The sequence below is a fragment of the Geotrypetes seraphini genome, chromosome 6 (assembly GCF_902459505.1).
Source record: "Geotrypetes seraphini chromosome 6, aGeoSer1.1, whole genome shotgun sequence".
Taxonomy (NCBI): domain Eukaryota; kingdom Metazoa; phylum Chordata; class Amphibia; order Gymnophiona; family Dermophiidae; genus Geotrypetes; species Geotrypetes seraphini.
In genome coordinates, this window is record NC_047089.1 from 87,772,692 (window position 1) to 87,844,780 (window position 72,089).

At 43.2% G+C, this 72,089-nt stretch overlaps 1 protein-coding gene across 4 annotated transcripts; it reads left to right on the plus strand.

Moving 5' to 3' along the window:
- The first annotated feature begins 16,628 nt into the window (after positions 1-16,628).
- Positions 16,629-56,563, plus strand: FBXL3 (F-box and leucine rich repeat protein 3). Of its 4 annotated transcripts, none has more exons than XM_033950205.1 (5): positions 16,629-16,808; positions 30,653-31,013; positions 39,449-39,571; positions 45,251-45,422; positions 53,684-56,563. In XM_033950205.1, exons 2-5 carry the CDS (start codon positions 30,654-30,656, stop codon positions 54,325-54,327), a joined length of 1,299 nt encoding a protein of 432 aa, XP_033806096.1. In that variant the 5' UTR covers positions 16,629-16,808; position 30,653; the 3' UTR covers positions 54,328-56,563. The 4 variants fall into 4 exon arrangements, with proteins under 4 accessions (XP_033806096.1, XP_033806097.1, XP_033806098.1 ...); XM_033950206.1 differs by lacking the exon at positions 16,629-16,808 and adding an exon at positions 17,167-17,281; XM_033950204.1 differs by lacking the exon at positions 16,629-16,808 and adding an exon at positions 30,404-30,427.
- The last annotated feature ends 15,526 nt before the right edge of the window (positions 56,564-72,089 follow it).

The following is a 72,089-nucleotide window of genomic DNA, read 5'->3' on the forward strand; positions in this document are numbered from 1 at the left end:
CGGCGCCTTTCCCAACGGACTGACCCCTATCGCCCATTCAACCTCCTCAACTGCAATGGGAAGATCCAAAGCGGCAGCATCTCGCCGAGAGATACAGGGCAAATCGAGGCTATCTAGATAAAGTTGCCCATCCAAAATCTCTGAGCCAGGATCCGCATACACCTCAGCAAAAAACTCCCGCATCAACTCACAAATCTCCACCGGCCGATGATGCAGCAACCCACAGGAGTCCCGAAGTGCGGAGACACCCTCCCGTCCGCCCCGCGGGCGCACCATGCGGGCCAACAGTTTGCCACTCTTATTCGCAAACCAAAATAATCGAAACTTAAAGTACGCCCGCGTCCGCAGAGCCCGGAGGTGCAACAATTCGTTCAATTCCTGCTGGACCTCCAAAAGCTGCGTACGAAGCAGAAAGGAGGGTGCCCCGCTGTACTGCCTCCTCAGCGCAGTCGCCTTTCGTTCCAAAGCCAAAACCGTCCTGAACCTAAGCTTCGACTCTCGGGCCACATAAGCAATGATATCCCCCCTTAATACAGCCTTAGCCGTCTCCCAATAGAGAATGGGCTCCTCGCGATGCTGCTGATTAGTGTGGTGGAAATCTTGCCAACGCTTCACCAGGTATTCCTGAAACCGAGCCTCCCTAAACAAATAACACGGAAACCGCCAGGGCCCTCTAGGGCATGCAGAGTCGCCCCAGGTCCACCGCAATCCCACCCATGCATGGTCAGAAACTTCAATGGGCCCCAGATCCACCCCCAACACCCGGGGAAGCAGGTCGCGGGAAATAAGAATAAAATCAATTCGAGAAAGCGTCCCGTGCGCCCTGGATATGTGGGAGTAATCCCTTTCCAATGGATGGAGCACCCGCCACACATCCAACACCCCCAGGGTAGATTCCAAGAGCTGGGCCCCAGTGAAAAGTTTAGAGGTCTCTCTGCCCGAAGAAGCAGAGCGATCTAACTTAGGATCCGGCACCTCGTTAAAATCCCCGCCCACCAGCATGGGAACATCACCAAACTGCAAAAGCTGATTGCGAAGCCCCCGAAAGAACCTGCCCGATGGATTGTTAGGAGCATAGATATTACATAACAAAAGGGGCCTATTATCCAGTAACACTAAGGCAACGATGTAACGCCCACGCGGATCACGGAGCACTCTCTGGGTTTGAAGACGAAGACCCTTTCGGATCAAAATAATAACACCTCCCTTTCCCCCCACTGCGGGCGCCTCCAAATGGGAACCCACCCACCAGGTACAGAGCTTAGCATGTTCCACTGAGGATAAACGTGTCTCCTGTAAAAAGGCTATGGAGGTTTTAGAGTGATTCAAACGCTGCAAAATTTTTGAGCGTTTAATAGGGGAATGAATCCCCCCAACGTTCCAAGAAGTTAAAGTATATTCCAGAGTTGCTCACTTAGTGGAAAAAGAGAACATAGAGAAGAAACCAGTAATGCACCAGAGAAGCGTCCCAGCCACCACTTCTCCAGTATCAAGCAGCCGCCTGCCCCAAAAGGCGAGCCATACCCCCGCCGCCAATCCAGACCCAGATCAATCAGCCCCCCCACCCCACTCCCACTAGAATCTACAATTACCCCAACCACTGAATCCCCAAACCCCTGCTCAACCTCCCCCCACCCCCCAACCCCTCCCCTCCCCTCCCCTCCCTCCCCCTGCCACAACCAACCCTCACCCAACTCACATCCCAGACACCCCAAAAAGGGCATCACTTCCAGAAAACCTTGACCACCCTCCCACGGGATCACTGACCAAGAACCCCCGGGCCTCAGACCCCCACCATAAAAAGACCAAAATGCAACCCCAGGAACCAAAGCTACCCCGAGCACTCAAACACACCCCACCCCTCCCCGCTCCCTACCACCACATCTCCCACCTGCGGTCACACTCTTCCAGCAAAGACCCCAATGGATACAGCACAATATTGAACAGGCCAAACACCACTGGGAAACCTCCGGGATCTGAAAAAAAACCAAAAAAAAAAACCGAAGAAACACACAAACCAAGAGACCCCATCGCCGGACACCAGCAGGACCAACGTGTCAGTCTCCCCTCCAACCACACTCCCACCAGCCTCATCCACGCTTAGAGGGACCCATAGGTTCCAAGCATACAAAGCGTTAAAAGAAAGGAAAGGAAAAACAGGCCACCAGTCCATACATAAACTACAGGACAGTCCACCGAAGATAGGGTTCCTCAATCCCCGACAGCTCTCTGCGCCTGTTCTTCTGGCATCATCTCCGTCAGGAACTGCTGCGCTGCCTCCAGCGTGTCAAAGTGATGTACCCTTCCCAGGTGGGTCAACCGCAAGCGAGCCGGATACTGCAGAGAAAAGGCAATGTGGCGTTGGATGAGACGGGTGCACAAAGGTGAAAACCGGCACCGTGCCTGAGAGACTTCCGCTGAGTAGTCCTGAAAGCAAAGAACGGGCCTGTTGTCATACAAGAGTTTCTTGCCCTGCCGCAACGCACGCAAAATCTCCATCTTATGATGATAATTCAGGATACGGCAGATAACCACTCGTGGCCGGTCAGCATTCTCTCGCCGCTGCCCCAAACGATGCGCCCTCTCCACCCGCAGGGGGCCCGAGGAGGAAGATAAAGATAAGGTCTCCGGCAGCCAGCGTTCCAACAGCGCTCCCAGCTCCACATCTCGCACCGACTCTGGCAAACCCACAAAACGGAGGTTATTCCTGCGGGACCGGTTCTCGAGGTCATCCACCTTGGCTCTCAATGCAGCCATAGAGGCAGCCTGGGCAGACTGCTCCTGAGTAAGCTGCTGGACAGTATCCTCGGTAGCACTCACTCTTTGCTGGGTCTCTTTCACCTCTGAGGAAAGGGAAGCAAAACGCTGATCTAAACTGTCCAACTTGTCTAGTATGCGCTGCAGCTTGTCTCCTAGGGAACTTTCAAGCGCCGCCTGGACCTCCGCAGACACCGCCGACACCCAGGAGGAGTTAGGAGCCTCCGGCGACGGGGGAGCCACGTGGTCCGCCATTTTGGAGTCAGGCGGCTTGCATCTCTCCCGCTCCTTACGGACCGTCTTCGTGGCCATCTCAGCGCGCCGACCCGTGCAATCTGCTCGCACACCTCCTGGGAACACACCACCTCCGTGGGGGGACCGAGTCCGAAGATCAAAATGCGGCAAATTTGCCGAGCCGCGGTCGGGTGGTGCGGAGCTGTAGCTACTCGCGGTCTACAGCTCCATGTTTCCGCCGGAAGTCTCACTCTCGCTGTTTTTATTCACGATTCTCGGTGCCCTTTAGCTGTCTGTCACTTCACTGTAGTTCTCCTTTTAGTGCTCTCTCTATCTGCCTAACACTGTCTTTCTCCTGCTTCTCAGTGTTCTCTGATTGCATGTCACTACCTTCTACCCACTTCTCAGGTCTGTTGTAAGTCAGGTAAACTGCTTTAGTTGTACCACAGAAAAGTGGTGTATCAAATGTGTGGCCCTTGACCTTATATAAACATCAGTGTATTTATTTTGTTTACATCACAGAGTCAGCATGGGGTTGGAGAGGTTGTATTCCTATACTTCTACTAAGACTAAGGGGTCCTTTTATTAAGGTGCGCATTTAGCGCCCGCTAAATCGATTAGCATACCTTAATAAAAAGACTCCTAAGTATCTTAATAAAAAATTTGGCCCGCGATTTAGCCAATGTTTTAGGTTTCGGCCCCTTATGTGATTGAGTTTGACACCCCTGGGCTAGAATCTGAATTTCCTAAGTAGATATGGGTACTAAGGCTAAGCCTAAATTTCATGCTACAAAGTAGTAGTTTTACTTTTTATGCATAAAAGAAAGTGCTTGGATAGCAGTTCTGGAAGTTTACCAAGGATTTCAAGTCACCCATCTAACAGGTAGAGCAAGGTAGAATACTGCATATTTCCCTGAACTGCCCCTCCCAGTATGACTCAGTCTTCTAACAGAAAGTGCATTTCTAAGAAAGCTAGTTAATTCTCTGGTCGCTCTCTGCTGAGTGCAAGTATTAATAACATCATGATAAATATTAGGAAATGGGCCTGAAACTAGGGGTGCATGTCATGCAGGTTAAGCTGAAAAAGCATGCATAATATTTTTTTTTAAATCCTGTTTTGGGTTTGCATGAAATAAATATTTTTTGTTTACTTAGCAAACATATTACAACAGCAGCAAGGCACGTGAGTATGTTTTGATGGTATTACCACGCCTGGGTAGAATCCTACACTCTCCTAGGTGTGGTGTCATCTCACATCATCACGTGTCTTATTGTTAAATTATGGACGGACATGACTCAGAGCTACAAGACTAATTATGTTTTGAATGTCTATATCACTTCTACAATATTTGTTCAAAACAGTTTTCAACAATTTTTTTTTAGATGTGATAAGTCCTTCACCCAAAGCAGGAGTTGTCCTAAGCTACACATGCCTCCTTGTGTCCCTACATGCTCTACTGTGCCATGGCCACTGCACAGGAGACAATGGATGGGGAGTGATTTGTGCCATCTCTTTTGTGCCTTGTGTGATTGCACTGTATATACAGCCCTTGAGACAGCCCTGATCCAAAGAGTATACAATATTTAGGCACCTATAGCAAGGGGAGATAAAATGACTTGCCCAAGATCACAAAAAATATCAGTGGGAGAAGCAGAATTTGAACCCTGGTTTTCCTGGTCACAGTCCATTTTTTATGCAGTGTTCTTCAATATAAGGTTCAAGGGATCCCAATGACAAGAGGAAGGTAATTCTATAAAGAATGTGCTACAGCTATGCACCAATTATGCATGCATTTCATTAGGATGACATATACATGAATATCTGTGCACAAGTGTATGTATGACCAAACTCCATTTAAGTGTTGTTCCATAAATGCATGCATATCTTATTTAACAAGTATTTTACAAGTAAGCTTACATCCAAGTCAGAATTGGGACGTTTAGCTCGTTACTTAAAAAAAAAAAAATCTATCTTGGGGCCAATTTTGTGAACAGGAAAAGCATTTGAGTTTCCTTTTCAAAAATGGCTCTATGATGGACATATTTGCACAGATGATGTTTACAAAGAAGAGCCATTTTCCAGACTGACATGTCCAAATTATAAACACCAAAAAAAACCAGGCACTAGAAAGTCTGTCTGACATAATTTTGAGATAAATAGCCATGCAGACATCCCCAGCAAATTCTACAAAACTTATACCTTAAGTAGACCATTCAAAGACCTCAGAAGTTCCACTGTGTGTATTTAATTTTCACACACAGACTAGTGGAACCCAAATCGTCATCGGTCTTTTTCTTTTAAAATATAGTTCATAATTTCTTCTATTTTTGAACTTTATTTAATAAATTATTTAATTTAAAGTTAATACTCATCTTTAGTATCAACACAGCTAGGGGGATCAAGTTCCAACATAGAACTAAGTTTCGCCAAAGCTGTCTCAAGGAAGTTCCCCTAATGCAGCTGGTTCAGCTATTCCCACATCGCATATTTGAATTAAGGTCTTTGAATGGTTTACTTAAGGTTTAAGTTTTGTAGAATTTGCTGGGGATATTGACCTTAAGAAAAATACTGTGAAATTCTTAGTGCTTGTACACAGACATCTCTACATATCAGAGGAGCAGCCTCATGGTCAGTGCAGGTACAATTCCCACCATAACTCCTTTACCTAGACCCGTGAGTTCAGAGTAGAGGTCTGCACGGGAATGGGGATCGCGGGAATACCATGGGTCCCGCGGGAATCCCCCCCCTAACCCACGGGACTCCCACGGGGACCCCCCTCTGGCCCAGACTCCCATGGGGATGGAAGGCTTTGGAAGCAGGGTTCGTCCATATAATATAATGGGCATGTCAGCCTTAGTAAAAGAGGGGATTTATAAGTTAATTACTTGTACAGAAAACAAAAAAAGGGTTCCACCAAAGAGATTCCACAAGGAAAACAGCAGCGCAATCACAAAAGAAACTGTGGAATTGATGATCTTGTCAGAAGTAATTGTTGCTTTTTATGGGGACAGGTGGGGATGGAGGTAATTCCTTGTGGGGATGGGTGGGGACGGAGAAGATCCTTGCGGGGATGGGTGGGATTTCTGTCCCCGCGCAACTCTCTAGTTCAGAGAAAGGGAATGAAGGACGTTCCAACGCTTTATAAAAGGAATGACAGTTTTACTCTAAGAAGAAGGGAGACTAACAAGACACCCAGGGCAACTTGCCTAGGAGAAAGGAGAGCTTGTCATGCCAGAGCATGGCAAAGGGCCAGAAATTTTGTGTGGCCACTGCATAACCAAAGACCAGTATATTTCGAGTGACCAGACAGTCCTGGAGGGGTCAGTGTACTCAGTGACCAGAGTGACAAAATGAGCAGAACATGACAATCACTACAGTTTATCAACAGAACTGAGTTTAGGCACTCTGATCGCCTCTTTATCCTAGCTGGTGGTCAATGGAAAGAAGTAGCTCCTTTTTGTTAGCATAATTGCTGAAAATAAGTCAGTTCCAGAGTTTGTCAAGGCTCAGACTGTATAAGTTTGCCAGGTACCGGCTTTGGTTCTTCAATTTATACCCTTCATTTCTGATTAGAGATCCTCTATGTTCATCCCATGCTTTTTTGAATTCCGTTACCATTTTCCTCTCTACCATTTCCCTCGGGAGGGCATTCCAGGCAGCAACCACCCTCTCCATGCAAAATAATTTTCTAATATTACTCCTAAGTCTACCACCCTGCAACCTCAATCTTTTCAGGCTCTTGCCATGTTTCAGGATAAACATTTTATAATGGGCGTTTCCCGGAAATTCACATTAAAATGATCAGCTGTGCCATACAACTTTGTGCAATTTCAATAAAGGATTGAGGCCTTTTTGCACCTGATTATATTTGTACCCTTCTGGTTCCCTGTACTCCAGCTTGTTCACTTTGATCTTTTTGAAATTCACTCCAACTTTCATCACCATTTCATTTATGTTTAGATATTATCTGTGAGACTGTTTTTGCATAGGCTGTACCCAAACTATGGTTATAACATAAAGAGGACATTAAATTCAAATATCCCCCAACAGTATCACCTTTCCAGAATCCTTTGATCCTCAGAAACACCACTCTTGTTCAATAAGTTTTCACTACACAGTCTACCTCCCCGCCCCATGGCAGTGATTTGTCATCACAGCGATCGGTGGGGGGAGCACGGCCAGCTCATGAAACTTCAATGGTAGCTACTGTGGATACAGGTAATTTGGGCTACTTTTACAAAGGTACGCTAGCGGTTTTAGTGCGCTAGCTGCTACCGCCTCCTTTTAAGCAGGCGGTAATTTTTTGGCAAGCGCGCACTAATCTGGTACGTGCACTAAAAACGCTAGAGCACCTTTGTAAAAGGAGCCCTTTGTTTGCAACAGGGGCTCCTAGAACTGAGTTTTCTCCCCTACAGAGACCTGAGGTAATCAATTTGGAATGCTATTGCTAACTTGCAAGTCTCACTGGAGAACCAAATACAGCAACTTTCCACTCAGTGTACCATAAGAACATAAGAATTTGCCTCCGCTGGGTCAGACCAGAGGTCCATCGTGCCCAGCAGTCTGCACCCGCGGCGGCCCATCAGGTCCATGACCTGTCTATACTCTTTCTATACTCTTATCTACCCCTATCTGTATCCCTCAGTCTCCCTATCCTTCAGGAATCCATCCAATCCCTCTTTGAATCCCCATAGCGTACTCTGCCCGACCACTTCCTCCGGGAGCGCGTTCCATGTGTCCACAACCCTCTGTGTGAAGAAGAACCTCCTGGCATTGGTTCTAAACTTGTCCCCTTCCAGTTTTTCCGAGTGTCCTCTTGTGCCTGTGGTTCCTCGTAGTTTGAAGAATCTGTCCTTGTCTACCTTCTCCATGCTCTTCATGATCTTGAAAGTTTCTATCATGTCTCCCCTAAGGTCTTTCAGAAAATCTGGAACTTAAAAATAAAGTAACAACTTTGGAAAATAAATCTGATGATTTGTAAACTCGGATGAAAACTTTGGAAGCGCAAGCTTTAACTTGGGTTAAAGACAGTGCGAGCTTACATTTCAAACAAGAAATGTTGGAAAATTCCATGAGGAGAAGTAATCTGTGGATCATTAATTTCTCAAAGGTTTTCCCAATAACTGCCTTAGTTATGTTTAAAAGATATATGAATGAGATTCTGAAGGTGCCAGAAACCTCTTATCCACCTCTCTCTAAGATATATTACCTTCCCAAGAGAGTTAAGCGTCAAAATCCAAACCAGCAGAATTTATCTGCTGATAGTTTGGATTTAACTAATTTCCTTGAGAAGTCGGAAACTGAGGTTCAGGTTTCTGCTACATTGATGGTACAGTTTGCTATTGATTTTGATAGAGAATGGATGTTAAAGCTGTTTTTTTTAAATATAAAGATGTTCCAGTTTTGACTAATACTATTAGAATGTTTCCTGATGTATCCCGCTTTACCCAGAAAAGATAAAACCAGTTTCTTATTTTGAGACCACAGGTTACTCAGTTGGGGGCAACTTTTGTTTTCCGATTCCCTTGTAAATGTGTATTGGTTTTTTAAGGAGTCAATCGAAGAGAAAAGGGGGGTATAAAGGATAATTTATACAAAATTTACTTCAATAAATTTTCTACACATTAGTGTCTAACTTCTTTATTATAGTTGATATATTATTTCTATTAACCCACTTTTTATCATTCAAGTAGAACCCCTTTATAACAACAAACTCACCCCAATACATAAACTAAGAGGTTGAAGTATCATAAAGGATGCATTGTTCTCAGTAAAGAGACCTCTTATAACTTGGATGTTATTTCAAGTTAGAGAATAACACGGTGACAAAATTCATCACCGTCCCCGTCCCCGCGGATAACCACGGGAAACCATCTTCATGTCATTCTTTAAGGAAAGAGGGAAGAATCAGAGTATGAATGGCCACAACCACTGACCCGCAAGCTTTGCTTTGAAGAATGTTGGTGTAGAAGGACAGAGGATGAAATAGACACTAGAAAATGACATGGGTTTATTTCCCGCTGTTATCCACGGGGACGGGAACGGTGATTAATTTTGTCATCGTGTCATTCTCTAGTTCAAGTCTTCATCCTGAATGCATGTGGTATAATCATTTACTTCAAAACCTGCTTCCTACCCATATTATTATTTATTAATTTAATTTGTTAATTTAATTAAGAAACTATCAACCAACTAAGAGTTCAAACCTATCTTTTATTTAATTAATTAAAAAGTATATAAGAACATAAGAACATAAGAAGTTGCCTCCGCTGAGGCAGACCATAGGTCCATCCTGCTCAGCGGTCCGCACCCGCGGCGGCCCATCAGGCCCATTGCCTGAGCAATGGTCTATACCTATCTATACCCCCCAATCCCTTTTTCTTCCAGGAATCTATCCAAACCTTCTTTGAAACCATTTAATGTTTTCTTGTCTACAACAGCCTCTGGAAGCGCGTTCCATGTATCCACCACCCTCTGAGTGAAAAAGAACTTCCTAGCGTTTGTTCTAAACCTGTCCCCTTTCAATTTCTCCGAGTGCCCCCTTGTACTTGTGGCGCCCCTTAATTTGAAAAATCTGCCCCTGTCTATTTTTTCTATGCCCTTCAGGATCTTGAAGGTTTCTATCATGTCTCCTCTAAGTCTTCGCTTCTCCAGGGAGAAAAGTCCCAACTGCTTCAATCTGTCGGTATATGGGAGATTTTCCATTCCCTTTACCAGTTTGGTTGCTCTTCTTTGTACTCCCTCAAGTACCGCCATGTCTTTCTTGAGGTACGGTGACCAGTACTGGACACAGTACTCCAGATGCGGCCGTACCATTGCACGATACAGCGGCATGATGACTTCCTTCGTCCTGGTCGTAATACCCTTCTTAATGATACCCAGCATTCTGTTTGCTTTCCTAGAGGCTGTGGCGCATTGCGCCGATGCCTTCAGTGTTGCGTCTACCATCACTCCCAGGTCTCTCTCCAGGTTACTAACCCCTAGTGGTGTTCCCCCCATTTTGTATGTGAACATCGGGTTCTTTTTCCCCACGTGCATGACCTTGCATTTCCCCACGTTGAAGCTCATCTGCCACTTTTCGGCCCACTTTTCCAGCTGCGTTAGATCCTTTTGGAGATCCTCGCAGTCTTCCTTGGTTTGAGCCCTGCTGTATAGTTTGGTGTCATCTGCAAATTTAATGACTTCACACTTAGTTCCCGCCTCTAGATCATTTATGTAGATATTGAACAAGAGCGGTCCCAGCACCGACCCTTGCGGAGTTCCGCTCGTGACCCCTTTCCAGTCTGAGTAGTGGCCCTTTACGCCAACCCTCTGCTTCCTGTTTGCCAGCCAGTTTTTGATCCATCGGTGGACCTCCCCTTGTACCCCGTGGTTCCATATCTTTTTAAGCAGTCTCTCGTGTGGCACCTTGTCGAAGGCTTTTTGGAAGTCAAGGTAAATGATGTCTATAGATTCCCCTTTATCCACCTGGCTGTTCACTCCCTCAAAGAAGTACAATAAGTTTGTGAGGCATGACCTACCCTTACAGAAGCCATGTTGACTCGGTTTTAGCTGCCCATTTTTTTCGATGTGTTCACAGATGCTGTCTTTAATCAGTGCCTCCATCATCTTTCCCGGGACTGAGGTCAGGCTCACCGGCCTGTAGTTTCCTGGGTCCCCCCTTGCGCCCTTCTTGAAGATGGGCGTGACATTTGCTATTTTCCAATCCTCCGGGATCTCTCCGGTTTTTAAGGATAGGTTGCATATCTGTCGAAGTGGCTCCGCTATTACGTCTTTTAGTTCCTTGAGTACCCTTGGGTGAATGCCATCTGGACCCGGCGATTTGTCGCTCTTTAGTCTGTCAATCTGTTTGAGTACATCTTCTTGGCTTACCTCTAAATCGACCAGCTTATCGTCTTGTTCTCCTATTACGATCTCCTCGGGTTCTGGTATGGTGGTTATATTCTCCATCGTGAAGACTGATGTGAAGAACTCATTTAACCTGTCAGCTATCTCTTTCTCTTCTTTTACAACTCCCTTTCTGTCTCCATCGTCCAATGGTCCCACTTCTTCTCTCGCCGGTTGCTTCCCCTTGACGTATCTGAAGAACGACTTGAAGTTTGTTGCTTCCTTTGCCAGTCTCTCTTCGTATTCTCTTTTTGCTTTTCTAATCACTCGGTGACACTCTTTCTGGTGTTCTTTGTGCCCTTTTTGGTTCTCCTCTGTTTGGTCTTTTTTCCATTTTCTGAACGATGCTTTCTTGTCGCTTATCGCCTTCTTCACTAATTTAATTGTAATATCCAAACCTAAAGTCAATTTGTTCAATTCATCAGTATAACTGTAAATTTAATTGCAATATCCAAACCTAAAATTGATTCATTCAGTTCATCAGTATATCTGTACATATTGAAGAAGAACAGCAACACTTATCTTAATGGCTTCCCAGCCAGGACCAACGTTGGTGGATCATGAACTACCCGATGCTCAAACTGTTTTAGAGATTTTCAGCTATGAACTAGGCTTCATCAGGGGACAATATTGCTGCTGTGCCACTTCTTAATTTATCAATGTTCTACTTGAATGATAAAAAGTGGATTAATAGAAATAATATATCAACTATAATAAAGAAGTTAGACACTAATGTGTAGAAAATTTATTGAAGTAGATTTTGTATAAATTATCCTTTATACCCCCTTTTTCTCTTCGATTGATGACATCTTGTGGGTTGGATAACTTAGGAACTGATCCGTTTTTTTGTTAGTTGATTTATAAGAAGGACAGATATGAGCCATAGCAGTTATCTAAATTTATTTCTACTAAGAGTAATTCTTGATTAATTATGGGTACGGCTGGCTCTGATAGCTCAGGAAGAATAGTTTAAGAGCAATTAGACCGCATCTTGATTTTCCTTTCTTTTATTTGCTTACTTGTTTAAAAATTTCAGCCTATCATCAGCTCCGTTTCCATTTAAATGGAGGACTAACTATACTTTGTAATATTTTTTTTTAATTTCTAAATTTTGATTCTATGTTTGATTGTGGTTACATTGTATTTTTTCCTTTGATTTGAAATTTGTCAAATGTTAAAATCAATAAATAAAGAATTATAAAAAAAAAAAAAAAAAATTTTTCACTACCCAGAGCTTTGTGTGTTCTGTCATCATGGGATCATTATATATTTATTTTTATTCAATATTTCATTAAGTGTTTACTTTTGTATATTTAGACCTACTAGTAAATTTCATAAATTTTAATAAATTATTGCTAGTACTTAGCTTTTTTCATTGTGGAACATATTACCAATTGAAATAACAACTGAATCTTAGCTAGTATTCAAAAAAGTCTTAAAATTTGATAATTCACCCAAACATTCACTATGTGAACATCATATTACTCCTTTTTTTCTCCTTTTATTCACTGCCCTCTCTATGAGCTTTTATTATTTGTAAACCGCTTTGCTGAAGTATATGTGATTAACAGTATATCAAGCTTTTGTAAATAAATACATATATACAATGTACTTTGTAAATAAGTCTCTGCTAGAGCCTCCAGCGCAGGGGTGCCCACACTTTTGGGGCTTGCGAGCTACTTTTAAAATGACCAAGTCAAAATGATCTATCAACAATAAAGTTAAAAAAAAACAAAGCACACTGTACACAGAGAAAATGTTAATTATCATTTATATTCTGCGGTTTTTCAAAGAGCTCAAGGCAAATGACTTTATTCAATGTCACCTCAGGAACAACTATATAAAAATAGACAAATACACCCCCTCCCTTTTTACTAAACTGCGATAGCGGTTTTTAGCGCAGGGAGCTGTGCTGAATGCCCTGCGCTGCTCTCGATGCTCATAGGCTCCCTGCGCTAAAAAACGCTATTGCGGTTTAGTAAAAGGGGCTATATTGCAAAATATAGACAGCAGATATAAATTCTCAAAACGGACACATTTTGATCGCTAAATTGAAAATAAAATCATTTTTCCTACCTTTGTTGTCTGGTGATTTCATGAGTCTCTGGTTGCACTTTATTCTTCTGACTGTGCATCCAATATTTCTTCGCTTCTTTCAGCCTTCTGTATGCTTCCAGACCTCATTCCCTCTGCCAACTTTTTCTTCCTCTCTCCCTGCCTTTTCTTTCTTCCTGCCTCCCTTTCTTTTTTTCTCTTTATGCCCCCTTTCTTTCTTTATGTTTCCCTTCTTTCCTTCTGTCTCCCTGCCCTCCCCCAAGCCACTGCCACCATCATCGGGAAACAGGTCCCCAAGCCACCGCTGCCCCAAGCTCTCCCTGCAGAAGTGTTGGGCCGACCAGCATTCCTTTCCCCAACGTCAATTTTACCGTCAGAAAGGAAGTTCTGGGCCAGACAGGTAGCGATTGACTGGCCCAGAACTTCCTCTTCGACAGCAGAATTGACGTCTGGGAGAGGAAGGCTGATCGGCCCGGTAGATTGTGAAGGCAACGCGAGTCTATCACGGAGCACGGGATGGGCTATGCAATTGACTCACTTTGCCTTCGTGATCTACCAGTCGATCGCAATCGACGTATTGGGCAGCCCTGTGCTAGAATATGCCCACGTAACATTGCTTTGGATGCATACCAGTATATCCTAGGACCCACGTCTGTGGTATGGTTTGTGAGCTGATAATCCACCCATTTAACTCTAATAAATGTCCGAAAGTCCGGATCAGAGTACAACTGGGGAGACATTTTCCACAAAGTGCCCTTGGATGGAGAAGAAAAGAAGGATACCCCCACTGGAGCATGATCCAAGACTGTGCAATCATATATATCTCCTTGAGTAGCCAAAACAAATAACCGATGATCAATAAGGAGGTAGTCCAACCTCGCATATACAGTGTGCGCATGTGAAAAGGAGCTCAGTGTCTTTTGCAGCACTAGCACCCGGGAGTCAAGGCCGCCACACATGTCCTCCTGTGCCGCTATGTGCTGCTCCACCTCAGTCAGGCGCCGGGCATGAGAATCAAACTTCTCATGCATTTACTCCATGCCCGACTGAAGTTTATTCAAGCGTTCCGCTAATGCTGCGGACACCGAACAGGTGATCTCTTGTATTTAGTCCCTTGTGGGGACTGTGAAAGTTGCAGTCTCCTCCACCATTTTGGTCGGGGTCGAAGCGGGCCTGTCTGACAGCTTTTGCCGTTTAAGAGCATGCCAGTACATGCAGAGCCTGGTAAACCACTCCTGTCACGGCAAAACACCGTTCTCTCCACCCCAAATGCAACACTTGAGCAGTCTGCAGAGAATAGCAGGAGATATTAGCCGATATTAGCCAGGGTATGAGGGAGCTCCGCTCCCACGCATCTGCTCAGGCAGGATGCATCAGGTGACCCCCCCCCCCCATATAATTATTTGTAAGTATACAGAATTTTATGTAGCAATATGATACTTGTAACCAGCTTATAAAATAACATAACATGATGTAAAAACACATGTAATCAAATCTTTGCGAAAGTTGTACCAAAACCAGATCGTACAGTTATACAGAATGCTGTCCCTTTTATAATTATATTTAAAAAATTAAATATAAATAAGAGAACATATGAGCACTGGGGAGGACTGAGAGTGCTGGACCAATCAGCATTTCATTAGAATGACATACATATCTGTACACAAGTATATGTATATGCACCAGATGTGTGCCAAAAGAAAAAGGCAGTGCTGGAGGTGTTGGTCAATCAGAGGACAAAGTGGGCCCGCCAAAAGAGGGGAGCAGACAGCCAATCACTTAGACCGGCGTGAAATTTGAGCAAATTGAAGAAAGTAGAAGGAGAGTCACTTCCTACTAAGAATAGCCTGCACCAACTGGACATCAGGAAGAAGAATTCCAAGGGAGATTGGGAAGAAGGAACCAGGAAGCAGGGCAATGAGGAGCCATGCGGATGGAGAGAGGGAACAGGCAGACCCTAAGAGAGCAGCAAGCAGCATGGAATGAAAAGGACCAGCCTAGGCAAGTGGAAGAGAAGCAGTCAAGTAGGAATGAAGAGAAGCTTCAGGCTAAAAAAATGGGAGCTGCTATTGGAAGAGGTGAGCCTTTGGAGAAGGTGAAGAGGCTGAAGTGAGAGGGCCTGTTGGAGGGGGAGAGAGAGAAAGCCCAGCTGCTGAGACACTGCACTACAAGGAAGAGAGAGAGAGACACCAGCTGGAAGCAGGGGCTGCAGAAGAGAGAACCGGCCACTAAAACACTGCGCTACAGTGGGGAAAAATAGAGCCCAGCTAGTAACAGGGAGGAGAGCTGGGTTTAAGATTCCTGAGGAGAAAGGAGAAGCCCAGATGAGCCCCAAGCAGCCGCACCCTGCTCCTCTGAGAACTTTGCTTTGAGCCTGCCCCCCACCCCAAGAGCTCTGCTTAAAGCCTGTTTTAGAATCTGCTTCTGGGGTTAGTGCTAATTAACCAGTGGTTGTAGTCAGTGCAGGAAGGGTGGGAACAGCCAACTCAGAGGGACATAGCAGTTACTGCTGTTGGGTGGGCTAGTTAGGAACCCCCCTTTTCTCTCTCTTTTTTGTTTTTCTTTCATTTAGTTAAGTCTTCCATCTATCTGCCAAGTCCCCTGTTTGTTTTGTTTAGATCACGGTTTTCCTTTATTGATTTGTTTTTAGTCAGCGTAGTAGGTGCTCCAGAGTTCCTGAGTTGACGAGCTGCCTTCAGCGGCCAACATCGGCGCAGACGCCAAGAATCATGGTACCCAACGCAAAACAGCTGCAGTGTTTACTGAGACTCTACCAAACCGGTAACATAGTGTGCACACACATGTACTGTACTAGGCCACATTAATCCTAGCAAGACACACTCTGATCTGTGTATTTAAGTTAATGATACTGTGCATTGTAGTGTATCTGTCCTAAGGGATATCTGTGGAATGTTAATTTGCTGACATCTGGGGGGTGGGGATTGAAGGTATTTGTGGACGGGGATCATTGTCCTAGCATGTAGGGGTGACCACCACAGGAGAAGGGGGACTTTAACTTATCTGAGGATAGAAACCCTCAGTGATCAGTTGAAACACTGGGTTTCAGTAGTCATGGGTTTAGGAGTATTGGTGTGATATAGTTTGTCTTGGAGCATTTAACCTAAGTTTCTATGAACTTTAAATGGTAAATACAACATCCTGTTTACCTTGTAAGCTTACAGATCACTGAATATCATCCAGTCTTACAAATTGGTACCTAGTGCTCTTCACAAAATTTTGCTCAATAAACTTTGTACTGTACTTCATTTCTTGTTGAATCCCTTGGTTGGGTGGTTATTTGGGAACCCTGCTAGGTACGGTGACTCCTGCACCAACTTCTATCTAGAGGTAGTTATGCCACTCCACCGACAAGGGGTCCACATTAAATAGAAAATCATTTGTTGGAGGCTTGTGGCAATGAGGATAGAATCCGCGAGACGGAGCAGGAATGGATGGGGGGGGGGGGGTGTCCCACGGACTTGCACCGACCTAGCTGCATGGGAAGATCGCCACACGCATGCGCTACATTGTGCGATCTCTGATTCTGCTGACTAGTGCACAGGTTAGTGTGATACTAGGTAGCTGCATCAGGGAATAGCGGGCGGCACTGGGACGTGTTGGAGGACCCTGGGTACTCAGTGAGAGTCTCCCACTTTGCACGTGAACGCCACAGGAACTATGGCCATCCCCACAGACTCCGTTCTACGGCGTCCTGTCCTCCTTTGACGCAACTTCTTTCATTTCTCCAGCGTCCTGCCCTCCTCTCTGACGCAACTTCCTGTTTACGGCGAGGCGGGACGCAGCCGCGGGAGAGAGGTTGCGCTAGAGGGGGGACGGTCGCCGAAGCTGCGGGCTTGGCGGTGGGCGATCTCAGGTACCCGTTTGACAGTAGGAGTGAGAAGGGGTTTTCAGGGGGGTGGGTGCTCAATCGCAGATCGGGAGGGGGAAACAAAGTAGACCAAGAGAGAGGAGAGCGGTACTCTGGCCTTCGAATGCGTGTAAAGAGCGGTTCTTGGCGTCTGAGAGAGTGAGGGCAGCCGAAGGCGTGGGATTTGGTAACAAATTGAAATGAGATCCCCCCCTTAAAAATCCCGACTGTTTGGCAAAGTCCTGCTACTTGTTCTTAGGGTTTCTGTAGCGCCCCCTTGTCGGCACTGCTGGGCGATCATATTTCTGTCCTATATATATATATATAAATCTCAGCCCTTCCTGTTTGTTAAAGAGGGTTTAGGTGTTACTTCATCGGATCATTTGTATCTGACTACCGAAGAATGATATTTCCGAAGGGCTGGGCAATCCAAAATAGTTTTCTTTAATTTATACATAGAAGCAAGTTCATCTTTGGGGGTATGTCTTCCTTTTAGATTTTTTTTTTCTTCGTATTTTAATAAGTAGATGTAGAATATAGGGACAGTGGAGAATGAGTGAGATGTGTACATATTAGTTTTTGATTCTGTATACGACGGCTGGAGGTGTTTCATCTTGTTATGATTTTTTTATGACGGAAGAGAGTAAGAGATTCAGACTTCGGTGGCTTTGTGTTAGCTCTAAGGTTTGCCCAGGAACATAGATTTTTACAGCTTTAGTGCTGTAGTGTAAATTATAATAATGTCATACTCTTTGTATATGGCTGTCCCGGCTAGTTGGATGTCTTATTACTAGGGTTCGGTTTTCAGTTTCCTAATTTACTTCATTGATTGCATTTCTGTATATATTTGTCCGTTTTACTATTGTTATAGCTGTTATCAAAACTGGTGCATTTTATATTAACTGTACTTTATGAACCTCTTCATAAAGGCAATTAATACATCCCGATAAATAAAAATTTAGATTGATTTTGTGTTCTACTTGCTCTTCTAGGTCAGTATATAGCTTGAGAACTGCTATGGTGACATATGTGCACATAGCTGGTGTTTAGGAGCATAAATAGGTATATTGTAGATAGTAATAATATGTGCTAGTGGGTGGGGAGGCAGTAGAGTTTTTACTGGTTATTTATTGCAGATACTTTGTGATGCATGCCATCCAATAGCTGTATACATTTATGTGTGTGTTTTTAGAGGTTCTGGGGGCTGGTAGTAGGCAAGAATAGGAGAGAGCTTGGGGGATATTGATGGAGAGTGCAAGAGTAGGGGAGGGAAATGTAGGACATGGAGAATGTGCAAAGTGTTAGGAGAGGGATGTTGGGGGTTTAGAATTATGAGGAGAGGGAGGATAAACAAAATGCAAGTCTTCATGTTCTTTCCTTTGCCCCATGCATGTTTTGTGCTCTCAGTTTATTTTTTTTTTTTAATGTGCCTTTGAAAAATACTGAACTCACATCATCTGGGCCTTCAGTTTTCTAGTTTAATGTCCCATCCCATATTCTCCCTCCCCTTTAATTTTTCCTGTTCTGCCTCTTTTTATCTGCTTCTTCCCTACCTCCTTTCCAAGTTTAATTTAATTTTTTTTTATTTTTTTTTTTAAATATCGTGTTTATTGAGACAAAGGACAACTGGACAGCAAGAGCCCAGGACATGGCATTAATATAAACATGACGGCAAACAAACATGAGCAGAATGGTACAAGTAAGAAGAATGAACTCGCACAGCTCTCAAAAGATAACATAGAACCACAACATGGGCAATGGAAGAAGGCTTGCAAGGCTCGCAGACCAGCGCCCTCCGTCCATTTTGAATGTAGAGAACAAACAACCCAAATCCCCAAACGATTCAGGACAAGCATACCACAGCCAGACGCATCACACCCAGCCAAACATAAACTCAGCCATACTCCAAAGGCGCACCCAGCCACTCACACACTCACAACCACAAACCCCCTAGCACATTCTCTCTGCCGGCAACGGTACATTGTAAACAGAAGTGGAAAAATGATTCAGCAATCCACACAATCTGACCCGAAAGAACAGTCTATAGCAATGAGGCATCCATATCCAAAAACTGCTGCCAGAGGGAGCAGTAAGACTTCCAGTGGTCCTGTGTTCGGGACTCATAAGTGTATAGGACGGAGCCTCCTCAGAAGTCCAATATTTCAAAAGAAGTTTTTTCCCCACAAGAATTGCATGTAAAACAAATTTCTGGGAAGGGATATCCAAACCATGGTGTTGGAGGGCACAGAATCCCCCAACAGCAGAGCAGGTGCATTCCAAGGTAACGTGCACTGCAGTAGAACAGCCAAACACCGCCTAACTGAGGTCCAGAAAGCCAGTTTTGAACAAACAAAGAAGGAGTGAAGGAAATTACCCCTATGGGTTTTACATTTAAGACATTTTTCATCAGGCCATAACCCCATGACATATCCCCGGGCTCGGATAAGGTAAAAACAATGCAAAAGTTTGTACTGTGTCTCTTGCAAGGTCGCCGCTTTCACATGGAGGTATAACGTTTAGAAAAAGAGTCGGATGTCATGGAGGGATACCTCCATCTCAAGTTCGGCAGCCCATTCTCTCACCAAAGTGTGAAGACAACTCTCCCCAATTTTATCCCTCCCCTCGCCATACCAAGTGGATATTTTATTGGTTTCTGTGGGGGTGGAGAGGAAAATCGTGTCCAAAGTGCCATATCCCCAGCTAGCTCCATGAGTGCGCACTACTGTATGATAATAGTGGTGAATTTGGAGATAAGTGTAAAAGTGGGCAGGAGATAAAGACCACGATGTTTGCATTTGAGTGAAAGAAGGGGCAAAAATCGTGTCCAAAGTGCCATATCCCCAGCTAGCTCCATGAGTGCGCACTACTGTATGATAATAGTGGTGAATTTGGAGATAAGTGTAAAAGTGGGCAGGAGATAAAGACCACGATGTTTGCATTTGAGTGAAAGAAGGGAACTCCCCGCCCCCCAATACCAGTACATCACCCAGGGTCGTAACGCGCTCCGAGCGTCCGCTCAAACCCGCCAGACCCCCCACTCCGGGAGCAAAAACAGGAGTATGGAGAAGAGAAAGAAAGGGAGATACACTAGGCGACTTGCTCTGGTGCACACGCCACCATCGCCAGGCTTTACGAAAAGGGAGAAGGAATGGAAGAAAGGGAGTGCAAGGCCCCCCACTCCTGCCTCCCACCCCATGAACGAAAGACGAAAAAGACCAGGGTGCGCAACAGTCCTCCAGCAAGGCTGCTGGGGAATAACGACGCGAAGATACCAGTTGTTCATGGATCCAGCGGAGTAGCGCCGCCACATTGTAAACGCGAAGAGCAGGTAGGCCTAAACCCCCTCTGTCTCTACTCTGGGACAGTTTAAGAGCATTGATGCGGGCCACTTTCCCCCTCCAGACAAAAGAGCGGACAATAGATTGGTAAGAACGCTCGTCCGTACGGGAAATCCAGACGGGAATTGTTTGTAATGGGTATAGCAATTTCGGAAATAACACCATTTTCACCAAGGCCACACGTCCCAGCAGGGAAAGGGGGAGTGAGTGCCATTTGAGACAAAGGGCTTTAATCCTGCCAATGGTGGCGGTGACGTTGGCATCATACAATTTACGATGGTCTCTATAAAGCATGATGCCTAAATATTTCAGTTTCCCAGGTGCTATACCCACGCCCAATCCCTGACACCAGGGTTCCACAGCGGAGTTTCCTAACAAAAGAGCCTCCGTTTTCTCGAAATTAATTTTAAGACCGGAAAAAACGCCATAAGAGCGAATAATCGACATTAAGGCTGGCATAGTCCGGTCAGCATGGTTAACATATAAGAGCATGTCGTCCGCGAATATGCTAATGCGAAATTCCCGACTACACACCCGTAGTCCCTCCAGCTGGGTGTCCTGACGGATCTGGGCGGCTAAGGGCTCCAAGGAGAGAAGAAAGAGAAGTGGCGAGAGGGGGCAACCTTGCCGTGTACCCCTCCTGAGAGGGAAGGGATCCGAAACTCCACCATTCACCAACAATTGGGAGTGAGGATTATGATACAACGCTAACAACCAGGCAATGAAATCTCCTTGGATACCAAAACGTTCAAGGGTCCCAAAGAGATGGGTCCAGGAGACCATGTCAAACGCCTTCTCCACATCCAAACTGGTAATGAGCGCTCTGTCGGCTAGGGCATGAGGAGACTGTAGCACCGCAAGGACCTTCAAAAGGTTCATTGAGGCATGTCTGCCTGGTACAAAGCCCACCTGGTCTTCATGAATGAGCGAAGGCAGAAAAGCATTGAGTCGTGCTGCAAGTATACTCGCCAAAATTTTGATATCCTGGTTGAGAAGTGATATAGGCCTATAAGATCCCAGAGCATCAAGTGGCCGGCCAGGCTTGGGAAGAATGATGACATGAGCTCTATTGTGAGAATCCCCTGGAGGGGTAGCAGTGCGGAGACCCATAAAGTAGTTCTGTAAAGAGAATAAGGCTGAAGGTTCCAAAAGTTTATAAAATTCTGGGCCCAGACCATCAGGTCCCTAGTCTTGGCTAGCTTAAGTTTTTGATGGCCACCTGCAGCTCCTCGCCTGTAATGGGGCCATTAAGAGCAGCGCGTTGGACATCATTTAAACTAGGGAGAGAAATGCCCTGAAAGAACTGGTCACTAGCGGCCGCATCGTATGGTTGAGCGGCATAAAGGTCGGAGTAAAAGTTCACAAATTGCTTTGTAATAGCTTGATGGGTAATATGAGTAGTTCCCTGTTTGTCTTTGATAGCAGTTATAGTGTGTCGCGCTTTATGAGGTCGCACCAAATTGGCTAACAGCCACCCCGTTTTATCACCCCACCGGTGTAGTTTATATTTATAGCAATAAATGTTACGGCTAGCTCGCTGATCTAAAAGAAGATTAATTTTAGATTTAAGAGTACTCACAACTTTTCTGGTTTCATCATCAAGTCGAGAAATATGAAGAGTCCTATAAGCAGCAAGATCTCTGGACAAAGAAAGAAGTTCACTATCATGTCGTTTTTTCAAGGAGGCAGAGTAAGCCAGAATATGTCCCCGCATGACCGCCTTAGCAGCTTCCCAATAGATAACGGGGCCCGCATCCTCCACAGAGTTGGTGTGAACAAATTCATCCCACTTCTTCTGGAAAAATTCACGGAACGAAGCATCAGTGAAGAGATGGGGAGACATACGCCAAACTCGACCCACTGCCGGAGAGCCAAACTGTAAGGCAAGGCCTAAAAGAGCATGATCAGAAATCAGCGGCGCAGAAATGCTGGCATCCGTGAGATAAGGGAAGAACGAAGCAGAGATAAGGATATAATCAATGCGCGAATAAGTCGAGTGGGGGTGAGAGTAAAAAGAAAAATCGTATTCATCCGGATGCAGAGTACGCCAAGAGTCCAGCAGACCCAGTTCCTTCATGAGGAAGTGCACACCTTTAGTGAAGTGTCCTTTCGGAGCCGGTTTAGCAGGTTTATGATCCCATTGGGGGTGAGCTACAAAGTTGAAATCCCCACCCAAAATGAGCGGTTGGGGCATAAGTGGAGCCAGGTGGCCCACCAATGACACAAAAAATGCAGGGTTATAGAGGTTTGGGGCATAGATATTACATAGTACTAAAGGTTTGCCCCACAGTTCCCCAACCAGCATAATGTACCAGCCATGAGGATCAGCAATTTGGCTATGAATATGGAAGGGTATGTTTTTGTGGATAAGGATAGCCACCCCACATTTCCTAGCTGTATAAGAAGCATGGCATACCTGCCCCACCCAATCCCGGCGAAGCTTACTATGTTCAATGGGCGTCAGATGTGTCTCCTGTAAGTAGGCAATGTCAGTGTGTTCTCTTTTAAGATAGGCTAACAGTTTCGTACGTTTAATAGGGGAATGGATCCCATCCACATTTAGGGATTTCACTTTCAGTAAAGGCATAGCAGATAAAGAGCACAGAGTAAGGAAAAACAGATATGGAGTGAACAAATAGACCGGAGGAGGACATCCCAGCTATATCCCTCCCTGGAAAACATACACAGCATCATAAGAGAAAATGCAAACAGTAAAATACCCCAACAAGCCTCATCATTCCGGCAGAGAAAACAATCATACAACCCCAAGCATACCATCACATACAAACTAAACATATTTATCACCCCCTTCCCCTCCCTCCCCTCCCCCACATACCCCAATCCCAAACAGAGCATGGGAAATCCCTTGCTAAACCCCAACCCTTAGTGTCCCCAATCATGTAGCCCCAGGCCGCACCAAAGCGGACAGTGCATCGACCCCAGAGCTGCCAAATTTCGGCAAGACCAGGGCCTCCACAGAGGTAGGGTGCAAAGCAAACCAAGCCGATGGTGACATCTGCACCATGATTAGCTTCCCAAAGTCCACTAAGACAAATTCTAGAAGAGAGAATAACGCACTGTATAAAACATAATATAACCTTCAGTTAACATGTGGAACCAGAAAAGTGCAGTACACTGCACAGTGTAGCCCCTGGTGAACAAGGCTCGTGGAGAGACAAAGAAACATGCTGAACACTGAATAAGAGTACTTTCAATGCCCTACGTCTGAGATGGCCACCATACAGAGCTGGAAGCATCCACCAGAGGCCCTGTGGAGGTGGAAGATTTAGGGGCTCCAGTCCAAGATCACTGTCCCACAGACCCCCACGACCACTACGACGAAGTGGGGTAGCTGTTGCTGGAAAGCAGAAGCCATCGGGGAAAGTGCAGCCACCTCAGGCCCCTAAGGCATCCATCCAGCCGCCCCCGCAACTGTCACAATGAAGGGCAAGTGGCAATCGTGGCTTGCACAGCCACCTTCCCGCTGCCAACAAAGGCAGAAAAAAACAAAAATCGGGAAGGCATCATGGTGGCTCTCGAAAGGACTTGTGCCAGGCCAACTCAGGAAGGGTGCTGAGCCCCCTGCAGTGTAGCCGGTAAAGATTTAATAAACCCCTCCAGCTCTTCAGGTGTGTTGTAGAAAGCAGTAGAATTATTATAGGTCACTCTGACCCTTGCAGGGTACAGTAAGGAAAAGCGGATGTTACGTTTAAACAACTCACTGCAGTGGGGCGCCATGGCTCGTCGCTTCGAGGAGACCTGAGGCGAGAAGTCCTGGAAGGGACCTGGAAGCACCTTACGACCCTCCAGGAGCAGGTTAAGATCTCGTCCCTTGCGGTATTGGGCCAGCACGCGCTCCTTCAGAGCGTAACTAAGAAAACGGGCGATGACCGGCCGGGGTCGGGAATCGTCGTCTCGACGGGAGCCCAATCTATGAGCCCTTTCGATGGAAAATGGCGCCAGCTGGTCAGGCATAGCAAGAGCCTTGGGCAGCCACTCCTCCAGCCATGTGCGCAGATCGACATCCCTGATGGAGGTGGGTATCCCCACAAACCGCAAATTCTTGCGCCGTCCTCTGTTCTCCATATCTTCAAGACGTTCCCCCGTGGTTGCATTCGCTGATTCAAGCGTGCAAAGGCTCTCTTCGATATTGGCCGTTGCGTCCTCCTGCTGGGCTACCCTGTCTTTGACGCACTGGAGCCGGCCGGCTTGTGAGTCCAAACTTTCTTTAATACCTTCCATGAAGGTATGGATTGTAGCAAGCTTGTCCTCCATTACTAGGGTCAGCGAACGCGTAAGCTCTTGAACCGCCGCTGCCTCCAAGGTAAAGACCGGCACCTCGTGGTGTTCCGCCATCTTGCCGTCCTGTCCCCTCTGCTTGTCTCTCGCGGTTCGAGCCGATTTCGCTGCCATCAAACCTGCCCAGCCCAAGGAAACTCAACGGGGCAGTAGCAACACAGCGAGGCCGTTCAGGGTCGCAAGGTTAGGCGACGCGCCGTTCAGTTGAAAGCAGATTTTTTGAACGGGATATGTCGGCGCGGCCCGGAGCTACACAGAGGCACGTCCGTTCACCCTCCCGGCATCACGTGCCCAAGTTTAATTTAATTTAATTCTTATATACCGCTAATAACCATGAGGTTTCTAAGCGGTTTACAAAAATGAATGCATTAAAAGATACAATAAATAAAAATAAATAAGATAGGTACTTAGAAATTCCCTAACTGTCCCAAAGGCTCACAATCTAACTAAAGTACCTGAAGAGATAATTTATGAAAAATAAAGATAAAATATAAAGACAGAGATAGAAATGAATATTCCACCAAGTAATGAATAAATAAATTTAAAGATAGAATTAAAAATAAATAAATAAAAAATAAGTATCAAGAGAAATAAAAAATATATATTCAAAGCGTTCTCCCCTGCTGGATCGGGGGAGGGGTGTAACTGATCAGGTGCCCTCCTGGAGAGGGGCTCCCGATACTGCTGCTGGTCTCGGCGAGCCATTAGCACCGCTTCTTTCAAAGTGTTCTCCCCTGCTGGATCGGGGGAGGGGTGTAACTGATCAGGTGCCCTGCTGGAGAAGGGCTCCTGATACTGCTGCTGTTATGCTATTTAGGTTTCCTCAGTTTTGTTTCCATATCAGACAGGATTTGACATTATGTTCCACACCTATATTTTTGTGTAGCTTCCAGAGCCCATATCTTGTTTTACTAATGTAGCTTCCCTTAATTTTGTGGGTAGTTTTATTGTATCTTTGTATCTCTCCACAAATTTTTTTTCCCCAGTGAATTGGTCTTTTCCACCAACTTGTGTATTTTCCCAGTTTCCACTCTTCTAGCCAATATTCTAAATAAGCATGTCACTGGACTCTTCCTCCAGTCCATTCCTGTCCACAGTATGTCCCGCACTTGTCCGCAGATTCTCTCCAGCAAAATCCACTTCCTTTTCTCCCTGTCCTTGCATCCAGTTTTGGGATCCAGTAGTGCAATATACTAAGACTGAATTCATAACCACAGAAAAATGATTTACCCATCAGTCTGCGGTCATGCACCACCTATCAAATCTTTCAAAAAAGATTAAAGACTTTCTTGCTTTCTGCTATTTTAGATTAGTTTTTTTTTTATATAGTATATAATTCATATAAAATTTTAAAGTAATATACAGTGCAAAGTCTTAATGTAAACCACATCAAGCCCTCTTTTGCAGGGATGATGCGGTATATAAAATGGATTAGATTAAAGTAGTTATGGAATTCTTCCTAATCTTTCTCTGCCAATTTCTGACCTAACCAAGATGCCAATGCTCAAATATGAATTCTATTTACTTGCTTAAACTCATCCTCTAGTAGTATGTGTAGACTCAACAACTTTCTCCTGTGGTAGTGTCTCTCTGATCGCAAGAATTGGTGTAGAGAACCTCATTTACATTTTTCTGCTCTGCATCCCATCACTCTGGGCTGCCCTGTAATTCCTCAGTTTTCCTCTCTTTTCGCGAGATGATAGGAGCCTGTCTGTTGTGCTCATGTTTATTTTTCCTTTAATTTTGGGCAGAAGTCTGTAGCCAAGAGGCAGCCTGCTTTGCAGGGCACCTGCTGCACTAACAGTCTGTGAGCTTAGGGGCTGTTCCCTTGGGAGTAAGGCTCACTTCAGGTTTTGTCCGCAAAGAGCTTGAATAAAGGCTGAATGGCCCCATGGTGGTTTTTCACCAGGATCGGATGCTGACTGTATTTCATCCCCAGATTTTGTGCATGAGTTCCAGTGGGGGTTTGAGGTCTCGGTCTAGCCGGGAGGACTGAGGGGCAGTCTGAAGAATCAAGCTTTCTGGTGTTCCAGGCTTGGTTGAGGCAGAAGTCTTCTCATTTCTTTGGATGCAGTTTCAGCCTAGACAGCTCTCAGCACCTGCATAGCACAGTGCCCAAATATTTGAGTCTTTATTTAGCTCCTATGGACTGTTTTTGGAACCAAAATTGCTGCTGTGGTGGCCATCTTGGATTTCCCAATTTTAGAATAAAAGTCTATCTGCCTTAAAACACCTCTCAGTTTAGCTCAAAATCATTCTAGATCAGTGGTCTCAAACTCGCGGCCCGCCAGGTACTATTTTGAGGCCCTCAGTATGTTTATCATAATCACAAAAGTAAAATAAAACAGTTTCTTGATCATATGTCTCTTTAGCTATAAATTATAATATTGTTAGTAAGACTTAGCCAAAAGGAAAGATTTATAAACTATAAAGAGTTTTACCTCATGCAAAATTGGCATTTCTTTAATAAGACATTAACTATGTTTTCTGAGGCCCTCCAAGTACCTACAAATCCAAAATGTGGCCCTGCAAAATTTGAGACCACTGTTCTAGATGGACTCATCAGGCCAGGATTCATGCCAGATATGCGTTAGATGACTGGCTGAGGACTGTCCCATGTGCCATGTTGCATGTGAAGGGGGAGGGGGAGCCACTGGCTTAGCCTCCTTTGGGGGTTTGAGGGTCCCAGATGGCTTGAGTTCCAGGTCAAAAATCCTGGTTGGAGCCAGGAAATGGTGAAAGTGCATCCTCTGGCAAAGTGCATAAAAATTGCCATACTGGGACAGACAGGTCCATCAAGCCCAGCATCCTGTTTCCAACAGTGGCCATCCCAGGTACCTAGCTAGATCCCAAGTAGTAAAACAGATTTTATGCTGCTTATCCTAGGAATAAGCAGTAGATAACTATCTCAATAATGGCTTATGAGCTTCTTTTTTAGAAAATTATCTAAGCCTTTTTTAAACCCTGCTAAGTTAACTGATTTCACCACATTCTCCAGCAATGAATTCCAGAATTTAATTACACGTTGTGTAAAGAAATATTTTCTCCTGTTTGTTTTAAATCTACTACTTACTAGCTTCGTCGCATGCCCTCTAGTCCTAGTATTTTTGGAAAGAGTGAACAAGCATTTCACATCTACCCTTTCCACTCTACTCATCTGTCATTAAACCCCAGAAAAGAACACAGGAGTGCCTGCATCCCGGTCAGGGTTTTGCTCCAGAATTTATTAGTATGATGTATGAAGCATACTTGAATTACAGTGATTGCATTGTCTCCTCGGGAGTCATAGCAATGGTAGCACCAGGGGTCTCAGGGGCCACTGGCGGTGCTGTGCCTTCAGTGGTGCTCAGCCACCACCAGTGGCCCCTTAGAGGTTGCCTTAGCATGGCTGCTGCACTAGTAGCTCTCTGTTATTTTGGATGCTGGGCTGACAGCTATCGCCAGACATAGGATTCTGCTATGGCACCTCCCACTTCTCTTGACTGTGCTTTGGCAGGGACCTCTTCAGTTGCTACTAAGGCAGCTACTTCTCTAATGGGGCTACTTCAGCAGCTGTTTCTCTAACAATGCTTGGAGGCTGCTCAGACAGTCTGTACTTCCCTATTTTGTCATGTCATTGTGCAGGGGACTCTTCTTGGGTCTGTGCCCCCTGTCTTTTCTGGTCTCTGGCTGTGGTTTGTGTTCTGGCTGGCAGCAGTATTTCTTCTACAGACCTGGGCTGGTGGCATGATTGTTGGCTCCAGTCCTTTGTGCTTGGTAGTGCCAACAATATTGGATGGACTGTTGTGAGCAGGAGAGGCCTTGGTTGGGATGCACGGTTTCACTTCTATTGTGAAGCTATTGTTTTTTTTGCTGGCAGCCCAGTGCTGCAATTGCCTCTGACTGTGGTCTTGGTCTCACTGGGCTGTATGCTCGTTTTGCTGCCATCACTCTCCGGACAGTGCCCTCCTATTTCATGGAATCAGTAAACCTACCTAGCGTATGTGACACCTGGGGCTGATCATTTTTTAACACCCCCCACCAACATAAAAAAGGGTCAGAGGAGCACCCCCTAGGAGTTGCACCTGGGACAGACTACTCTCCCCCCTCCCTTGGTACGCCACTGCCTGAGGAAGGGGATTTTGGTTTCCAAAAGTTAGTAAAAAAAATGTACTACTTATAATTTCGATAGGACTGCTAGATATATGCAGCTCTGTACATTAAAACATTGAAGAGACAGTACAGATTACAATCTAATCAAGTAGGCCTGTGGAGGAGGTCAGCAGGGCTGGTTCTGCCACCAAGCAGACTAAGCATTGTAACACATGGGAGTAGCAGCATGGCACTAGAATAGTATCTCATCTGTTCCTTTTTCCTTATTGCTCTAAAGCAGTGGTCTCAAACTCGCGGTCCGGGGGCCACATGCGGCCCGCCAGGTACTATTTTGAGGCCCTCAGTATGTCTTATCATAATCACAAAAGTAAAATAAAACAGTTTCTTGATCATATCTCTTTAGCTATAAATTACAATATTATTATTAAAACTTAGCCAAAAGGAAAGAATTATAAACTATAAAGAGTTTTACCTCATGCAAAATTGTCATTTCTTTAATAAGACATTAACTATTTTTTCTGAGGCCCTCCAAGTACCGCCAAATCCAAAATGTGGCCCTGCAAAGGGTTTGAGTTGGAGACCACTGCTCTAAAGCAAGGATCTCAAAGTCCCTCCTTGAGGGCCGCAATCCAGTCGGGTTTTCAGGATTTCCCCAATGAATATGCATGAGATCTATGTGCATGCACTGCTTTCAATGCATATTCATTGGGGAAATCCTGAAAACCTGACTGGATTGCGGCCCTCAAGGAGGGACTTTGAGATCCCTGCTCTAAAGGGACTCTGTATCAGCACAGGACCCCTCAGTGAAGGCCTGTATTAAACTGCTGCTGGATCCTGCCCTCCCCTGATGCAGCCTCTTGTCAGAGGAGGGTAGGATGTGGCATTGCTTGAACACAGGCCGCTACTGAAAAGTCCTTTGCTGCCAAGAGAAAAGGAAATGGAGTTGCTAAATACCTGGAGGGGTTATTAGAAGGGGGAAGTGGGGAATCTGGCCACCTTGAGGGGAAGGGCAGCTGCTGGAATAAAGTGTTTGAGGAAGTGAAAAGGCTGAAGGTTAGAGATTCAGATACCCTTGGGCTGGCCCTAAGTTACAGTGATAGAAAAAGAAACATTATGGCAGATAAAAGCCAAATGGCCCATCCAGTCTGCCCATCCATAGTAACTGTTATCTCTTCCTCTCTCTAAGAGACCTCACGTGACTATCCCAGGCTTTCTTGAAATTAGACAGTCTCTATCTCCACCACTTCTACCAGGAGACTGTTCCATGCATCTGCCATCCTTTCTGTAAAAAAGTGTTTCCTTAGATTACTCCTGAGCCTATCGCCTATTAACTTCATCCTATGCCCTCTCATTCTAGAGCTTCCTTTCAAATAAGAGACTCAATTTGTGTGCATTTACATCACATAGGTATTTTTTAAGTGAAAACAATTTTTTATTGAACAATCAGTAAAACAGGGAAAAAAATGTAACAGATGATACAGTAGATGTTCAAAAATATTTTGTGCCATATACAGCAACAATACCCACTGCAATAATCTCCCCATCCCCTCCCAGAAAGGACAGAAAAAACACGCAGTAAAGAAGAAAACAAAACTCTGTCCGCCCTAGTCCTTTCCCCAGCATATGAGTGCTAAACAAGATAGATGAAGCAAGGTAAAAGAGAAAAACAAAGAACACAGTAGGAATTACAATATTTGTTCCAAAGGCAGAGAACAATTATCCCCCAAGCCAAATCTCCGCCCCCTTCCCACCAATATATACAAGAAAAGAGCAAGCGTTGCATCCTCTCCCAAGAGGAGGAGGTCTGAATAGGACCAAAGCAAAAATATGACAATCAGGGCCCTGGACTCTGATGAGCCCCAAGAGACGAAATATAAGACCTCCCCCTCACATCACGTAGGTATTTAAACGTCTCCCTTCTCCCACCTTTCCTCCAAAGTATACAGATAGCGATCTTTAAATCTGTCCCCATACGCCTTTTGACGAAGACCACACACCATTTTAGTTATAAATTTGTTCAAGTCCGTGAGCTTGTTTACAGGCAGATTTTATTCATTTGTAATTATATTCAGTTCATCAGTTTTTCAAAATACTTAACTTTGGATTTGTTTATCTTCACAGGATGAAAAGGGGACGGAAAGCTAGTGACACTAACAGGAGCTTATCAGAAGAGGCAGGAGAATTTTCAAAGAAACAGAAGACTACAGAAGCGTTATCTCAAAACTCTGAAAATTGTGATTGGGGTAATTTGCTTCCTGACATTATCCTCCAGATCTTTCAATACCTGCCTCTTCTTGATCGTGCTCATGCATCACAAGTATGCCAAAACTGGAACCAGGTGTTCCACATGCCTGACCTTTGGAGATGCTTTCAGTTTGAACTGAATCAGCCTGCTACATCTGATTTGAAGGCTACGCATCCAGAACTGATTAAGCAGATAATAAAGAGGCATTCAAATCACCTACAGTATGTCAGCTTCAAGGTACCCTGCTTTATAATTTCACTATGTAACATTTGGGATGACCAATTTTGGATCTATGCAAATACTTTTAGCTAATTCAGTGTAATATATTATTTCCAGTGAGAAGGGGGAAGGCTGCACCCCTCTGCCCAACAAAAAATGCCCCAAATCAAAAGATTGTATAAATATATTTCTAATCAAAAATATTTATTCAATATTTATTAAAAACTAACTAATTACAAGTGCATCCTTTCTATAAAGTTACAATATAATTGTACAAGGAAAAGTCTGATAGAAAGCTTCAAATCATCTACTCTCTCTGTTCAAAGTTCTCAATTCTATCACAGCTGTATTTTCTTATATACTGTGACGTCATTCCCCAAGCTCCACACAATTGGTCAAAGCAATTTAATTCCATATACAGTACTGTAAAACATTTTCTTTGACTGTGCCGCAACGTTGGAATTTAGGGCCCCGTTTTCAGAAAACCAAAGGTCAGAGGTCTTTGCCAAGCTGGCCTTTTTTTTTTCCACATTCCATTTTAAAGTCTGAACCAGCAAAATATATATTTCCCATAACACAACCTTGTTAAAATCCTGCACATACACAATATGGTCCTATATACCGTAACTAGTATATAACAGTAACAAGATTTTTACCTGTAAAATCTAACTTAATACATTATTATGTAAAAATAAAACATTATAAAGCAAAGAGAAATACCAAAGAACAAAGGGCTCCTTTTACTAAGGTGTGCTAGCGTTTTTAGCTCGCACTACATGCCAAGAATTAACGCCAGCTCAATGCTAGCGTTAGCGGCTAACGTGTGCGGCAATGCAGCGCGCGCCAAAACCCCTAACGCGGCTTGGTAAAAGGAGCCCAAAGACAGGAAACCAAGTTCAGCCCACATGTCAAGGGTTAGGAACAGAAAATAAAGGGGGCAAAGAGTCTTTTTAGTTGAAAGACAAAATAGAAATTAGTTATATTTTAATTCAATTCTTATTATCTACATTTCCTTAATGACTCAGCAAGGATCCACATATTTTATATTGGTTTTCTTTCTTCTCACCCTCATTGTTCATTCACAGTTTTTTCTGGCCATTTGCTGATTGCATCCCTTCTTGCATGTAAAAAAGATCAACATCCTCTTTTTTTCTGTTTGCATATGCCAACACATTGTTCCTTGTACACTATCCAAGCCTAGACAAGTTTGCTATTCCCCTTTTATTTAAACTATAGTGCCACATCTGCACCAGTTGTGCACAAGGCATCCAGTCTAGGACTTTCCTGATCAGCTAACAGAGTCTCTAATGCAATATAAAGTGTTATTGATAGTACACCAGGTATTCTGATGTTTTCCCCTGGATGTTTTCAAGGTTTATTGGAGTTGTATTGCCCAGGAAGGGCACTAAGATCTGAAAATGGTATGAGACTATCAATGGAGAGAGAGAGAGGAATGTGAGGCATGTTAGGGCTAGGAATTTGATGTTTTCAGTAGCAGGGGTGAAATTTTGAAATGCACCGACAGGTCAATTGCGTTTATGCAAGAGCAGAGAGATTTTTAAAAAAACTTTTGAAAACACAGTTATTTGTTGATGCATTATCAGCAGGGTAAGCAGCAGGGCAGTTTTTATTGGAGATGTGATGTAATGTTTTTAATTATTGTGTATGTTGATTGTAAATTGCCTAGATTTTTAGGCGATCATTTTTTTTTTAAATAAATAAATCTGATTCACCAACTAAATCTCTAATTATATCCAGCTTGTTACATACTGTTCTAGCATTAAACATGTGAAGTTTTACCTTTACTAGTATCTGGATTCTTTTTTTTTTTTTCTTTCAAACTGTGTGAAATAATATTGGTATCATCCCTGGCCATAAATTACAGGTACAAGATCCTTTATCTAAAATCCTTGGGACCAGGCAAATTTTTGGAACTTTTTGGATTTTGGAAAGGTAACGTTAAGTCAGAAAAAGGCAGACCGTAAGATTGCCACAAAACATTTTTATTTCAAAATAAGGCAAACATTAAATACTTCAAGCACCTCACGCAAAAATGTTCCAGACTATAGGACTGGAGCAATACCTTCAAACATAAATGAAGTTATGTTATGTTTTTTGTTAATCAGGTTTTCTATTCCGCCTTTACCTATTCAGTTCAAGGTTGGATTACATTACAAGAGGTTGGATCGTTTACCCAGTAAGTTACAATGAACAGTTTGATACAAACATTCAATAGAGTTGCTAGTACAAGTAGATCAGTATAGTTATTAATAGAGTTAGGTCATAGTTACAAATACATAGTTATGTCCCAGGAGTTGCATTACACAATTTAGAAATGGGCTTTTACATTGTACCATTTCAGTTATTTCCAGGTTGGCTCCCTATCTTTTAAAAGTTTTTTGAACCTGAGATAGTGGTCACAAGATCGTAGTGTAAGTAGTAGTTGGTTCCAGCATTTTGCTAATTGATATTGAATGGATAAGGTAATTGGCCTGGTAGAATTTGTATTGTTGCATGCTGGCAATTATAAGTGGAAAAGATTTCTGGTGGAATATCTGCTGGAGGCACCCTGAAGTAGGATGGCCAACTCTGTTAGGTAGTTGGGAGTATTGCCTGTCAGGATCTTAAAGGCAGTGATGCCTAATTTAAACTTGATCCTTGCGGTTATGGGCAGTAGGGTTGTAGGTATTCTGATTTCCATATTCTGTATCTGAGTCTTTCTGCTGCATTATGAACTGGTTGTAGACACAATAGCAGTGTCTTAGAGCAAAGAGCTAGTGTTACATTTGTCTAGTTGAGGTAGGATTAGGGATTGAACTAAAATTCAGAAAGCTTCTTGAAATATTTTCTGATGGATCTTAGTTTTTTCATCACAAGGAAAGATTGTTTTATTGTTGATTGTATGTGACTCTTCATGAATAGGTGGTTATCAATTTCTACTAAGATTTGATAAATTCTGCTGTAATCCTTGGAGTATAGCTTGGATCATTTGAGGATCCTAGCCAAAAGAATTTGTTTTTGTTCTTATTTAGTTAGTGAGCTGGTAGCATGATGGTTATATTATCTGCATAGGTGAAATGTTTTATTCGTGCAAGATCTAGGTTGGCTCACAAGGATTGCATAAGAAGTTTGAACACTGATTGTGAAAGTGGGGATACTTGGGGGAATCCCACTTAGAGGGTGCCAGCTGTCAAAGTTCAACATCCTTACTTACAGCATAGGGCCAAGTGGTTAGGAAGCCTTGGAACCAGGAGAGGACTGGGCTGCTAAATTCAAAATCGCTGAAGATCTGGACATTTGATTGAAGTCCACTAGGTCAAGTGTCCTGCTTATGTCAAATTGGATTATAATTCGCTGTGACCCTTTCTTTGTAATTCTTTGCTGTGATTTTTCCTGAATCTCGACTGTGGAGGATATTGAAGTATTATATATAGCATTTGAGTTGTTCTGTGACATATCCTTCCATCATTTTGATAAATAGGGGAAGCTACTGGCCAATAATTGATCACTTCAAAGGGGTTGAGTTTTGGGTTCTTGGGAATGGGCGTTAATATAATTCCTCCTCTTGATTTAGAGAAAACGTCATTTTTTAGGTGATTGTTGAACCATTGGATTATTTTTCCTATGGTGGCTAGGGTGGCTGCCTTGATTAGGTAAGGTGAGCAAAGATGAAACCCTTTCTTTCTCCGTGCACACCAGGACCTGTCATATCTAGAAGGCAAAGAGGCAGAGTAAAGGGACCAACAAATCAAGGCAAGGACTCTAGTGAGGGATAGGACAGTGACAGCTAGTCTAGGAAACCTACTGAAACAAACAAACAAAAAAAGTGATATTGAGAACACAATGGTTCTTAAGTAAATATTATTTTTATGTATCTGCTGTTTCTTGAAGAAATGATGTTCTCAGACAGCTATGGTCTTAGAAATGTTTTTCTTTTTAATAATAATAACTTTATTATTTTATACCGCCATAACCAAAAGTTCTAGGCGGTTTATACTAAAAAGAGCTGGACAATCAGCGAAATACAGTAAAAAATACAAATATTTATAAAATAGAATTTCAATAATAAAACTCACTAAGTAATAAACTTATCGAACAAAGTGGTCTTAATTAATTTCTGAAAACAGCAATAGGATAACATAGCTTGATGAATACATTTACCTAACCAAGATTGTTGCCTACCAACTTGAAATACGAGGGTCCTATCTAAGAAGGTCTTATATCTACACCCATTAATTTTTGGATAAGCAAATAAATAGAATTATCCCAGGACAAGCAGGCATGATATTCTCACATGTGGGTGACGTCATCTACGGAGCCCCAGCGCGGACAGCCTTTCAAGCAAACTTGATTGAAGTTTCAAGTTTGCTACACTGCACCACGCATGTGCATGCCTTCTTGCCCACTAGAGGGCGCATCCCCACCTCGTGGTCCTCAGTTCAGTTTCTTCCGCGGAGCCAGAAGCCCTGTGGAATTTGTGCTCTTCGATTTAAGCCTTCTGACACCGCGGCTGTGTATTTTTTTCACGGTCGCTGTGCTTACTTTGCTTTTCTTTTTTCTTTTGTTTCAGTTTTCGTCAAAAAAAAAAAACGTACTTTGATTCGGCTCCGGGAGCTCCCGGTAGCCGCGGCCGCGGGACCTCGTTCGTTCCCGGCTGGTTATTGTGTCCATGTCCCGTCCCTTGACGGGCTTTAAAAAGTGCACCCGGTGCGATCGGTTGCTCTCCATTACCGATCCTCACCGGTGGTGCTTGGTGTGTTTGGGTCCTGAGCATCCTACCGACTCCTGTGCTAGGTGCGCAACTTTTCAGTCCAGAGCTCTCCGCCGACGCCGTGCCCGGATGGCGGAGCTCTTCTCTGCGGACCCCGCTGCGGGGGAAGGCCTCGACGTCGGCCTCGGCTTCGGTCCCGGCCTCGACCTCGGCCTCCGGTCCCCCGGCCTCGCCTCGACCCTCGACTTCCTCCAAGCCTGCTGCCTTGACCAAGCCTGCTTCGGGTAAGTCCCCTCTTCCTTCCTCGACTCCAGGGTCAGTGAAGAAGCCATCCTCGGGCTCCTCGACTGCGAGTGGGCCGTCCTCTGCTCCGCCCCGAGTTGCAAAGCCCAGTGCCCCGAGGGAATACTCGAGACCGAGGTCGCCCTCCAGGGAGCACTCCTCAGCCCCGGACCTGTCTGCCATGATGGAGGTTCCGATCTTCCAGGACTTGCTCCGAGCGCTGATTGCCTCGGAGCTGTCCGGGGCCCTCGCGCACCTGCAGCAGGCTTCGGCCTCTACTGCTCCGGCCTCGATTGTGTCTGATTTCCACCTCAATCAGTCCATTGTTCTTCCGGTGTTCTTCCCGAAGCCCCACTCTCATCCTGGTGAGGCGGCGCTTCACACGCTTGACTGTAAGAGGGTGTTGGCTTTCTATCTCCAACGTACCAAGTCTCATCGGAAGGTTCCTCAATTGTTTTTGTCCTTTGATCCTAATCGGTTGGGACATCCTGTTTCCAAGCGCACCTTGTCCAACTGGTTGGCTGCTTGTATTTCTTTTTGCTACGCTCAGGCTGGTCTCACGCTCCATGGTCGAGTCACGGGGCATAAGGTCAGGGCTATGGCAGCTTCTGTTGCTTTCCTCCGGTCTACTCCTGTGGAGGACATATGTAAAGCTGCCACTTGGTCTTCGGTTCATACGTTCACCTCCCACTATTGTCTGGACACTTTGTCCAGAAGCGACGGCCGGTTTGGCCAGTCGGTGTTACGTAACCTGTTTTCCTAAATTGCCATCTTCCCACCTGCCCTTTTTTGGTTAGCTTGGAGGTCACCCACATGTGAGAATATCATGCCTGCTTGTCCTGGGATAAAGCACAGTTACTTACCGTAACAGGTGTTATCCAGGGACAGCAGGCATATATTCTCACAACCTCCCCGGGGATGGCTTCTTTGCTGGTTATGGAACTGAGGACCACGAGGTGGGGATGCGCCCTCTAGTGGGCAAGAAGGCATGCACATGCGTGGTGCAGTGTAGCAAACTTGAAACTTCAATCAAGTTTGCTTGAAAGGCTGTCCGCGCTGGGGCTCCGTAAATGACGTCACCCACATGTGAGAATATATGCCTGCTGTCCCTGGATAACACATGTTACGGTAAGTAACTGTGCTGTTTCTAATTTCTCTTGATGGTCTATGCAACACAAAATGAGAAAAAAGGTAAGCTGGAGACAATCCCGATATCAGCTTAAAGCAGATACAGGAAAATTTAAATAATACTCTTGCCTCCAAAGGCAGCCAATGAAGTAAACGATAATATGGAGTAATATGGTTGTTCTTTTTTTAAACTAAAAATCAATCGAACAGCTGTATTCTGAATTATCCTTAATTTCCTTAGAATTTTTTTGGGTGCAACAGAAGTTGGAAAGAATTATACAAAAGAGGCCAAAACTGTTTGTTTGGGGCAGAGAAACTCTAATTCTTATAATTTAACAGAATGAATTGAAACGTGGCATGAGGGAAAAGCTAATTTAAAAAAAATAAGAGTGCAGTTGGATCACAGGTTCCAGAGAAATGAACCATCTAAAATTTGGCCCCATGTTGGGTTTATTTAATGGGAAAAGGAGTTAGAATTTCTGTACCAGAGAAACTCAGGCCCTCTTCTATCAAACTGCGATAACAGTTTTTAGTGCGGGGAGCCTCGCTGAATGGCCTGTGCTGCTCCCGACGCTCATTGAGTTCTTATGAGTGATGGGAGCGCTAAAAACTGCTATCGCAGTTTGATAGAAGAGGGCCTTAGGTAAAAGTGAAATGTAGCAGTTAGACTACAAAGCAATTTAAAAGGTAGAAATTCCTACTCTTTCAAACCCCCAGACTGCACCCTACAATCTGCCCTATCTACAAAATTACCCCATCCCCTCATAATTAACATATCTTGCAAATTCACCTTCCCTCAAACTGCTCCCTGTAACTTCAGCACCACTCCATAAAATTCTCCTCCCCCACAGCTGACATACTACACTTCTCCCTCCGTATTCGCTGTGATAGGGGATAAACAGAACTGCAAATACAGAAAAACCGCAAATAACTTTTTCATATGTTATTCACTGTTTGCTATTAAAAACCATCGTGAATATGGTGAAACCGCGAATAACATGGTGGGAGACCTGGCCTGTTCCTAAGGAGAGGCAAAACACGGTGAAGAAAGTGCTGGGAATCAACGATTTTCTCTGTAAATGCTTGGAATCAGCGATTTCTCTATGCAAGCTGATGTAATTTGGGTGGAGGGGCCAGCAAGCTAAAAACCGTGAATAATCGAAACTATGAATGTTGAAACCGCGAATACGGAGGGAGAAGTGTACTCCACAAACTGCCTTATCACTAAAATACTGCTTGTGATTGCCCTACCATATCTCATAACTGCCTCAAGCCCCTAAACTACTCCCCCCTGTGTAAGATGGTGTTGGATTTCCATTTTAACAAATCAGCTGTCCTTCCAAAATTTGTCCACGAAAGTAAACATGCCTAGTACACCTAGGACAGCAAAATTGTATTATATTTCTGTTTAAACTGCTGATTTTTATCTACTCTGCTAGTCTGGCATTCACTCATCAGTGATAATTCTGAGTTGCTCTAGAGCTGAAGATAGTGGAATCTTTTTGAATGGTATATGATAAGAGGGATTTCTGTTTCCTCCTGATCACAGTAATAGAGGTCACATCTCAGCAGTGCATGCTTTAATAAGGTGAAGAAGACATGGAATAGACCAAGAAGGAGAAAGCACATCAAGTATTTGCCAATATTTTAATAGCTTAGAGGCCTAGATGCTGAGTGCATTGAGAAATATCTACTAAATAGTGTACATTTTTGAGCTCAGACATTAGTATTTTAGGTAGTACATTTTTTAATATGAGAAAAGTGTGTGTTTAAATCGGGAAAAATCTGCTTATTGTACTCACATAGTGGGAAATTCTTGAAGATGCACTGAAAGTTGGCCAGCGGTAGGGTGCCCTATTGCCAGCTAACCAACCAATCCGGAAGCACATTTCCTAAAAAAATGGAGGCACAAACAGCATCTTCATTTATGGCTCTAGTGTTGTGCATACAGAAGCACTTAGAGGTGCTTAATAATGCCTAAGGCCAGTGTGGGCATGGCTTGTGCTGGAAGTGGCCTTAGGCATCTTTAGGCGCCCATAGGCGCTTCTGTAAGCACGTCACCGGCGCTTTAAATGTAGGCTTCTAAAATGCTGGCCTACTTTTAGGGTGCTGGTGTAAAAAAAAAAAAAAGGCGAAATTCTGTAATCGGCACTGGTTCGTGATTGACACGTTATTAGCGGCCACCAATTATAGAATCCCCCAACCCCCATAGTACATAAGCTCTAGTCCTCTCCATACTGATCAGCTCAGTCTGACAGGGCCAATTGACTCTTGAGCTTAACGCACGGCAGTTTCTAGACTAATAGTGTATATCATTTGCTTTATTTTTAAGGTGGACAGCAGCAAAGAGTCAGCTGAAGCTGCTTGTGACATTTTGTCACAACTTGTGAATTGCTCTTTAAAAACACTTGGACTTATTTCAACTGCTCGACCAAGCTTTATGGATTTACCAAAGGTAATATATTTGCAGTTCTTCTTGAATTAGAAGAAGACAGGATGTCATCCAGTGCTCACACTTCACTTCTGTCCCTTCCGATTTGATCTACACTCCAGCAGAGGCATGCAAGAGGTGCTATTCCATAGAGTACTGCAGGCAGGAAAATTCATGGAGTGGAGACTGTGAATCAGTGTGCTCTGTCCTTGCAGGCACCCTTCTCACTTGCCCTGCCATGTTTCTTTTTCAAACAGCAATATCACAATAATAATATCACAATCAATAAACTGATACTTGAAAGCTACAAAATGTATAAACTGGGGAATTACAGAACAGGGGCTAGACCCAGAACCCAAACACAATCCTTTTGTAATTTATAATTTGTAATTTATAAGGGAGCCCTCAGTGTGGAATTGTGAGCTCAAAAGAGCCAATTACAAAAAAACAGCTCGATTGCTCAGACATTTTCCAAGGCAGAACCTCTAGTAGATTCAAACCACACACCATCATTGGGTACTCCCATGTGTTCAATATAATAATCAAAAAATATATACTGTATATATAGGTTCAAGGAATAAGCCCCCAATCTGTAGCCAAGATGGAATGGCAGTAACCGCTAATTTTAAAGCCACAATAAAGCCCACTTAGCTGCAGAATCAAGTTCAGTGGCTGAAGCGCTGATCACAAATTCAACTGAATTATCCTCTCGTTTTATGCTGTAATTTTAGTTTCATAGTCCAACCAAGCTCAGTTTTGAGGCACACAGCTCAGAAAGCAAGGTTACAAAGCCGAGCCTTCTGTTGCCTGACACACGTGAGAAACTGGTGTCATGGAGTCTGTGTGTACCTCCTCACAATCCCTTGCTTTAAAATAACTTTCTGCCAGCTTTGTTCCACAGATAAGTGGTGGCAAGAATTGGGATGTGCTAGAATACCAATTGCAGTTTGTGAGGTTGAGTGATGTCCTTAAGGGTTGTTTAGGTGGTTTTAGAAGGCCACATTCTTGAAGAAAATGAAATGTTTTGAATTCCATAAATTCCTGTCTGTGAAGATCCTCTTTAGCATCAGTAGGAATGGAGACGCGAGGTATCTGTCTGTGCACTATATCACTTCCTTAAAATACGAATGATAATATATTAAAAACTGTTTGGTGCTGGCTTGTCCTTGCAAACAAGTTTTATCCCTTGGTACTGGACCACAATTTTAGATTGGTGCAAAATTGTTTCAGTGGATGGGGAAAAGGTGATTAGAAATTACGGGTAAAAGATCTTTTTTTCTGTTGCCACTGTCAAACTATGGAATAGCCTCCCAGTTAAAATAAGATTATAGGGAGCTTGTTTACAATTAGAATGTGAAAACTTGGTTGTTCCCTTGCTTTTTTAGAGTTTATGAATGGTGATTTTATTTATAATTTTTTTATATTCATTGCAATTTTAACATAATTTTACAAGAGATCCCTTGTTCAGGAAAAGCAGAAACATCTCACAAGCAACTCAACAAATTGATTTTTTTAAGACTGTGAACATAGTAATTTCATTCAAGTAACAAAGTATTGGCTATTTGTAGTAACATGTGATATAAGATAAAACTAGAGATGATAATTTGATATATTTAAGCCTGGAAAACTGCTTGCTCTGAACTGGACATAACATAAATCTTTCTTTATATACCGTGAAAGCCTTTCGGTTCGAGGTGGTTTACAGGAAAAAAGGCTGAAGAGAGGCAGCAGACTGCAGCATTCGAGAGAATATCAAAAATTATATAGAACATATATATAGGGAAATTTAGCAAGGTTTTATAAGGGGAGGTGATAAATAATAAGTAAGAATGATCATAGTCTTGGAGCAACAATATGGAATAGAGAGTCAGTTCAAACTTAGTCATCCTGTTTGGGGAAGAGGAACATTTTTAGGAACTTTCTGAAGACTAACTGACTGACAGTAGGATATTAGATGGAAACTTTTTTTTGCCATACATTTTAAAAATATTTCCAAATAAATGCCTTTTTTTTTTTTTTTTTTTACTAAGCCACAGTAGAGGTTTCTACTGTGGCCGAGAGTACTAAATGCTCTGATGCTCATAAGAATTCTATGAGTGTTGAAGCACCGTTGGAGTATTTAGTGCTCCGGACTGCAGTAGAAAACTCTACCGTGGCTTAGTAAAATGGGGGTGGGGGTGTAAATAACTAAAGTATAATTGAAATATAGTGCACTTAATATATTTGATGGTATTCTGTGCCAATGATGGCTCATCAATAGAAACGGGTACAACGTCTGGATAAGATGGTCGGTTGTCTTCTGACCTTGACTGAACGGAATTACAAGTTTCTGGCTAGCATTGTTATTTCAGCATTAGTCTATCCAGGTATGCCAATTGCAGACTTTAAATCTGATTGGCTAGATTTAAGCCTGCTTTCCGTTCTGCAAATTTTCTAGATTACAGGTGAAAATCTGTCCTGGGCTTGCCTCCTGTTTTGCTGTTTGTTGCACTTAAAGATGGAGAAAATTATTTCAACCAGTGACATCACTGGTATAAGAGCTGGCCCAGAATTTCTCTACGTCCAGCAGATGGGGCAGGTTGGACTAGTTTAGTAGGATAGAAAAGGTAGGCCTAACTCCTGGGACTCTGTCTGCAACCTTCACCTGATGAGTTGAATCCCCTGGGGCCTTAACTCCTGGAGTTTCAGTCATAATTGGTACTCCTGGTAGAGCCCTGGCTGAGGTGAATGTACCCTAACCCAGAGGTTTTCAACATGCTGTATGCATACCCCAAAAGGGTACATGAGAGCACTGCAGGAGGCACGTGGCACTACTAGAGAGCCTTTCTCATCTCCTGCCACTCTGGCTGCTGCTTCTGGTTCTCTAGCTCATGAAGATGGGACTATGTTAAAACACTAGTTTCCCTGGGTCAAGCGGTTATGGATTCTGTCTCTTTTGCAGAGGGGACTAGAACAAGATCTGGCTATGAACTTGAACATTTGAGGTAGCAGTTCTTTCGTGGTTCTGGGGTAATATTCAGGGAATGTTCTAGACAGCACACCCCAAAGCAGTGAAGTTTTTTGAAGGGAGTCAAGTACATTTTTTGACCTCTTTGGTCAGTGGTTCCCATAGTGAAACCTTAAACCATTCTCTCAGTGCCCAGGGAGCCTCCTTGAAAGATCTCACCTTGAAGACTGTTTCTGGTGGTGATCTGTTTGGCAAGATGGATCTTTGAGTTACAGGCTTTTTCCTGTAGGGATCCAGACATAAATTACGTATTGCCCTTTCATATTAACCAGGTTTTTCTAGTGCGATAGGTGTGTCATTCTGGACAAACAGGCTATCTCCCTATGGCCACGAGCCAAATGCAGAAGGAATCTACTCCAGATTTTTGCTGTGTCCCTCCTATTTCACTAGGAGCTCTAGTGCCACTTGCAGTTTTTCCCTTCTGCACACGAGCCGGAAGGAGTGTTTTTGTTCTGCTGTCTCCTTTTTTATTTTATTAGGTATTTTAAAAATATTTTCAGTGTTTTCAATGTTCGGAGCTTCCTATCTTTACTGTCGGCTCTGCCTGCATAGAGAAGCAGCAGACTGTGGTCTGTAACTGACAAGCTGATTCCTGGTGGTACCTGTTAGCCAGCCTGCACAAGTATTTTTAGAGCTTGGTGTTGTCACCGCTTGCCGTCCCTCACCTACTGCATAGCAGGGGTTTGAGCGCAAGCTGTTAGGCATCTGTAGGAGGCTCAGCGGTGTCTCATAGGATTCTGGCTGCACTTTTTTTACCTCCCTCCTTCTGATAGCGCATCCGTCGGTCGGCGGGGGTGGGAGTACGTTTGGACGTCGTGTCTGGCTGGCAGCCTGAAGATCAGGTTTGAAGAAACAACTTGCAGCATGAGGCAGTGATTCTTCTCATTTCTAGCTGCTAGAAAGAGCTGTGGCAGGCTGTAGCACATTGCCAGCACAGGTCACAGTGATTAAGGCTGTTACAGCCAGTGAGGTGAATGGGGGGGGAGGGGGGTCTGCAAATTACATTTTTATGTTTTTCTGCATGTGCATATATGTTCCCCTCCTAAAAAAATCCTAAAATACTCAGCTTTAAACCTCAGGAAGTTTATTATTTTAGGTGTGAAAATCGTGCAGGCGGACATCTTGGATTTTAGCAGTCTCTTTTTTCAAAGCTCCCTAATCTTCTAAAACTCTAATTTCTGCATCAAAACTGGTTGGGATGGAATCCTTTGGCTCTTCTACCCCAGTTTCATGCTAGGTTTGCGCATATTTTGTGCTTTAAGAGCGTCCTTGTGCCACGGTGTTGCGCCATGCAGTCTGGAGAGGCGGGAGCAGCCAACTTAACATCTTCCCTGCATACTCAGCTGATAAAAAGGAACATGCCTACAGAAAGTAAAGTGAAAATAGGATAGTTTTCTAAGCCATTTACTTAAGTGGCTTCAGCATAAAGGGTAACAACTTCTTTTGTGAGCTGTTTTAATAGTGGTAACTAGCCATGTTGAATTAGGGTAAGTAAATTTGCTGTGTATTTTGGTGACCCGGGCTGAAGTGTAAAATAACAAGAACAATACAATTTGATTTTGCTGCTTCTGCATTCTGTTAAGCAAATTTCAGCATGTTTGCCCATACAAGTGTTTTTCATTCCCTCTGAATATGAAATTTGCAAATACTTTGCATAGTAAGCCATTCGATTCCCTTCAGAAAAAATGGCAGCCATAGGAAATTCTGGTTCGTTTTATATGGTTGGTTTTTTTTAATTTTATAATGAATACACTCAAATCGGCAACATAAAGTATTTGCAACTAGTATCAACAAACATTTTTTTCTCTGCATTTATTGGCTATTACACTTTAAGGACCTAGAGATAGATACTGAAGAATATTGATGACCCACATTGGTGGATCTGGGTTAAAGAAAGTAGGAATGTGAGCCTGTTTTGATAGTAACATAGTTAATGACAGCAGATAAAGAGCCCAATCATACATGCTCCATAAATTAATCATTTAATTTAAATGGTCCTTTTTCTTAGATATTTCTGGGCCAGAAACCCAGAGCCCTGTCCAGTAGTGTGCTTAGGTTCTAGCTACTGGAGTCTCTGTCAAAGCTCACTCCACCCCATCTTGACCATCCCAGCCATCGAAGCCCTCCCCAGCCCCTCAACTTAATATCCATATACAGGACACAGACCGTTCAAGTCTGCCCAGTACTGGCCTTAATTCCTTCAATGTATACCCATAATTTTCTGATTAGAGATCCTCTGTGTTCATCCCACATGATTTTATTTTTTTGGTAGAGGGGTGTAGAATATATTTATGTGGTTACTTCAAAAGTTCTAAAGTCATACTGCTACCTTTTTATTTGCATCTTTGCCCTGAAAATTGTAGATGGACGGGAGTAGAAACAGAAAATGTGGCTTATCCCGTCTGCCCATCTATACTAAATACTAATCTCCCTTAGAGATCCTGTATACTTGTCCCCATACTTTTTTGAATTCAGATATAGTCTTCCTCTCCGCCACCTCCATCGCAAGGCTGTTCCATACATCTACTATTCTTTTTGAAAATAAATATTTCCTTAGATTACTTCTGACTCTTCCATGTCCCTTTGGTGTTAGATATGGCAGATGTAAGATTTGCAAATCATATTTTTCCCTGTATTCAGAAAAAAATATATAATCAAATACACATTGTCTTGTTTTCTCACTTTGTTTTCTTTAGTCACATTTTATTTCTGCACTGACGGTGGTGTTTGTGAATTCAAAATCACTTTCCTCACTGAAGATAGATGATACACCTGTGGACGATCCATCTTTGAAAGTATTGGTGGCTAATAACAGTGACACACTCAGGCTGCTAAAAATGAGTAGCTGTCCTCATGTTTCTCCAGCAGGTAAAGTAATACCTATTTTGTGTGCAGTCATCCCTGAAACTGTTCCAGAAAGTTATAAGATACCATATCTTTCCTGAGTCCTGCTATTCCTACACCACTATATCACTTTCCTTAAAACCAGCATATGCTGTTTTAAACCACCCTTTTGTATTTAATGAAGATGATTTTATTTAACTATATTCAAACATTTAAAAAAACATTTCTAATTCTTCTGCTGTTCAAGATATCATTGCACTCTAAACACAATTTTTGCTCTTTCAACAACCTATGAATTATCTGCCTGGACCGAGAACCGGGTTTGATTTCCACTGCAGATCCTTTTGACTCTGGGCAAGTCACTTAACCCTAAGTATATAGGATTAAATTAGATTATGAGCCTATTAGGATTAGGAAAAAGTACTTACATATCGTGCATGTAAACTACTTTGATTGTACTCCCCGAAAGACGATATATCTAATCCATCTTTAAGCCACCTCTTAGTTTAAGTCTAACTGAGAGGCGGCTTAAAGACGAAACATAGAAAATATGTGTTATGTAAATGTGACAAGTCCCTGATGAAGATAATGAAATAGGGTCCCTCATCAGACTAATAGGTGTGATATCGAGTAGTGTCGCTGTAATTCTGAGTGGGCAGTGTATGATGCTGCTGGAACATTAAGCTTGATTTCTTCAAGCTGTGATTTAACAGAGATAAGTTCTTATTTTTGAATTTCCTTCTTAGAATTATTAACTTTCAGGATATTTGTATTGCAGTGATATGAACCACCTTCTTGTGGATTTAAGCTTTGTATAGAACATTTTTCTATGGGGGTGTTTTTCAATGAGTTTGGATAAATTTTAGCATATGACATTGCACTAATGTGGATATTTTTCATCAAATATGTGGACAGTTTTCAGTGTTTATGTATTTATAAGAGATAACAGTGGAATTTCACACACAATTACATGTTACATTTTAATGCAAAAATTCAAAATTGCGCAAGAAGCAGAATGAGATTGGTGTAACAAATAGAACTTTGATGCTCATTATTGTCATTGTAAAAGATGGTGGTGTGCACCATATTCATTGATACCTCCTCTGCCCTTTTTTTTAAAAAAATACATTGATTTGTGAGTCATTTTTGGTGAGATTCCTGTCTGCAATCTCTTTGGAGAGTTTTTGTTGTTTGGTAAAGATTTAAAGCGACAGTTCATTTGGCAATGTACGCACTAGGTTCTGTGGATGGCATCACCCACATGTGAGAATATTCCTTCTGTCTTCAGAGAACATCTGCTGCAGGTGGTGGACAGTCTCTCACAAGCTCCTGACTTTTGCTGTTTATGCTCCTGTTCTGGGTTTCCAGGTTCAGTAGAGCCCAGGGGTGTTTAGGCTGATCCATGCCTGCTTTAGGGGTATACCTGATGGTGCCATGTTCCTTCCTCCCCAGCCTCCTTTCTTGCTACTTTCCTTTCTCCTTCCTCATAGGTGTTTAAAAGAACAAAACAAAACAAAGGACAGGTTCCTTAGGGACTTGGAGCAGATATCTGCTTGTGTGGCTGTAAGTGGAAAGGGGTGAACCCAGCACTATTTCCAGCATTGGTCTTTATCCTAGGACAAGTAAGCAGCATATTCTAACATATGGGTGATGTCTTCCACTGAGTATGGTACGGACAGTCTGAAAAGTGAACTTTCAATTTAAATTTTAAAAGCTTTGCGACTACCCACACCGCTCATGCATGACTGCCTTCCCGCCCGAAGAGGCTCGAGGTACCTCGGTTCTTCGTTTTCTGCTGAGTGAAGAAGTATCTTTTTGACTGAACTCTGTTCAGTCGCATTGCCTTCCTGCTTTGTGTAATTTTCTTCTTTTTTCATTTGGTTTTATTTCCTTTCGTTAAAGATAAGACCTAGAACATAACATAAGACTTGCCTTTGTCGGGTCAGACCGAAGGTCCATCGTGCCCGGCAGTCCGCTCACGCGGACCTATATCCACTGTATCATTCCCTCTACCATAATCTTCCCAACCCTGTAATGTCATGTCTAAATTAGACTGTAAGCTTTTCAGCACTATAGAAATAATAAATAGTAGTAGTAAGAAGATCCATCTTTGTTATTTTTTCCTGTATCTTAGGATTTTTTCCTTGGCGAGTTTCATGCTTTGAAATTGAGTTTCATACCGCCAAGAAAACTTTTCCGTCCATGTTGAAATCTTTAACGGGTTTTAAGAAGGGCAGTATGTACCAGCAGTCTATTTCTGTAACCGACCCTCATAACGGGTGGCTTCAGAGTTTAAACCCTGGACTCTACATTAAGACTTGTATTCAGTGTTGCTCTTTAAAATCGCGCTCTCTTAAGGACCGTCGAGCTTAGCAGGAGCAGTTCTTGGCGTGACCATGGATATCACCAGATCTTCTTAACTGTCAACATCGACATCTTCTGCATTGGCATTGACTTGGAACTTCCAGCATCGGGGGAGCCAACTTATAAGATCCACTCCCCAGCAAGCATGTAGGTCTCTACAGCATCGAGTTTCTTGTTGCAGACCAATCAATGATGCCAATGCTCCCCAGCTTCGCAGGTTGTCTCTCTCTCTCTCATGGTATGCATCCTCATCGAGGTCATCCACTTCGAGACACCCTGCTGCACCGATGGTACTGGCTGTTAAGCCATAAGTATCGGTGCATTCTTTTAAGGTGTCACAGGTCTAAATGACATCGAGTCTTCAGCCAAGCAGTATTACAAAATTTATTCTTTTAATGGCAGCTCTCCCTCCATCCCATTGCAGTAAGCTAGGGAGCCCCATATGTGAGAATATGTTGCCTGCTTGTCCTAGGATAAAGCACAGTTATTTACCATAACAAGTGTTATCTGGAGACAGCAGGCAGATATTCTCACATCCCACCTCCCCTGGTTGGCTTCTTAGCTTGCTTACGGAACTGAGGTACCTCGAGCCTCTTCAGACAGGAAGGCAGTCATGAAGCTCTTAAAATTTAAAGTGACAGTTCACTTTTCAGACTGTCTGTACTGGGCTCTGTGGATGACGTCACCCATATGTGAGCATATCTGCTTGCTGTCCCCGGATAACACCTGTTACAGTAAGTAACTGTGTTTTCTAAAGCAACAATTGATCTGGTTAAAAAAAATATACCTTCAAAACCTTATCAGCTCAAGTTGGTGAATACAGCTTTAAATTTTATCTCTGTCAGGCTGCACTGTGAAAAGTGGAAAGCAATGTAGGGACAGTGCACCTGCTGTTGGGGTGGGTGGGTTGGATTCAGCTGAATTGGCACCCAGAAGGACTGAGATGATGCTAGATTCTGGCATGGGAGGCATGTTGCTGTGCTCTGTTCAGTTTTCCTTCTCATAGAAATACAGAAAAATGAAAATAAAGACCATATGGCTTATCTAGTTGGCCTATCTAGTCTGCCTATCCATGTCATCTACTATCCCTTCCTCTCCCCTAGAAATCCAGTGTTCTTGTCCCAAGCTTTCTTGAATTCAGATATGGTTTCCATCTCTATCATCTCCACCTGGAGGCCGTTTCATGCATTTCCCACTCTTTCCGTGAAAAAAGTATTTTCTAAAGTTACAGTACCTACACCCCAGAATGCTCAGAGAGTTAAGGGAAGTCCTGGCAGAACCATTATCTGTTCTTTTCAATCTTTCCCTAAGCACAGGAAGGGTCCCCTTGGACTGGAAAACCGCCAACGTAATCCCACTCCACAAAAAGGGCTGCAGGACAGAGACAGCAAACTACAGACCAGTGAGTCTCACGTCTATAGTGTGTAAACTCATGGAAACACTGATCAAACAGAATCTTGACACAATCCTAGACAAAGAAAAACTGCGTGATCCACACCAACACGGGTTCACCCAGGGTAGATCCTGCCAATCTAATCTGATTAGCTTTTTTGACTGGGTTACTAGACAACTGGACGCCGGAGAGTCACTGGACGTGATATATTTGGACTTCAGTAAAGCATTTGATAGCGTCCCTCATCGAAGATTACTGAACAAGCTGAAATCGATAGGATTAGGAGACACTCTAACTACATGGGTTGGGGATTGGCTGAGCGGTAGACTTCAGAAGGTGGTGGTGAACGGTACCCCATCCGAAGCATCGGACGTGATCAGTGGAGTGCCGCAGGGCTCGGTCCTGGGCCCGATTCTATTTAACTTATTCATAAGAGATATGACGCAAGGACTTAGAGGAAGGGTATCACTGTTCGCCGACGCCGCCAAACTTTGCAACATAGTAGGCAAAAGCTTATTACCTGATAATATGACATATGACCTACTGTTGCTGGAACAATGGTCAACTACTTGGCAGCTAGGCTTCAATGCTAAAAAATGCAAGATAATGCACCTGGGTAAGAGAAACCCACGTAGAACTTATGTACTAAATGGTGAGACCTTGGTTAGGACCACGGCGGAACGCGACCTAGGGGTGATCATTAGTGAGGACATGAAGGTTGCCAATCAAGTGGAGATGGCTTCCTCCAGGGCAAGACAAATGATGGGGTGTATCCGCAGAGGTTTCGTCAGCAGGAGACCTGAAGTTATGATGCCATTGTACAGAGCCATGGTGAGGCCTCACTTGGAGTACTGTGTTCAGTTTTGGAGACCACACTACCGAAAGGACGTGCTGAGGATCGAGTCGGTTCAGCGAACGGCCACCAGGATGCTCCGACCGCCTCTTCCTGCACTAAAGTCGGGCCTTCTGATTGGTGAGGCCCAACTTTAATACAGGAAGAGGTGGTCGGAGCATACAGCGAGTGATTTCCTTCACTCGCTGGCGCTCCGGCTACGCTCTCCTGCCTCTCCAGCTGTCCTCTCCCGGCGGTTCACAGTCGAAAAATACCGTGACTGACCGGGACCGCCAACCGCAAATGACCGGGGGAACACTGTAGTTCTATCTTTATGGTCAACTGGACCACTAGTTCATGAAACAATGGTGAGAGAACATTAAATGGCCAGAAAGGGGGTTAGGAATTTAATGGTAATTCTTCTCTGGCTGACTATAGCAGCAGAGAAACTAATGTTTTCATTAGATAACATTTGAGCAAAGTCCAGTATAATCTGAGGTCCCAGTTGAAAAATAATATTGATTTCATTGCTATTTACAATTACACAGTCAATTTGTGGAAAATTGAGTAAAACCAGAAGCAGAAACGCACAATCATGAGGTTAGAAAACTTGGAATATATTGAGACCAGATATCGGTTGTGACTCATTGTGATATGCTAGTGGGTAAATTGCCATCTAACAGTATGCTTAATTAAACCCAAGCCACAAGACCGCAGATTCTGCTTGTAATGAGAGATATAAAGTACAGCTTCCTGCATCTTGATGGTGCATTGAAAGTCTTAGGCCACTGAACAGTTTGAAAACAGGAGGAATATTATACAGTGTAATTCCTGGTTTGCTGCTGATGGCCTGTTATATTATTTGAGCAGTGGTGCCCAAGCTCCTGATTGTTGTAAAAGCTTAATAGATCAGAAATTGATAGCAAAGAAAATGCTCATTTACACTTCATAATAAGTCTTCGTTGCTTTAGTCTAGAATAGACTGACTTGGCTTGACTTGACTTTTTTTTTCTCTGAATGAATTGCAAATGAAACACCCTTTAATTAAACCTCAGAAGCTTTAGATATACTTGTTAGCTGTCTGCCAAATATTTAGTGAAAGGTAAGGTGCTGAAGGTTAGTACAAGCTGAAAATTAAAACCTGGCGTGGTGATAAACCTGTGTAGTCATGCTGGAAATACAGAGTTCAGTATCTCGAAGGAAGCATGCTTGCAACATTTTGGCTACATCTAATGCAGTGGTTTTCAGCCCAGTCCTCAGGGACCACCTGGCCAGTTGGGTTTTCAGGAGGTCCACAATGAATATGCATAAGAGATGTGCATGCACTGCCTTCTTGGCATTCAAATCTTTCTCATGCATGTTCATTGTGGATATCCTGAAAAACTGGTAAGAGGGTACTCCATAAGAACATAAGAAGTTGCCTCCACTGGGTCAGACCAGAAGTCCATCGCGCCCAGCATCCCGCTCCTGCGGCAGCTCATCAGGTCCATGACCTGTAAAGTGATTTTTGTCTGAAACCCTTCATTCCCCTTTTCCCTTCTATCTATTAACCTTCTTAGTCCTATATCTAGATCCCTATCTGTATCCCTCAATCCCCGAGTCCTTCAGGAATTTATCCAATCCCTCCTTGAAACCTCGTAATGTACTCTGTCCTATCACATCCTCCGGAAGCGCATTCCAGGTGCCCACCACCCTCTGAGTGAAAAAGAATTTCCTAGCATTGGTTCTGAACCTGTCCCCTTTCAATTTCTCCGAGTGCCCCCTTGTTCTTGTGGTTCCCAAAAGGCTGAAGAATCTGTCCCTCTCCACCTTCTCTATGCCTTTCATGATCTTGTATGTCTCTATCATGTCTCCTCTGAGTCTCCGCTTCTCCAGGGAGAAGAGCCCCAGTCTTTCTAACCTGTCTGCGTTTGAAAGGTTTTCCATACCTTTTATCATTTTTGTTGCCCTTCTCTGAACCCTCTCAAGTACTCCAGAACTGACTTGGGAAACACTGACTTCCAAAATGTATACTTGGGGAGACCAAATATTGATGATTGCAGAATTTTTACAAGAGATTAAATAAAAGCTTATAAGAAAAAGAAATATTTCACTGTTTCTTGCTCCTTTTTGTCCAGTTTCTGGCGAGAGATTGACAGTTCAGAAATCCACTTGTGTGCTTAATTTGCTTATATCTGTTATTCCTTCAATATGCAAGCAATGTGTACTCCCATCCTTTTGCCAGAAATTACAGTTATCATCTTGTGAATATGTCCCATATTCTTTGCCTCTGAATTAAAGTTTTTTTGTTAACCAAGTGCTTTGTGCAAACTGAAAAGATATATTATCAGTTGGAGAACTTTCACTTTGGGCCCCTTTTACAAAGCTGCAGTAGTGATGCTGCGTCAGTAAATGCTCCAAAGCTCATTCGATTCCTCTGGGCTTTGGTGCATTTACTCGGCAGCATTGCTACCATGGCTTTGTAAAAGGCCCCTCCCCCTATGTTAGAACTGGATGATAGTACAGTGGTACCTCGGAATCCGAAAGCCCCAGAACTTGAACAACTTGGAATCCAAACTTTTTTAAAAATTAAATTTTGCCCCGGAATCAGAGCGCTGCTTTGGAATTCGAACGTACGGGAATTGTAAGCGTTGCTCAGCCCAAAGCTTCCCCTCTGATGCAGCTTCCTGTTTCCCCCTGGGAGGGAAGCTTTGGGCTGAGCACCACTCGCAGTTGCCGTTCTTGCTGTCTATTCCGGCAGGGGTTCCGATCTTGCTGCCTCTTCCAGGGGGACCCAATCTTGCTGTTTCTGCCATGTGTGCCCGATCTTTCTGTCTCTGCCAGGGGGCCCCAATCTTGCTGTTTCTGCCACGTGTGCCCGATCTTGCTGCCTCTGCCATGGGGACCTGATCTTGTTGTCTCTGCCAGGGGGACCCGATCTTGCTGCCTCTGCCACGTGTGCCCAATCTTGCTGAGTTTGTGGGACCAATGAATGGATTAATCCAGTTTCTATTATTTTCAATGGGAAAAATTGTCTTGGAACTTGAACGGGGTTCTGGAACAGATTAAGTTCTGGAACGGATTAAGTTCGGATTCCGAGGTACCACTGTACATGATATCTGTTAATACTAGATATTTCACACACTCTTATTTGTTATGAGGGGGAAAAAAATCTATTTCACCTTTGTACAATACTTGAGACCATAATTTTGCTTATAATTTTAAAATGGTTTCTTAAAATGTATCTTCTGACGCTGCAGGTTGTTTTGAGAAGGTGTGCATTAACTGGCAGTATTTGAGGACTTTAAAAATGTCTTATAAGAACATAAGATTTGCCGCTGCTAGCTCAGACCAGTGGTCCATCGTGCCCAGCAGTCCGCTCACACGGCGGCCCTTAGGTCAAAGACCAGTGCCCTAACTAAGAAATTAAATTCTGCTTCCACTTGAGAGGAAAGTGTCTTGTGATTTATACATATTTGGGCCATCCTTTATTGGCTGGCATTTGTAATTGTAAATAGATTAATCTCATTGCTTTTGTGTGCAAAATTGACTTTTGAGGGGAAAAAAAATTAATTATGCAAGTATGGAAACCATTTGTCCCCATTTGTTTCTGCAGTTGTTCTGCTTCTGACAAAGAATTTGTTTTAGACATTATGCCCTGCAGCTGTGAAAGAATCTTATTTGAAAATATGATAATGGTTTGTTTCTTTTTATAAGGAATCCTTTGTGTGGCGGACCAATGTCATGGCTTAAGAGAGCTGGCCTTGAACTACTATCTGTTAAGTGATGAACTGCTGCTTGCTTTGTCATCTGAGAAACACGTCAGGTTGGAGCATCTTAGGATTGATGTGGTTAGTGAAAATCCAGGACAAACTCATTTCCATACAATTCAGAAAAGCAGCTGGGATGCCCTTATTAAGCATTCTCCAAAAGTGAACTTGGTCATGTACTTCTTCTTGTACGAAGAGGAATTTGATCCCTTTTTTCACTATGAAACACCAGTCACTCACCTGTACTTTGGAAGGTCAGTCAGCAAAGAAGTACTTGGCCGTGTTGGAATGACCTGTCCTCGGTTAATCGAATTGGTTGTGTGTGCCAATGGACTGCGACCATTGGATAAAGAACTGATTCGCATTGCAGAGCGCTGTAAGAATCTGACTGCAATTGGGCTGGGAGAGTGTGAGGTTTCCTGTAGTGCCTTTGTTGAGTTTGTGAAGATATGTGGTGGCCGCCTAACTCAACTGTCTATAATGGAGGAAGTGTTGATTCCTGACCAGAAATACAGCTTGGAGCAAATTCACTGGGAAGTGTCAAAGTATCTTGGTAGAGTCTGGTTCCCAGACATGATGCCCACTTGGTAAAGATTACATAGACCTAAGCTGAATGGCATGTGAAAAAGCATCTTTAAATTTTGAGCATTCTCTATCTATAAAAACATATCATATAAATGTACTTAATTAGTCAGTATAATATACTATGTCACATTTTCATTTGTTTTCTTTAATAAAATAAATCCACTAAAGGACCAATTTTGTAAATATGTACACATGACAGAAAAATCCAAACTACATATCCATTCTTCTCATTTGGCCTATTGGATATAATTAGGTATTATTATAGATGTTGGCATAGAAGTAAATAACTTTTCAGATATATGAGTATATGCTTAAAAGCTATCATTGAAAAGTATATTCACAGCCCTTGGTTTAATGCAGTGAATCTTTCAAATTCTGTAGCAATTTTTCATATACTTGGATATTGAGTACCGGTAATTATAATTTATAAATCTATTTCTTGGCATTACTTTTGTATCTAATTTTGTCCATTTTTTTTTTTTTTTTTTTTTTTTAAGAGAAGGGGATTTTGGGGTTGCTGGGATAGGTGGATAGGGATATTGAGTAAATGTGAGATTGAGAGATGATCTCTGAGGAAAGAAATTAAGACATAAGGATTGGCAGAGGGATAGAGAATGGACAAGTAGAAAAGAAGGGTATATAGGAAGAGGGAGGATAAGGAGAATCAGAGCAGGAGAAGAAGTGATCATGGAGCAGAGGATGAGTGATTCCGTTCATACCTAGAGCCCCTCTGACTTCTTCATTCTCTCCTACTACAGTCTTCAAGTCCTACTGACACACCACAGCACCATCTCCATAATCGGATTGCTCTTTATACCCCACAGGGCCAATCCATCTCTCCCCACCCCTCCATCTTGAATTCATTTTCTTCCTCCTCCCACACCCTTTTGTATTCCCATTATTGTCTTTCTCCATCTCTCCTTTACCTTCACTCACTCTTCCCCCATATCCCAGCTATTCCCTCCTGTTCTATAATCATTCCCACCCCTTAAGCCCCTCTTTCGCTCTCTGCTCCTCAGACATCACATAGAAGTAATCTAATGGTTAGTGGAGTGGCCTAAGAACTTGGGTTTGATTTCCACTTCAGCTCCTTGTGAGTCTGGGCAAGTCGCGTAACCCTCCATTGCCTCAAGTACAAAAATAGTACCTGTATATATGTAAACCACTTTGATTGTAACCAAAGATAGGGATTATATCAAATCCCCCTCCCCCCTCATTTCCTTAGAACTTTGCTTTATCATCTCTACCCCTAGATTCTCCTAATCGCATTCTTTTCTCACCATTAATTTGTTGTCACCATCACCACCATCATGCCTTCTTTTCCAGCACCATCACTACCCCTTCCCACATATCCCGTTTGGTTTGGAGCTTGGAAGATGACAGTAGCAGTACAATACAATGGATTGCATTGTTTAGCCTGGTGTCTAAATGCCATGCTTTATACAATTGTACAAAGCATGACAAAGGTGGAGACTGATCATTTGTATTTCAGTTGTCCTTTCATGCCTTTGGATGGTAGGGGAAGAAAGTGCCTTTGCTACACCCAAACCACTACTGCATATTTCGGTCACTGTAGCAGATCTGCTGTAATCCTGAAACACAGGGCAACTACTTGCAGCCTTTACTGCAGCTGTGGAATCGCAGTTGACTAAAGACGGTATACAGGCAGTCCCCGAGTCACAGACACCCGACTTAAGTATGACATGTACTTAAGAACACGGTTGCAGCTTCGTTTGATTTTGCTGAGCAGCATTTCCGGTGGCATAGGCTCCTACACTTCTCCTGCAGCAGATTCAGGAATTATGCATGGCCACATTAAGAACAGTATGTGGTTGTGCATAAGAGAGCCTTAGAGGGAACACCGATAGGGCCATTTGGCCCTTTTGTCAGCTGGAAGCAGAGATAAGCAGCAAGAATCTTTTAAAATCTATAAGTTCTGGGTTACATACAAATCCGACTTAAGAACAGCTTAAAAAAAACGTAACTCGTTCTTTACCCGGGGACTTCCTTATGAATTAAGTCCCATTAGTAATATAAAACATTACTGAATAATTAAGTTTATATATAAAAGGAGTTTGTTGCACTACATATAGATGCTATAAAACCAATCCAGTATATGTAACTTTTTAATAATTGTTTTATAAATTAGCATAGCACTGTCAATATGTGCTTAAAGCCACATTGCACAACTTAAAATAGCAATAGCCTATTGTATAGTGTACAGACTATTTAAATACCATAGGAACACTTAAAATGCTGCTTAAACTTGCCATCCAGCGTTTAAATCCATCTGTCTGTGAGTTTATAATCCATATGAGTCGGGTAATAAGTGGAGCGTTACCAAACTTTGTTTTCTATGCAGTTTTGTAAAAAATATAAACTTGACATTTCTAGAGTCTTCAGAACCTGTTTTAAGGTGTTTTAAGAGGGTTAAAAAAGAAAATTGAACGCATACTTTATTTTGGCAGTTGACTTTCTGGAGTTTGACAGTATTTGATTAGATTGATATGCTTGTAAAAGTTCAGCTAAAAAATAGTGTAAATATATAGAGAGAATATTAAAGGGTACGGAATGAAGTATGTTCAGTACCCCAATGAATCAAAGATTAGAGTTAAGATCCATATGTGGAATATAAAATAATGATAATTGTAAATGTAAGAATATATTAAATTCTGTAAAGTTACATTTTCTAAATGTCTCCTGTAAAATATTTGTATGTCAGGTGTTAACGTTGAATTGTTTTATGTGTTTGTTTTTGATTTAGTTTCTGATCACTACACATTGTTACGGTTCATAGACAAAACCGCCGAAGACAAAGGCACACGCCGACAACTGAGTGCAAGATGGAAGTGCGCGCCGAAAAAAAAAGAGTGTTTTTAGGGGCTCCGACGGGGGTTTTGTTGGGGAAACCCCCCACTTTACTTAATATAGATCGCGGCGGCGTTGTGGGGGGTTTGGGGGGTTGTAACCCCCCTCATTATACTGGAAACTTAACTTGTTTCCCTGTTTTTTAGGGAAAAAGTGAAGTTTTCAGTAAAATGTGGGGGGTTACAACCCCCCAAACCCCCCACAACGCAGCGCAATCTGTATAAAGTAAAGTGGGGGGGGTTCCCCCCCACACACCCCGTCGGAGCCCTTTAAAACAGTCATTTTCTTCGGCGCGCGCCTCTGCGTTGCGCTCAGTTGTCTGCGCGTGCCTTTGTCCCGGCGCGCTTTTGACCTGACGCCCATCGTTACTGTTGTGTACAGCACAACCAGGGGTGCACAACATTGCAGAGAAAATAGAAGGCAGTCCATATTTTGAAAATGACAGCATAGAAGTTGAGTGGACAAATTGTGTGTCCACTCAATCTGAACCTAGTAGTCAATGGCTAGTAGAATCAAGGGAATTCCTGCTCTAGGTTGGTGTTCGTCAAGCATTACCCTAGTCCAAAAGGCTATGGGCTCCTTTTACTAAGGTGCGCTAGCGTTTTTAGCGCACAGCAGAAGATTAGCGCATGCTATAATGTGCGCTAGCTGAAAAATTACCGCCTGGTGCACGCAGCATTTTAGCGCACCTTTGTAAAGGAGCCCTATATTTAGTAGTAAACTAACCCCCTCTTTTACAAAGGTGCGCTAAGCTTTTTAGCTTGCGCTAAATATCACACGCTAAACGCTAATGTGTGCATGTTATCGTATGGACGCTTTAACGGCTAGCGCACGCGTTGATTCAGCGCGTGCTAAATCCACGCTAAAATGCTTAGCGCGCCTTTGTAAAAGAGGGGTAAATAGCGACATGTCATTTTTCATTTGTATAACTATCATTGGAGCTTCACTTAATGCTGAATGTATTTTCCAGAGGGGTCGAAAAGCTCTAATAATTTTCAATAAACAAGGACCTACTTACGTTTATAATTATATTTTTGGGTGAAATATTGCTCATTGGAATACATTTTAATAAGTAACATTGCATGTGTTCAGATAAGAGGTTTTGTGATTAAGAATCTTTTTTTTTTGTTGTTGTTGACTAGATGGATTTTTTATTATAATATATTTATGTGAAATATATTTAAGATTGTAGTTTGCTTTGATTTGTACAGAGGTGATATATTTAAATTTGTTGTAAAAATGCAACAGATTTGGTGTGTGTTTTAATCTCTCTTTACTTTTCCTCACAGTGTATTTGATAATTTGGCACTGGTATTTATAAAGTCACTTACTGATCCAAGCAAAAATGGGCCGTCAATTAAAATTTTAACAAATCAATCTGTCTTAATCTTTTCAGTTATCAAGTGACCAAAATAGACAGGAAAACAGTTTGGGGTCCTTTTATCAAGCTGCGGTAGGGGTTTAACGCGCGTAATACCGCCTGCCGCGCTAGCCGCTAACGCCTACATTGAACAGGCATTAGTTTTTTTAGCCGGCCGCGTGATGAAATGTCCGACGCACTAACCCCGCTAGCGCGGCTTGATAAAAGGACCCCTATGTCTTTTATTTGGTGGCAGAAGTTGCTATTCAGTTTCATAGCAGGCTCCTTTTGTAGAAGTTCAAGAAAACTGGGATTTTACTTGCAATTTTTTTAAATTTCATTTTTCCGTCAGGATGTATTTGACAGGATAAGAGAGATGGTTATTGAACATGAATTTTGAGAACTTTCCTGAACACCAGCCACATACTGTACAGTGGGGTGCTTAAGTGCTGCATCACCTGTGTAAATTACCACTTTTTGATGTAATTTATCATTTGTCTGTAGCTTGAGAAAATATATGCTAGTTATATGAAGGGGTGTTGAAAAGTTCTCAGCCCAACCAAGAAGAGAATAATATGGGTATGGTTCATTCAGTGATGTGAAACAATGTCAAAACATAGAATTTCGTTTCTGCAAATTAATGAAATAACATAACATACTTTTCAGCTACAGTGGCAAAATATTATTTATTGGGATTTATTAACCACCTTAGAAACATAGAAAATGACGGCAGAAAAGGGCCATGGTCCATCAAGTCTGCCCACTCTAATGACCTACCCCCTAACTTCTTCCCCTAAGAGATCCCACATGCCTATCCCATTTTTTTCTTAAAATCTGGCACGCTGCTGGCCTCAATTACCTGCAGTGGAAGATCATTCCAAATGATCAACCACCCTTTCGGTGAAGAAATACTTCCTGGTGTCGCCATGAAATTTCCCGCCCCTGATTTTCAGCGGATGCCCTCTTGTGGCCGTGGGTCCTTTAAGAAAAAAGATATCATCTTCCACCTCGATATGGCCCGTGATATATTTGAACGTCTCACCTTTTCATGAAGAGCTTCACCCAAAGTAATTTACAATACAGTGAACAGTAATCAGGTACTCTTAAGTATTTTCCCTATCTGTCCCAGCAGGCTCACAATCTAACTGCCTAATTAGGGGAAGGAGGTGTCCATTAAATCAAGTAATTAGTAATTCTTATTTTATATGTTTTGATACAATTGTTTGTCATTTTATGTTGTTGATTTATATTGTATTTTATTGTGTATCTTTGGTACCAGTTTATGTTTTAGGTGGGCTATGTTTTTAAAATAAATATATAAATAAAATTGTCCATTAAATTGAAATGTTTGAAAAACTGTGTATATGCAGAGCCAAATGTCCACTAAATATTACATTTTTATATTTTGAAGTGCAATACCATCTGTTTTCATATTTAAAAAACACAAATTTAGTTGTGACCGCCAAATATCTGTCAGCACTATTGTTATAATTCATAGCCACCGGCAATTTACATACACAACACTAGGGATATACTGAACTGCTTATAACTTGATGAACTCCTGACTTGGCTGTTAAATCCAAAATCCATTAAATTGGGATCTGTTGTAATTGAAAGTTGACTGTATACTATCTAGGCCAGAGATCTCAAAGTCCCTCCTTGAGGGCCACAATCCAGTCGGATTTTCAGAATTTCCCCAATGAGTATGTATTGAAAGCAGTGCATGCACATAGATCTCATGCATATTCATTGGGAAAATCCTGAAAACCCAACTGGATTGCGGCTCTCAAGGAGAGACTTTAAGACCCCTGATCTAGGCCAATATCCTGCTTCCAGTATCTGACAAAATCCCACAGGGTAGCAATATTACATGCTACTGTATTAATCTCAAAGATAAGTAATTGCTTTCCCCATGTCTTACCTTAATAGCAGTTTATGGATTTTTCCTCTAGGAATTTGTACAAATCTTATTTAAACCCAGGTACACTAACTGGTTACAATAAGGTAACGCTGTCAGTGCAACTGATCTAAACTAATGTGGAAATTTAAAATGGTGACTAGTAACATGTTCCATGCTTACAATTAGTGTTTTAAGGTTGCAAGTAATGGTATATAATAACCCAGATTAAAAATTAATAAAACACAAAATACCTCAGACACAATGACACCAAATCCATTGATTCTGAATGGGCTTCAGTGCAGTTACTGCGGGCCGCCGCAGAAATCAGCTTTGTAAAAGAAGGCTTTAGTTCCACAACTTAAGAATTTGTTTTAAATATCTAAAAACAGATTTAGGGCACGTGATGCAGGACTTATGAACACCACTGTAAACAGAATTTGGTGATTTTGGGGCTCCGGGAGGGTGCTGAAAATCCTGACCCAGTGGAATTATTGGAAGGATGGTTGCCCAAGCTTTGGGTATGGTATTAGAAAAACCATTTGAAATAGAATTCACCCAGAGTCCTGTGCAGCCATTTCCAGAAGCCGGGATTTGGTGTTTGTGTGTGAGCAAGAACTGTGAATCTCAGGATACTGTGATAGGAGATGGCATTTCCCAGACGCAGGCTTGTGGGAATCTGGTGGGTATGTGAAAAAGCTAACATTCTAGCTGGGAGATAAGTGAAACACCTGTTGTTTACTGCAGAAGCTAACAAAGTATGAGACAGGATAATATAATATAATATATCATCCATGTCGCCCACTGTTCCTAGTCTGCTCATTACAGCAGCATTCCAGAGACCAACAGCCAAGGCTCCTTCTGGGATTCCTGTATCATGGGTTCTAAATTCAGTCGTACAGTACAATCAGGTCCCACCCTCTAAAATCCAGAATGAGTATCCAGGGAGGAAAAGGATTTCAGAAACCTACTTGCCTGATTGGATCGAAGCTCCATCTCACTTTGCAGCACATCAATTTGCTTTACGTTGCAGTTGAGAGACGTTTTCAACAATTACGGCACATCGCTGTGTCAGAACAGCTATTTCCTCCTGTGCCTTCCCCATCTGTGCCTGCATATTTGCTTGTCTAAACGTAGATCTGCCAATGCAGCAGAATTATCTCTTAACCTCTTCCTATCGTAATACATTTTATGTTACGCTAGTTCCAATCGTAATTATTTTAGCAAAGTTTTGTATTATTCACCGTTATCATTTACGGCTATTGTAAACATAATGTAAATAAGTCATAAATCTGTAAATTCAAATATTTTATGTTCCTGGCTCTTTATTAGTATGTGACATACGATGGCAACTGAGGCAAATAAATGGAGATCCTAGTGAAATGTTCAACTATTATAATCCTTAGATAAATATAGAACACTCACGATGGTATAAAGTGCATAATCTATACTAAAACAGAGGGAAAAGACCTCCACACCCCAGAGATTCAATCAATAAGTTGAAACCATTTTGAGGTTAATGTATCAAATAACATATTAGCAGGGCCTTGGCAAATTGTCAGCATGAACTTACTTAACCTGATGGAAATCCGTTGTAAATCCTATTTTATGTGTGATTTAATTATCTTTAATAAATAATTGTATAATTAAATATTTGTTTCTCTAATTTTTCAAATAACTACAAGAGAGCTGGCAACCAAATAACTCTGACAGTGATATTCAACGATCTGGCTTTGTGAATAAATTTTTAGCATGCAATTATCTTTTTTAAGCCGACGGAGGCTACATCCATTTTGCACCAGAAGGCTTTTTCAAGGAAAATGATAAAGCTCGCTCAATTGCCAGTGTCGATTCTGTTTTATTTAGAAATCTGCTGAAAGAGTTGCCACCAGCACGCTACTGAGCAATAATTGGTCACATCAGAGGGGTTGAGTTTTGGGTTCTTGGGAATGGGCGTTAACCATCATCTAAAAACTGGCCTTATCATCATCATCACATTTATTAACCGCAAAACCTCACGGATCAATGCGGTTCACAAAAGACACAAACTGATCATTTCCAGTGAACTACAGAATGATCATTAATCATTTTAATTCTCCTAAGAATTTTATAAACAAAGATGATTTAATAACTTTCAGAAGTATGGGTAAGAACAATTGAGTTATTTTCCTATGTTGGGGTGGCTGCTTTGATCAGGTAAGGTGGGCAGGGGTCGAGGCTGCAGCATGCTTTGGAGTATTTTAGAAGAAGCTGTTATGTGTCTTTGAATTGAATCTCTTCATAATCATTCCACGATCTGTCTGCAGGTTTTTTCATAGATGGTTTTGTTACAGTGGGTCGGGCCTAGCTGGATTGGTTGGGGGTAGCTGGTCTCGTGTGGATTGAATCTTTGTTTTAAAATAGTTGGCTAGTTCTGGGGCTGTTGGAATAGAAGAGTTGTCGCCATTTGTGATCTTGTCGGGTTGGTTAGGTCAGTGTGCCGCGAGATGTTGCCTGGTGTGCTGTACGGTCAGGGCCGCCATCAGGGCAGTACCACCAGTCTAGGGAGAGGGGCGGACCGCCCCACGTGGACAGGAGAGAGCTGGACGGGGGACCCGCGGAGTTCAATACATCTCGAGCCGCGAGGCTCGTCTTCTGTTCCTGCCTGCCCTGCAGCTAACATATAGCCGATCGCAAGCGTTCCCCGATGTCAGCGCTGACGTCGGAGGGAGGGCTTAAGCAAAGCCTGCCCTCCGACGTCAGCGCTGACGTCGGAGAATACTTCCGTTCGGCTATTTGTGCGCGGCAGGGCAGGCAGGAAGCAGAAGACAAGCCTCGCGGCTTGAGCTTCGTTTTGCTGAGAAAGTTGCAAAGATGGGCTGGGAAGCAAACACGGAACACAAAAGGGGGGAGGGAGTGCGTTTTGGACACAAGGCATGAACTTGGGAGAGAGGAAGGGAGGGAAAGAGATGCTGAGGTGGGGGAGGGAATGGGTTTTTGGACACAGAAGGCATGGACTTGGGAAAGAGGAAGGGAGGGAAAGAGATGCTGAGGTGGGGGAGGGAATGCGTTTTCGGACACAGAAGAAATGGACTTGGGAGAGAGGAAGGGAGGGAAAGAGATGCTAAGGTGGGGGAGGGAATGAGTGTTTGGACACAGAAGGCATGGACTTTGGAGAGAGGAAGGGAGGGAAAGAGATGGTTGTGTACACGGGGAATAGAAGAAAGGAGAATTTTTGGTCATAGGGAGGGAGTGAGGTACAGATAGTGGCATACCAGGGTGGGGGGGGGGGGCGGTCTGCCCCACCCCGGGTTTACATCCCAAGGGGGTGCACAGCTGGCCACCCTCCAGTGTTGTCCCTAGGCCGGCAAACTGCGGCTCTTTAGCCACTTGAGTGCCACCGCCGCCAACGGTGTTGTTGGCGGTGGCAGCATTATAAAATACTTTCTTTGTGTTTATTTGATTCTTATTCAAGAGAATTACTTTATATATAGTCAATATAGGCACAGAGTTAAATTTTTTAACATTTTCTAATGGTGGTGTGCCTCGTGATTTTTTTCATGAAACAAGTGTGCCTTTGCCCAAAAAAGGTTGAAAAACACTGGGTTAGGTTATCTGAGAACAATTTGTTGATTTTAAGATTATCTTCTGTGCTGATCTGTTTTAAGAGTTGAACTCTCTCTCTTTTTTTTTTTTTTTTTTTTTGCATCTGTAGTGATTTATATTCTAGGATTTTGTGGCACCACTTAGTCTTATTTTCTGGGGAGAGGTGTTTACACCAGTAGTGCTCAGCTTGTCAGCAAGCTCTTTTTAGGGACATAAGTGCTGAGTCGAACCACTTCTCTGATTATCTTTGGATTCTTTTGCTCCTTTTGAGTGGGGCTAGTTTGCTTAGGATTTATTCACTGATCGTTTTCCAATGGTCCAGAAAGAAGCCTTGGTCAGGGATGGGGAGGGATAGTAATAAGTTATCTATTTCATTCCAGTATGATTCAGTATACTAAAAGGCTACTTAATAAACAAACGACTGAAATAGTGAAACTAGGGATATTCCACTCTATGTTCCGTTGATGCTCCAGTTATTTAGGGGGACCATCTGTGATTTCTTCAGGGGGTAGAGATTTGGGTTGAGTATGGGATCGAGCTTTTCTGGGAGAATGTCAGGTAACATACATGGTTTAGGCAGTTTTCCATAAACTGGAAATGCTGAGGTAGTAGAAACCATTTTTACCCCTAAATTTATTTGTTAGTAGTCCAATTGGCTATTTTATTTATTTTGAGTATGTTGAAATAATCGATGCAGTGTTTACTGGTTGTTCAAAATGCTAGACAGATTTGCAGTGTCTCCAGGTGGTTACCAGTTGCAGCTTATATTGGATAGGCTGCATTGGTTACCAGTTAAGGCGCGAGTACATTGTAAAACATTGTTTTTCATGCCCTTCAAGGGGAAGCACGATTATATTTTTCTTGGAAATTGATTTCTTATATGCTGAATCATTCTGTTGCTGCCCCATTTATTGAGGAACAAATTGCCCCTTGAGCTCCTTTTGATATCTCACTCTGTCCATTTTTGCAAAGCACTTAAGATTTAGCTTTATCCATTAAATGTGTTAATACATACAATCCAGTTTAATAATGATCGTTCTTACGTTGGGATTGGAAATGAAGATGTTTTAGTGATGAAGTTCATGGTTTTTAGAATTTTGGAGTGGGTGGATTTTAATCTGTGCACCATTTTGATAGCTTTTATTAGATTGTGTGTGCCATTTGTGAAAAATATGAGCGATCAGACAAAATACATTTAATTTTTAATGTGTTTCAAATTAAACTATTATGCATCACAGCACAGCACAATCATTAAACAAACTAGCAATAACGGAAATGATAAAATAGTCCTGCTGAAAAGTTTGCATACTCTTAGTTCATATAATTGTAATTTGCCCCTTTTCGCATCAGTGATGGCTTGCAGTCTTTTCCGAGAGTAGTGAATATGGCCTTTATTTTCTCGGCATCCCTTTTTGCTTGGTTCTTTATTATCTTCCATGCAGATTCAGCTATGCCATAAGCTTGTGGGTGCCTGAGCAGAAAACTCTTTAAATTTTATGCAAGTAAATTGAGCACCAATATCTGAGATCATTCAGTCAGGTTTGCCACAACATGCAAAGTGTACCTTGCAACAGGAACTCTTTTCCATCAGGTTAAGTAAGTTCATGCTGACAATTTGCCAAGGCCCTGCTAATATGTTATTTGACACCATTGTATTCTTCTGCTGTTTATGTCCATATTCATTGCAGGTGGAACAACTGCTCATTAAATCCTTGATTTCATCTTGTGTGTTAGACTAATAAAGGCTATCAAAGGCTAGCTGGTAACCCTTCACTGTTAATGTGGCTTCAAAGCATGTGTGTGTGTTAGTATCTCTGATTGCAGTGATTTAGGTATAATAACCATGAACCTATTGAATAGAATTCCATTTTGTATGCTTATTTCATCTCTGAATGATTAGCATTCCCTAATTCTCCAGGTCTACAGGCTTCAGTGCTTGCACGATCATATCTCTTGCAATGTGCTGTATGATCCTGCTATAGCCCCTCTTCTGTGCCATTCAAATAATCTGCCCAGAGGTGTTCAGTACCAACACTGGATTGCTGATGGTGACTCTACTTAAGTGTGTCACTAATAATCGTGGGACCCAGCTTATAAACGACCTTCAGACTGCAGTGCTACAACATTCATAACATATTCTGAAGCCACTTAGGTTATATTAGTTTGCTATCAGAGGCTTCTGATCAGTTTCTGCTGTACTTATATCATCAATAGAAGTAATGATGACCATGCTGGTAGGAAAACAAACTGCTGAGATGTTCTTTTTTTAGCTTACACATAATTTTGCCCAGCTGGAGTAAGTGCCTTGGATGCAAAAGTCACTGGATGACCCTCTTACATTAATTAGCAGTCAAGTTCATTTTTGCTAGAGGCACTCTGTATGTTTAAATCATTTTTATTGAAGACTAGCTGATGCCCCGGCGTTGCACGGGTATTTAATTATAGCAATAACACTGTAAATGGATTTAAATAGATACTTTATAGTGGTGAATGAAATAATTTTGTTACAGCTTTATAAAAAGTAAAATATTCAAAGTATAATGTGAAATATTTGACAAAATGAATACAATTCAACTAACACAAAAATTGATTATAAACAACATTTTTAGTTTCACCTCCAGGAGCAAGAACATATACATTCTTGGGTGAACCCACCCTTCCCACGTGTGCAGGTGGGCCGCGAGACCCCCAGAACATATCGCCCCAGGTAGTGAGGGATCTGCATACCAAGTTTCGTTCAAATCGGTCCCACAGCTTCTTACATTTTTTCCATTGACTTGAATGGGTGAAATCTGATTTTCTGTTTGTAGCTCCGCCCACGTGTGCAGGTGGGCCGCGAGACCCCCAGAACATATCGCCCCAGGTAGTGAGGGATCTGCATACCAAGTTTCGTTCAAATCGGTCCCACAGCTTCTTACATTTTTTCCATTGACTTGAATGGGTGAAATCTGATTTTCTGTTTGTAGCTCCGCCCACGTGTGCAGGTGGGCCGCGAGACCCCAGAACATATCACCCCAGGTAGTGAGGGATCTGCATACCAAGTTTCGTTCAAATCGGTCACACAGCTTTGTACATTTTTTCCAATGACTTGAATGGGTGAAATCTGATTTTCTGTTTGTAGCTCCGCCCACGTGTGCAGGTGGGCCGCGAGACCCCCAGAACATATCACCCCAGGTAGTGAGGGATCTGCATACCAAGTTTCGTTCAAATCGGTCACACAGCTTCTTACATTTTTTCCATTGACTTGAATGGGTGAAATCTGATTTTCTGTTTGTAGCTCCGCCCACGTGTGCAGGTGGGCCGCGAGACCTCCAGAACATATCACCCCAGGTAGTGAGGGATCTGCATACCAAGTTTCGTTCAAATCGGTCACACAGCTTTGTACATTTTTTCCAATGACTTGAATGGGTGAAATTTGATTTTCTGTTTGTAGCTCCGCCCACGTATGCATGTGGGCCGCAAGACCCCCAGAACATATCACCCCCGGTAGTGAGGGATCTGCATACCAAATTTCGTTCAAATCGGTCCCACAGCGTTTTACATTTTTTCCATTGATATGAATGGGTGAAATCCGATTTTCTGTTTGTAGCTCCGCCCACGTGTGCAGGAGGGCCGCGAGACCCCCAGAACATATCACCCCAGGTAGTGAGGGATCTGCATACCAAGTTTCGTTCAAATTGGTCAACACGTTTTTGAATTACTGTGAGAATGGCAGCTTTTTACATTTTTTCCATTGACATGAATGGGTGAAATCTGATTTTCTGTTTGTAGCTCCGCCCACGTGTGCAGGTGGGCCGCAAGACCCCCAGAACATATCACCCCAGGTAGTGAGGGATCTGCATACCAAGTTTCGTCCAAATTGGTCACAGTGAGAATGGCAGCTTTTTACATTTTTTCCATTGACATGAATGGGTGAAATCTGATGTTCTGTTTGTAGCTCCGCCCACGTGTGCAGGTGGGCCGCGAGACCCCCAGAACATATCACCCCAGGTAGTTGGAATTACTGTGAGAATGGCAGTTTTTTACATTTTTTCAATTGACATGAATGAGTGAAATCTGATTTTCTGTTTGTAGCTCCGCCCATGTGTGCAGGTGGGCCGCGAGACCCCCAGAACATATCACCCCAGGTAGTGAGGGATCAGCATACCAAGTTTAGTTCAAATCGGTCCCACAGCTTTTTACATTTTTCCCATTGACTTGAATGGGTGAAATCTGAAGTTATGTTTGTAGCTCCGCCCACGTGTGCAGTTGGGCCGCGAGACCCCCAGAACATATCATCCCGGGTAGTGAGGGATCCGCATACCAAGTTTCGTTCAAATCGGGCAAGCCGGTTTTGCGGAGGCAGTTTTTACATTTTTTCCATTGACATGAATGGGTGAAATCTGATTTTCTGTTTGTAGCTCCGCCCAGGTGTGCAGGTTGGCCGCGATACTCCCAGAACATATCACCCCAGGTAGTGAGGGATCTGCATACCAAGTTTCGTTCAAATCGGGCAAGCTGTTTTTGCGTTGGCAGCTGTTTTACATTTTTTCCATTGACATGAATGGGTGAAATCTGATTTTATGTTTGTAGCTCCGCCCACATGTGCAGGTGGGCCGTGAGACCCCCAGAACATATCACCCCAGGTAGTGAGGGATCGGCATACCAAGTTTCGTTCAAATCGGGCAAGCCGTTTTTGCGTTGGCAGCTCTTTACATTTTTTCCATTGACATGAATGGGTGAAATCCGATTATCTGTTTGTAGCTCCGCCCACGTGTGCAGGTGGGCCGCGAGACCCCCAGAACATATCATCCCGGGTAGTGAGGGATCTGCATACCAAGTTTCGTTCAAATCGGTCAAGCCGTTTTTGCGTGATCGCGACACATACATACATACATCCGATTTTATATATATAGATTAATGCTTGTATCTGTTTCAAGGCCATAGACATGGTTTACCAAAAATTAGTGGTGAGTAAAAAGAAGAAGAATTACATAAAATTATTTAAAAATTCATAAAGGTAGACATAATAACAAAGACATAAGAACATAAGAATTACTGCTACTGGGTCAGACCAGTGGTCCATCATGCCCAGCAGTCCGCTCACGCGATGGCCCTCTGGTCAAAGACAAAGATACAATAAGGTAAAAAGGTGGAGGGACCCAGGAAGAACTACAATATCTTGATAGGAAAGAAAGTAAGGGAAAATTCCAAGAAGAGAAAAGGGTGAAGGTATTTCTACAAATACCTCTGTGATTTGTATGTATGTCTTAGTTTAAATATGGTACATCTTAAGATGCCTTATCATAGGCATCGTTGAATAAAAAAGTTTTAAGATGAGACTTAAATTTGATTAAAGAGGGTTCGTGACCGAGGTATGATGGAAGAGCATTCCGAAGAGTAGGAGCGGTGAAAGAGAAAATGATCTTACGTGTTGTGTCATAGGTTATATGCTTTGGAGATGGGATGGTTAATAGATTTTATTGACTGAAACTACAGGGGCCATAGCCTCCACAAAAAGAGGCAATCAGAATCTGACATTTAAATGAGACACTTAAGCATGCAACAGTTAGGCATGTGATGCTTCTACTACTAGTTCCTCTGCTTCACATGCACCCTCGGCGGGGACAGGGAGTGGGGACGTGGGGCTGGTGGGGTCTCAGGCGAGAGGTGCTCCGGCATTGGTGGCCTTGATGGAGCTATGGGAGTGGGTCCCCAAGAGGTTGCGCCATCGGATTCGGAAACAGGCTTGCATGGACATATTCCGTTTGATGGAAGGCCGGATGCGGAGGAAGGGTAAAAAGAAGAACCAGAAGGAGGGTGGGGTGTCTAAGGCGGTGCCGCAGACCGTGGTTAATTGGATTAGATCCTTTTTGCATTTGGTTAGTGTGTGGGGTCCTGCACGGCCACAGGACTACAGTCTATTACTATCCTAAGCTGATTCGGTGCTGGATGCTTACCAATGTTTCAGCGGGTGGTCGTGGCTCAACTACGACGAGGCCTTCCATGACAAAATGTAGGAGAATGGGTTCATGTCCTGGGGCTCGCAGGATGTCAACCTGTGGCTGACCCACATGGCTTATCGGCCTGGCCCTATTCCTCTGGGACCTGGGCGGCCCCCAGAAGGAGGGAGTAGTGGGCGGTCCTTTTGGCCCGCAGCCGGGGGTTTTGCCAGTGGTGGTCTGGTGTGTGTTGGCGGTTTAACCAGGCGAGTTGCACCTTCACTGATTGCAGGTTCTGGCACACCTGCTCCCTCTGTGGACAACCACATTTGGTCCTTATATGCTCCAAGAAGGTGGAGGGGAGCTCAGCCCGGGCCAAGTAAGGCATAGGGTGGAGGGTCAGCTGCCCATGCCAGTGCGTGTGGCGGCTCTTCGCCAATGGCTACAGCGCTATGGGGACTGAGTGGTTGTTGCGATGCTCGAGTGGGGGTTTGGGGAAGGGTTTCCTATTCCTTTTCTGGAGGAAGTGCGGGAATGTAGGGTACAAAATGCGTTGTCGGTGCGACACTTGAAGGTGGTTGTGCAGGCCAAATTGGAAGGGGAAATCTCATTGGGGCGTATTGCGGGGCTGTTCCGGGATTGCCCCTTTGCAACTATGATCATATTGCCCTTGGCAGTGATTCCCAAAAAGGAGTCAGGGAAGTTTTGGCTGATCCACAACCTGTCTCGGCTGGTAGAGGCATCCCGGCGGATCTTTGCTCAGTGCGGTACGCGTTTGATAGTGTGTTGCGCCTGGTGTTAAGAGCAGGCAGGGGGGCCTTGTTGGCAAAGGTCGACATCGAGGCAGCTTTTCGCCTCCTGCCGGTACATCCTGATTCATACCCTCTGTTGGGCTTCCGCTTTGAGGGGAGTTTCTATTTTGATCGGTATTTGCCTATGCAGTGCTCCATATCGTGCGCCTACTTTGAGCTTTTCAAGTTCTTTCCTCCATTGGGTTATGTTTTCACGGTCCCACTTGGACTCAGTGGTGCACTATTTACACGATTTCCTTTTCATCGGCACCCCGGGCTCTGATGAGTGCACTCGACTGAAGAGTGCTTTTGAGTGCATGGCGGAGGAGTTTGGCAGCCCCCTTGCAGAGGACAAATTGAAGGGGGCCAGTGCAAGTGCTTAGTTTCCTGGGCATAGAAACAGATACGGTGGAGATGGTTACCCAGCTTCCGGAGGAGAAAGTGGGCGAGATGTATGGTGTGATTCAGCAAGTTCTTCGGTTGCGGAAGATGACACCGAAGACCGTGCAGTCTCTTTTGGGGTAGCTGAATTTTGCCTGTCGGGTGCTTCCCATGGGTAGAACATTTATGCGGCATCTTGAAGGAGCTACTTCGGGCATTCGCAATAAGCGGCATTTTGTCAGACTGTCTGCGAGTATGTGTGCCGATTTGGGTATGTGAGAGACCTTTTTATGAGGGTGTTATGCCAGTTATGCCCCAGCATATTACTGATAATTTTGTTTATGTATTCTCAAGTCTGCTGACCTAGCATATTACCTAGCATATTACTGATAAGTTTGTTTACTAATATGTATTCTCAAATCTGCTGACCTGAACTCCTGACCCCCAAGACCAGATGGTCTCTACAATAACATTGCTTATTGTAGATCCTAACCTCTTTGATCTGACTTCTTTGATCACACCAAAAGGACAGATGGCCTCTGTAACACCTTCTTGATAGCATCAAAGAGACAGTGCAACACCTATCCTGACTTCCTTTATTTGAATGACAACTGGATACAACACCTCCTTGCCGCTCAAATAACCTCAGTAAAGACAGATGGGAAACTACATCAAAAAGAAAGGGACAGTAAACATCCTAACCTCCTTGATCTTCAAAGGGACAGTGAAACCAGTCTCATGGGAAAACAATTTCTGCAAACACCTCCTTCTGACATCCTGACCTGGGTATTGTCAAAACACAGAACCAAAGAGCAGGACTAATTGTAACAGCAGGACCAGCTGTTTATGCTTTTACTATGAACTCCGCAGTGTGCATCCTATATAAGACCGGGATTCTGACCCTGACAGTAGAATCCATGACGGTTGGCCACGTCTCACGGGACAGTCCTTTGGTCTTTCCATCC

Excerpts from the sequence above, each read along its gene's own strand:
- FBXL3 (XM_033950205.1), top strand. The coding sequence starts at position 30,654 with ATGAAAAGGGGACGGAAAGCTAGTGACACTAACAGGAGCTTATCAGAA. Across the intron at positions 39,572-45,250 it reads GCTTTATGGATTTACCAAAG|TCACATTTTATTTCTGCACT; the intron begins GTAATATATTTG and ends TGTTTTCTTTAG. Across the intron at positions 45,423-53,683 it reads TCCTCATGTTTCTCCAGCAG|GAATCCTTTGTGTGGCGGAC; the intron begins GTAAAGTAATAC and ends TCTTTTTATAAG.